Genomic DNA, 64,895 nt, shown 5'->3' with positions numbered 1-64,895 from the left:
GGGAAGAGAGATGAGTGCTAGGCCCTCCTCTTTTCTATTTCCTCATTCAATCTTTGTCAGGAAGAACATCCAAGATGGGCTGTCTTGTGTTCAGGCTTGCCCACAGTAGAGGTGGGGAATTACAGAGGGAGAAAATGTCCCAGAAACCAGGGAACTGTGTTCCTGAATTGGACAGGTCAGTCAATCAATCCTTTCTGCCCTCCTCTCCCAGTCCCCAGACCTATTTCCTCTTCTGTAAACTGGAGGGGAGTGGACTGAGGTGATAGAAGGGTCTCTTCTAACCCTAAAATCCTACAACTTTTTTTTGGTGACTTCCCCTTCAAAGCATGCAATTAATTAATTCTATCTTTCCTCCCTTGCTCTAACCCCAATAGTAAAGGAAGTAGAGGAAATGGCACTGGGGGTTAATTATGGTTTGGCAGGACCATGGGTAATGAGTTTCAGTTTGCCTTTGTGTTTTGTGATGATACTTGTTTCTATTTGGGTTAAGCTCCCATTTGTATTGGAGATGGGGGAGGGAAGGGAACAAGCATTTATATAGTGTTCACTACCTGCCAGCCTGTGTTAGATGATTTATAAATATTAATGCATCTGATCTTCATAAAAACCCTGAAAGGTAGAGATTCTTATTTTCCTCATTTTTACAATTGAAGAAACTGAGGCAAACAGTGGTTAAGTCATTTGCCCAGGGTCTCACAGCTAATAAGTGTCTGAGGTTGGATTTGAAATCAAGTCTTCCTAATTCCAGACCTAATTCTCTATCCACTGTGCCCTCTAGTTGTCTCAATAGGTTTGCTCACACATATACATTTTTGTGCTTCTCTTTACTTCCATGTTTGTACTTCAAATTTTCTATTCAGTTCTAGTCTTTTCATCAGTAATGTTTAGAAATCCTTAATTTTTTTACCAGTTTCCAGTTATCGACTATAAACTCATATCTTGCATTCTCAGATATCATAACTCCAAATTCCTTATTTTCTTATAGGAAAGAGTGGTTGCTGCTAAATATTGTATGAATCTGACTGTGGTTCCTCAGGTCTTGAATTCTTTCTTTCTTTCTGGATGTTTGCAATGCTTTCTCTCCTCCCCACCCTCCTTTGACCTAGAAGATTTGAGTTTTGGGTACAAAGTTCCTGGGAATTTTCTTCCTCCCCCCCACCCCCCAAGAGGTGACTGGTATATCTATAGCTTTCTAGTTTCACTTTGTCCTGTAGTTCTAAGAAATCTGGATAGTTTTATTTTATGATTTATTGAAATATGTTTAGCCTCTCTACCAAGGTTTTCAAATGATCTCTTCTTGATCTGTTTTTTTTCAAGTCAATTGTTTTTGCTGTGAAATATCTAGTTTTCTCAGCTTCTGGATATTGTTTTAACATTTCTTTTTTTTTCTTTTCTTTTTTAGATTTTTTTTCCCCAAGGCAATGAGGTTAAGTGGCTTGCCCACGGCCACATGGCTAGGTAATTATTAAGTGTCTGAGGTTGGATTTGAACCCAGGTACTCCTGACTCCAAGGCCGGTGCTCTATTCATTGCGCCACCTAGCCACCCCTGTTTTAACATTTCTGATTGTCATTCCTACCTGGTTGCTCTTGAAGATTTCATTAATGTCTACATAGATGTATCCTCCTGTACCTCCTCAGAATCACTGGACCGTGGGATCCCCTTTTTTTTCTGAAGGGAGAAGGTGTAGGGTGACCAGTGGAGATCTCCACTTCATGTGGGGCCCAGGGTCTCCCTTGACCATTCAGTTTCTTTTTTATGTGCTGTCTTCTCCCATTAGATTATAATCTCCTTGAGGACAGGGGCAATATTACTGTCTTTGTAACCCCAGGGTTTAGTACAGTACAGGCACATAGTAGGTACTCAATAAATGTTTGTTAGTATTAATTATAATTATAAAATTAAATATTGTTTGAAGGAGACATTAAGAAACTAATTGGTTTATAATTTTAGGAAGGTTTTTTTCTTGAGTAAGACTTTGAACTTCTTAATATAAGGTGTTATCTTGCCAAATTTTTCATCTTTAGCTCTACTTTATTTTGTAATTTCCTCTAGCACTTTCATTTGTTTTAAAAATAGTTGTTAAGTGCTTTTTTTAAAAACTTTTGCCTCATCTCTTCTGGAAATTGCTGTTTAATTTGTGCCTAATATGTGTTTTTCCTTGAATCTTTACCTATGGATATTTTGGAATCCTTCTCTTCTAGTTTTGTTTCCTTTTGCTCTTTTATTAAAAAAGTAACACCACAACAAAATGCCACAACATGAGATTCTTTTTTTTGTTTGCTCATTTACCCCTCCTGCTTGGGCTGTTTTGTTAGATCTGGGCTCTGTGCAGTCTGGGAAAGGATATGAGGTAAATATTTTGTCCTTTGGGGCCCTCCTATTGATTTATTGGTGGTAATGAGTGTAGTCTTCCCAATTTCTTCTCTGCCCCCCTCTTACTCTCCCTCTGTCCCTCTGTCTCTGCTTGTCTATTTGTCTCTGTCTGTCTCTGCCTCTGCCTCTGATATGTCTCTGTCTCCCTTCCTGTCTCCCTCCTCCCTCCCTCTTCTCTGTCTCTGTCTCTCTCTTTTTTTTAGTTTTTGCAAGGCAATGGGGTTAAGTGGTTTGCCCAAGGCCACACAGCTAGGTAATTAAGTGTCTGAGGCTGGATTTGAACTCAGGTACTCCTGACTCCAGGGCCGGTGCTCTATCCCCTGTGCCACCTAGCCGCCCCTGCCTCTGTCTCTTCCTTTTTTTTTTTTTTGAGTATTTTTAAAAATATTTATTTATTCTCATTTTGTACAAATAATGTTTTTTATACATTAATAAAATATTCTTGTTTAAGAGTAAACATAATACCCCTCCCCCCCAAAATATAGACTCCCTTGAGTGATAAAGTAAAGGGGAGAGAAAAAAATTTAAATTAAAATTAAAAAATAATAATAGTAGTAATTGTAGGTATGGCCAGGTGGCGCAGTGGATGGAGCACCAGCCCTGGAGCCAGGAGCACCCGAGCCCATATCCGGCCCCGTATACCCAACAATCGCCCTGCTGTGTGACCTGCAAGCTACCCCAACCCCACTGCCCTGCAAAAACTAAAAAAAGAAAATAAAAAGACCCAAAATAAAATAAAATAGTAATAATAGTAGGGGCGGCCAGGTGGTGGCCAGAGCACTGGCCCTTGAGCCAGGAGCACCCGGGTCCAAATCCAGCCTCACACACCCAATGCTCACCCTGCTATGCGGCCCCAGGCAGGCCACCCAACCTCATTTACCCTGCATCCCCCCAAAAATAATAATAATAAAAAATATGCTTCAGTCTGTGTTCCAGCACCACCAACTCTGTCGCGGGTGGATCACATTCTTTATGGTAAGTCCATCACAAAAAAGTTACTTCCATATTTTTCCACCATTGCCGTTGCTGATCACAACTCCCTCCTTTCATATTTCTCCACTGCCATGTACTATATTTTCTCTCTCCTTTTACTCTGACTCTGCTTTAGGGTAACTGAGTGGTGCAACAGCCAGATCCCTGGTCTTGGAACCAAGAGGCCCTGAGCCCCCATACCACCCTTTAGGCCCAGCACCCACCCAGCCCTATGATCCCGGACAGGCCATCCAATCCCAGCCCCTTGCAAAAAGTAAAAAAGAAAATGTGTTATATCTGACCACTTTTCCCCCATGGTCCATCCTCTCCTCCATCATTCACATCCCCACCCCTTCCCCCTGCTCCCCCCTTTCCTTCTTACTCCAGATGTCTATACCCCATTGAGTATATATACTGTTTCTTCTCTTAGCCACCTCTGATGAGAGCGAAGATTCCCTCATTCCCCCTTGCCTTTCCCCCTTCCATATCATTGCAATAGCTCATTGTAATAAAGAAAAATTTTATTATATGAAATATCTTGGCCTATTCCCCCTCTCCTTTTTCTTTCTCCCATTATATTTCCCTTTTTCTATTGACTCCATTTTTACACCATATTTTATCTTCAAATTCAGCTTTTTCCTGTGCTTCATCTATAAAAGCTCCTTCTACCTGCTCTATTAAATGAGAAGGTTCATATGAGTATTATCAGTGTCATTTTTCTATGCAGGAATACATGCAGTTCATCATCATTAAGTCCCTCACATTTTCCCCTTCTCTTCCAATCTCTATCTTCACCTGAGTCCTGTATTTGAAGATCAAACCTTCTGTTCAGCTCTGGCCATTCCAACAGGAACATTTGAAATTCCCCTGGTTCACTGAAAGTCCATCTTTTTCCCTAGGAGAGGACATTCAGTTTTTCTGGGTAGTTGACTCTCGATTGCATTCTAAGCAGGTTTTACCTTCCGGAATATTATATTCCAAGCCCTACAAGCTTTTAATGTAGTTGCTGCTAAGTCCTGTGAGATCCTGATTGCAGCTCCATGGTATTTGAATTGTGTCCTTCTGGCTGCTTGTAATGTTTTCTCTTTGACTTGGGAGTTCTGGAACTTGACTATAATATTCCTGGGGGTTGTTTTTTTTTTTTTTTGAATCTCTTTCTCAGGGAGATTGGTGGATTCTCTCCATTTCTATTTTGCCCTCTGCTTCTAGGATATCAGGGCAATTTTCCTGTAGTAATTCCTTGAAAATGATGTCAAGGCACTTTTCCTGATCATGACTTTCAGGTATTCCAATAATTTTTAAATTATCTTTCCATATCAGTTGTTTTTACAATGAGATGTTTCACATTTTCTTCTAATCTTTTATTCTTTTGGTTTTGAAGTATTTAGTCCTGATTTCTCATAAATTCAGCAATCTCCCTGAGTTCTATTCTTTGTCTGAAGGATTTGTTTTCCTCAGAGAGCTTTGTTATCTCTTTTTCCATCTATCCAATTCTGCTTTTTAAAGCATTCTTCTCCTCAATAACTTTTTGAACTGTTTTATCCATTTGACCTAAGCTGGTTTTTAGCATGCTATTTTCTTCAGCATTTTTTTTGGATTTCCTTGACTAAGCTGCTGACTTCATTTTCATGTTTTTCCTGCATCTCTCTCATTTCTTTTCCCAGTTTTTCTTCTGTTTCCCTCATTTTATTTTCACTCTTTTTTGAGCTCTGTCATCCAATTTCTGTTTTTCTTGGAGTCTTTAGATGCAGGAGCTTGTGCTTCCTCATCTTCAGATTGAGTGTTTTGATCTTTCTTGGCCCCACAGGCAAAGTATTTCTCAATGGTGTTCCTCTTTTTTCTCTGTTTACTCATTTTCCCTGAGCCTGGTTTTGGGGTGCTTCCTGAGCTTTTGGGACACTCCCATAAGGATTTCAGTGTGTGAGGCTCTGTCCTCCCTCTTGGTCTGTGAATGACCATAAGCGTCCCGCTCTGTCATGGGGCTGAGGTGGGGGGGGGGGGCTCCTGCTGTTCTATGGGGAGCCTAGACTGCTATCAGGATCTGAATGTGGCCAGAACCCCAGTGTCCTGTTCCAGGGGCAGAGGACAGAGTTCGGCAGTCTCTCTCTTCACCCCCCTCCCTGGGCTCAATGCCCTGGAGGCTCCGGCTCACCGGCTCTGCCTGCTTCTGTTTCCTGGATCTGGACTGCCTTGACCATGCTGCTTGCTGTGTGCCCTGAAGGCTGGGCTTCACGTGCTCCCTCTGGCAGAGGTCCCCCACTGTTCCTCCAAGTTGTGCCCGGTGCTCCCCCTGGGGTGTAGGTCAGGAAACTACCCTTGCTGCTGTGAGCCATGGCTCCCAACATCCTGGGGCTGCCTTCGGGAGGCTGAAGTTCTTTTGCTCTGGCAGGCCACCCCTCTGGTGGGCTGCCCCTCCAACCCCGGGGAGCAGAGACTTTCTGCTCTTTTCCAGGTTACCTTGAGTAGGAGAACTGCCTCACTGGGTCCCTTTGTGGGTTCTGTCTCTTGAAAATTTAGTTAGAGTCCTTAGTTTATAAGTTGTATGCGAGGCCTCTGTCTCTTTCAATACAGTTTCAGATCCCCAGCATTCCCCTAAAACTGCTTTCTCCACAATACCAAGTCCAGTGGCCTATTCTCAATCCTCCTTCTCCTTGGCCTTTTCTCCTTGGTCACTCTCTTCTCCTGGACATTCTCTTCTCTCTAGGTCTTCAGAACAACCCTCAGTCCTAGTTTTCCTCCCCTCTCTCTCTGTTCATTCCTCAGATTTTTTTTTTTGCTGGATCTTCATCCTGGTGACACTCTCTAACCAAGAATATTTCTCTCTTCTCTCTTCTTTCTTTACTACTTCACCTGATAAACTCATTAGCTTCTACTGATTGGCATCTCATCTGAAAAATTATAAAATTTGCTTATTCTATTACTAATCTCTCTGTTAAGACTCCAATCCCATCCCCAATTGATGATGGATGGTGATTGTTGTCCTTTTTAATAGAAGACAACATCAAGTGAATGACATGACATTCAAATTATGTTGATTAAAGTGAAGAGCATATTGTGCAAACACAGCTTTCTTCCTGCTTGTTTAGGAAACAGGACTTCTGATGTTGGCCAGGATACAGTGGGAGATCATGACAGTTGGGTAAAGCTAACCTGTCTCATGATGGTCTAATCATCAATTTGGTAATATTTGGCAACAAGCTTTCAACAGGAAGGTAAAGCTAACCTGTCAATGGTCTATACTACTCTGCTTTGCAAACATACTCCCCTGGAACCCAAAGACTTGGTTCCCCAGAAGCTGCCCAGAGGGTCATGGGAATAATTATGCTAGTTGGCATAAGATGATGATAGCTGATCCTCCTCAAATCTCCAACTTTCATTCTTGTTAAATGAAAATATTCTTGGCAAAGGCTTTCATTCTGGTCGGTCTTGTGCTGGTCCAAGAATTTCACCTCTAATTGCACAATATGAATACCCTAGGTCATCCCTCTTAATCATGACTGGGGTTCCAAAACACCAACAACTGAGAACTAGGGTCCTATTCCATTATTCATAACTGAGGAGTCCAGGAGACTTGGGCCTGCTTTGAACACTTTAATTTTTTTTAATAGTAAATGTATCTGGAAGGCAGCACGTATGTTTGTTTGTTTTTACAAGGCAATGGGGTTAAGTGACTTGCCCAAGGCCACACAGCTAGGTAATTATTAATTGTCTGAGACAAATTTGAATTCAGCTCCTCCTGACTCCAGGGCTGGTGCTCTTTCCACTGCATCACCTAGAGGCAGCAGGTATGGAAACTACCCCGACCCAGGGAGGTAATGAAGACTCTTTCAAGGTCTTGTCATTGGAACTGAAGCAGGGAAACTCTGGCACAGAGAAATAGTGTCCTTTTGTACTAAAAGCAAATTTTGTAAATTTTTTTCTATACTATATAAATATTATCCATTCTTATTGGCTCTTGTAAACCCATTTTCCATGACATTCCAGGCTTGCTCTCACCCTGGGTGTGTCATGTGCATCTGTGTAGTTCTAATAAACACTAGTCAGTAGGGAATACTACCTCAAGTCAGATAGTAGCCGCTCCTTAAGGACTACTCCTGAGGCACGAGACGACCTGAAGTCAATGGTTAAACCATTCCTCAAGCATTGCTCTTGCTCTTCCTTCCACAGAAATATATTTAAGCAAGGCTCTCTGCCCCAGCTCGGCCTGTTTCAGTGGAGCTGGAGGATGCTTATTTCTTTTCCCTCCTTTTTCTCAGCTGGATCTATGTGACCCTAGCTCCATGGAGTTGGACTCATGTAGTCCCCACTCCGTGTGACTGGAGCCAGGTTCATCTAAGTCCAGTCATCATCTTACAGTGGCTTCCTTTCCCTTTCCTTTTTTCCCTTTCTTAACTGTCTTTGCTTTTCTTCCCCAGCTGTCTCTTCTTTCTTGTCCTGCCCTCATGATGTTTTAAGTCCAAGAAGAGATGTCACCAGGATCTATTGTATAAGGATAATGGTCTTTGAGGAGCAATTGAGCAACCATCATAATCAGATCACCAAGGAGATTAATAATCCCCCCCCCCATTTTTGATAAATGCTCCCTTCTCTCTCAGTTTGGAGTGGTCATCTTGGACAGAGGGCCTACCTATTGGTTTATCATAAATCTTAGAGAATGAAACCTCATGTCTAACCTATATTTCTGTCATTTTAATTTAATCTTATATTTTTAAAGTTTACAAAGGTCAGCTGGGCAAAGAATTGGAAATTGAGGGGAAACCCATCAATTGGGAAATGGCTGAACAAGTTATTATATATGAATGTTATGAGTACTATTGTTCTATAAGAAACCATGAATGGTCAGAGTTTGGAGAAGCTTGGAATGAATTATAGGAACTGATGCTGAGCTAAGGGAGCAGCACCAAGAGAACATTGTTCACATTAACAATATTGTGAGCTGCCTATCTTTGAGATCCAGAACTAGCAACAGTTAGTCAACAGGCATTTATCAAGCATCTATAGTGCTCTGGAAACACAAAGGAAAACAAAAAAAAAAAATCATCCCTGCCCTCAAAGAAGTTGCAGTCTTATGAGGGGAGACAACCAGCAAACAAATACAGAGGTACCTCTGTAGAGGTCCTAGAGCTAGGACAACCCTAGGAGACCTGCTATGAACCATGCTATCCACATCCAGAGAAAGAAAATGAAAACAAAACCAAACCAAAAAACCCATCAGAATCTGAATGAACACTACATTCACTTATAAAAATTTTTCTTTTGTTTATCTTGTCTAATCTGATATTCTTTAAGATGGAATTAATATTTCTTGATCTATATATTTCTGATCATAAATTAGTCTCTTACCCTTTAACTAATAGGTATAAGATGTTGGTCTGCTGTATAAGGCCTGTCTCCTACAATGTTGACTTCACCTGTGTCAGTACTATCTGGTCATCTCAATGTTAGCACCAATAAATTCCTTACCTGAACAACAAAACTCAAGGTAAGTGATATTTTGGATGAGGAGAGAAAACCCTATTGTTATTTGTAAACATTTACTCTTCAGTATAAGTGAAATTCTTGTCAATAGGAATTTTAAGCAAATTTAAGATTTGAGATAATCTATAAAATCATGTCATCTATGTGAGATCTCATTGGTCGGCCACCAAAAGTTTTATAATTCTTTGTTCATTTTGTATAAAATGCCCCCATAATTTTTTATCAATATTGGCATTTGCAAGGATGCCATCCACCCAATGGATTTTGCTAAGATCTTAGAGAATTAAACTTCATTTATAAAGTAACTTTGTTATTTCATTTTTTTAGTTTTTTATTTGCAAGGCAATGGGGTTAAGTGATTTGCCCAAGGCCACACAGCTAGGTCATTATTATTGTCTGAGGCTGGATCTGAACTCAGGTCCTCCTGACTCCAGAGCCAGTGCTTTATCCACTGCACCACCTAGCTGCTCTATTCACTGCACCACCTAGCTGCCCCTGTTATTTCATTTTTAGCCTAAGGAAATTATAATTAACAATCTCATGGTTTTCTTTCTCTCCCCTTAATTTTAATTCCTCATATAGAAAAGGACTAATCATTAAACATATTAAAAATATGTATGTACAATATTCACCAGACTGTTCAATGCTGAGGGGAGAGAGGTGGGAAAGGAGGGTGGAAAGGAAATTATGCAATTTTAAAATATGCATATGCATGTGGATGAATGTTGAAAAAAGTTTCATAACATATAATTGAAAAATAAAATATCAATTAAAAAAGTCGTCTGCAGTCATTCTGATCACCTTCCCTTTTTCTTATCTTGGCTAATCTAATAGGTGTGAGATGATACCTCATTGTTGTTTTAATGTGCATTTCTCTAATCAATAGTGATTTGGAGTATTTTTTCATTTGTAGCTTTAATTTCTTCATTTGATGTATACCATGGAAACAATGTAAAGACTGGCAAATTGACTTCTGGTGGGGGGAGTAAGATTGGGGGAAAATTGTAAAACTCAAAATCTTTAAAAAAAATTTCTTCATTTGAAAACTGTCTGTTCATATCCTTTTACCATTTATCTATTGGAGAATGACTTGTGACCTTATAAATTTGATGTGATTCTCTGTATATTTTAGAAATGAGACCTTTATCAGAACTCCTAGTTGTAAAGATTGTTTCCCAGTTTTCTGATTTTCTTCTATGCTTAGCAGCATTGATTTTATTAGTGCAAAACTTTTCTAATTTCATTCTGATCTATACTGGACTCACCTGGCTCTGGAAGAGAAAGTGAGTCTGGTGTCTCTGCATAATAATTCCTCATTTAAATCCAATTCAGTTTCACATCCTGGTCTTGGAGAGTGAAACACAAACAACCCATTATGCCAGGAATTCTTCTTAAGACAGGTAAAGTGAAGTGAAATTTTATTTTATTTTTATGTAATTGATTGCTTTTTTATCCTTGTCTATTTAGTTTTGAGGGTCTGAATTACAAAACAACCTCATTTCTTCTTATTATTAGCCCAGTAAAATAGGAAAGTTCTCAGGAACTTTCACAAATTATTTCTAAATACATTTTTTCTTATGGAAAAAATTTGTTCCCAACTTTTAAGTTTCATCACTTGTCAAGAGTTCCAGAAAGAATTAAGAGAGAATCTCGAGGTACCTCTGTATTTGTTTGCTGGTTGTCTCCCCTCATAAGACTGTAACTTCTTTGAGGGCAGGGATGATTTTTTTTTTTGTTTTCCTTTGTGTTTCCAGAGCACTATAGATGCTTGATAAATGCCTGTTGACTAACTGCTTGCTAGTTCTGGATCTCAAAGACAGCTCAGCCTGGGAAGCTTCAAACCCTCAATGCTTCCCAAAAGTTCCCATCTGGGGCAAAGTCTGATCCTGGCACTCCTGATCTGAACTCCATCAGTTTGGTTCTGAGTAACAGTCCTGGCCCTTGTCTGGGGTTGTAAGCAATCATCCTCATCTCTCAGACCCCGGCAAGCTCTAATGGTTCCAAGCAAAAGAAATGCAGGTTCCTTTTTGGTCTGGGGTTCCTACCCTGTAGAAACAAGATTTGGCTGGAGGCTGCATCCGAGACCCTGCCACACCTAGGGGCTGGTGCTTCTTCATTTATGACTCACTTGAAACAGCTCAGGGCCCCTGATTGCTCCGTCTCCTCAGCTTCCTGCCTGCCTCTGGGATCCAAAACTGGGAGGGGGGGGGGGGATAAAGGGGCCAGTTGGCCCCAATGCAGAATGGAGACTTCCTCATGTTCTTGGGAATCGTTTTCATGGGCAGTGGCATGCCTCCTCCTGCCCCACTACTTATAGATCTCCCCTTGTGTCCCCACTCTGACCTGAGCTGGAAAGAATGACTCACTGGTATTTCTTGGATTTCCTAATCAGGATTTGGTCTCGTGTGTTTTCTGGATGTTTGTACAGTTCCATTCCAAAATCTGGATTCTTCTTCTTAATGCTACTCTTGGGGTTCTGCCATCTTCGAGACTTCTCTGTGGCCATTTGGTCATTATAATGGCATAGTAGTGTGTGTCTTTTTTCCAACTCTCTTATCTTTTTTCCCCCTGTCTTTCTTTTTGCCTTTCTTTCTCACTTCCTCCCTTTCTTCTCTACTCTTTCTTTCTTTTCACCCTCTCTTCTTTTCTCTCCCCCTTCCAATAGCTGTTCCTGTCTCTTTGCCCTCTCTTCTTTTGTCTATGTCATTCTTTTCTGTCTCTCCTCTCCCTCTGTCTTCTTGTCTTTCTCTTTTATTCTTCTTGTTCTTGTTCTTTCTCCTTCTCTCCCCTTGTGTCTCTCTCCATTCCTCTCTCCCTACTTTCTCTTTCCTCTCTGTGCTTCTGTCACTCTCCTGTCTCTCTCTCTATGTCTCTCCCTCCCTCTCTTTCACTTTTCTGTGTCCCTCTATACCTCTGTCTCTCCATCTGCCTCTGTTTCTCTATCTCAGTCTTACTCCTCTATATCACACCCCCCCCCTCTCTCTCTCTTTGATTGTCTGTGTATATGTGTCTATCTGGCTCAGTTTCTGCCTCTCTTATTTCCATCACTTTGTTTCTCCATTTCTCACTTTTGTTTCTGCTTCTTTGCAAATGCTACTCTTCTTGGTTCAATATCTATGGGACTCTTCTGGGCCTTCATGGGGTGTATATGTAAGTAGAAATGGAATATCTATGTCCAAGGGAATGAATAATCCTCTTACAGAGTGACGTGGCCAGTTTACTCCAAGCTCACTTCCCTTCCATGGTCCCTCCTTCACCTTCTATGGCCACTCCTCCATGTGGCCAGGATTCTAGGAGTAAGACCAAGCTGCAAGGTTCCTTGAAGTCACTTGCTTGGTTTTGTTAGTTTGGAGCTTCATTAAGTTTGTAATTCTGCTTCTGCTGAGCATCCCCCCTTGATGAGCACCCCCTCCATGATCTCTCAGCTCTTGAAGACTTGGGCCAGAGATTAAATCTGCTTGGACTCACAAGCTTAAAAAAAAAAGCAAATTTTTTTTAAATGTTCTATTTCGGGGCGGCTAGGTGGTGCAGTGGATAGAGCACCAGCCTTGGAGTCAGGAGTACCTGGGTTCAAATCCAACCTCAGACACTTAATAATTACCTAGCTGTGTGGCCTTGGGCAAGCCACTTAACCCCATTGCCTTGAGAAACTAAACAAAAGAAAAAAGGAAAAAAAGAAGTATTCTGTTTCTGACTCCCTGGAGGTAGTCTCTGACTCCTCTCTTCCTTCTCAGAGAGCAGCCCTGTGTCCTGGGACTCTGGGCAGAGACAAAGGGCACAGGCCCACTCATAATTCTCTCAAACCTGAGCTACAAGATGATGCAAAAGCCAAGGAGACAGCAGTGGTGGCTATAGGTGAGGAGAAGCTTCGGCCCATGCTCAAGACTGCCCTTCCACCCTTTGACTGGAGTCATCTCAAAAAAGAGCCCCAGAGAGATGGCAGTCCTGTCTCAATCCTGTCAACTGACAGAGAACAGTCCCAGATTATCTGACCCTGTTACACCTCTGGTGGCACCCCAAAAGAGCCAACAGAGAACATTCTCAGGCTAGTTCACTGAGTTACACTTCTGGTTACATCCCATGACCACGTTATACCTCTACTGGGCACCCCAAAGCAGCCTCTCCAAATGCCTGGGCTCTTGGATCAGGCCCTCCTTCTAACCCAATCCCTACCCAGATATTCTACCTGTCCATTTATATCCTGTCTCCCCATTATACTGAAAACTCCTTGAGTTAGAGCCTTGGCTTTGTCTTTGTCCCCTTCAATATTTCACAAAGTTCCTGATTTGGTGTAAGCTTTTGATCTGGCTGATTGACTGCTTGAAAATAGACTGAAGGTCAAGCTGGGGAATTTCTGTTTGATTTTCTGGACAAAGAATCCTTGGGGCCTTGCTTGTTTGGCCCATGTATTGGGCCCTGAGGGGCTGATTCCATGGTGGAGTGAAAACTGGAGGACCCTACAATAAAGGCCAATCTTTGGAGAATCTTCTCAAAACTGGCATCTTCCTACTGAACTGCTTGTCCACTGACAGTGGGATAGTCAGGTCTCCCCAAACAAGTGTCCAGTTAAGTTCCATAGAAAGAAGGTGGGGAGCTCTTCATTGATTATACAAGTAGTTTAATACTCAAAGTGGGATACTCACATTGGGTCATTCTAGGGCTGTGGCTGGACAACATACTGAAACTCCTGCCAAGGCCCCCTAAAATTCCCATGGTTACTATAGAAAGCAGACAAAGGGAGAAGTTATAGATTATGTTAGTACAAATTGACTGATATCTGGGGATTTATGCTGCTCATTACTGGGCTCAGGTTCCAGGCACCTGGGTGCCATATCAGTTCTATCTTTTTTTTTTAATTTTAATTTATTTTTTTATTCTTATTTTGTACAAATTTTTTTTACATTAATAAAATATACTTGTTTACAAGTAAACAAAATACCCCTCCCCCCATGAATATAGATAGACTTGCTTGGGCGAAAAAGTAAAGGAGAGAGAAAAAAATTAAAATTAAAAAAAATAGTAATAATTGTAGGTATGGCCAGGTGGTGCAATGGACGAAGCACCAGCCCTGGAGCCACAAGCACCCAAGTCCATATCCAGCCTCCTAAACCCAATAATCACCCAGCCATGTGACATGCAAGCCACCTGATCCCCACTGCCCTGCAAAAACCAAAAAGAAGAAGAAAAAAAAAGACCCAAAATAAAATAAAATAGTAATAATAGTAGGGGTGGCTGGGTGGCAGACAGAGCATTGGCCCTTGAGCCAGGAGCACCTGGGTCCGAATCTGTCCTCAGACACCCAATGATCACCCTGCTATGTGGCCCCAGGCAGGCCACCCAGCCCCACTTGCCCTGCACCCTCCCCCAAATAATAATAATAACAAAAAATGTGCTTCAGTCTTTGTTCCAACACCATCAACTTTGTTGTGGGTGGATCACATTCTTTATGATAAGTCCATCACAAAAGTTACTTCCATATTTTTCCAACGTTGCCATTGCTGATCGCAACTCCCTCCTTTATTATTTCTCCACTACTATTTACTATATTTTCTCTTTCCTTTCACTCTGACTCTGCTGTAGGGTCGCTGAGTGGCGCAGCAGACAGATCCCTGGTCCTGGGGCCAAGAAGCCCCGAGCCCCCATACCACCCCTTAGGCCCAGAATCCACCTGGCCCTATGGTTCTGTGCAGGCCATCCAATCCCAGCCCCTTGCAAGAAGTAAAAAAGAAAATGTGTTATATCTGACCACTGTCCCCCCATGGTCCATCCTCTCCTCCTTTATTCACATCCCCACCCCTTCCCCCTGCTCCCCCCTCCTTCTTACTCCAGATGCCTATACCCCATTGAGTATATTTGCTGTTTCCTCTCCTAGCCATCTCTGATGAGAGCAAAGGTTCCCTCGTTCCCCCTTGCCTCCCCCCTTCCATATCATTGCAATAGCTCATTGTAATAAAAAAAATCTTATTATGTGAAATATCTTGGACAATTGCCCCTCTCCTTTTTCTTTCTCCCATTCCATTTCCCTTTTTTTCTATTGACTCCATTTTTACATCATATTTTATCTTCGAATTCAGCTTTCTCCTGTGCTTCAACTATAAAAGCTCCCTCTACCTGCTCTATTAACTGAGATGGTTCATATGAATATTATCAGTATCATTTTTCTATACATGCAGTTCATCCTCATTAAGTCCCTCATATTTCCCCCCTCTCCTCCAATCTCCATGCTTCACCTGAGTCCTGTATCTGAAGATCAAACCTTCTGTTCAGCTCTGGCCATTCCAAAAGGAACCTTTGAAATTCCCCTGGTTCATTGAAAGTCCTTTTTCCCTGGAAGAGGACATTCAGCCTTGCTGGGTAGTTCATTCTTGGCTGCATTCTAAGCTCTTTTGCCTTCCGGTATATTGTATTCCAAGCCCTATGAGCTTCCAGTGTAGTTGCTGCTAAGTCCTGTGTGATCCTGACTGTAGCTCCACGATATTTGAACTGTGTCCTTCTGGCTGCTTGTAATATTTTCTCTTTGACTTGGGAGTTCTGGAACTTGGCTATAATATTCCTGGGGGTTGGTTTTTTGGGATCTCTTTCTCTGGGGGATCGGTAGATTCTCTCCATTTCTATTTTGCCCTCTGCTTCTAGAATATCAGGGCAATTTTCCTGTAGTAATTCTTTGAAAATGATGCCAAGGCTCTTTTCTTGATCATGACTTTCAGGTATTCCAATAATTTTCAAATTATCTTTCCTAAGTCTGTTTTCCATATCAGTTGTTTTTTCAATGAGATATTTCACATTTTCTTCTAATTTTTCATTTTTTGGTTTTGAAATATTGATTCCTGATTTCTGGTAAATTCATCAATCTCCCTGAATTCTATTCTTTGTCTGAAGGATTTGTTCTCCTCAGAGAGTTTTCTTATTTCTTTTTCCATCTGCCAATTTTGCTTTTTAAAGCATTCTTCTCCTCAATAACTTTTTGAACTATTCTATCCATTTGACCTAAGCTGTTTTTTAGCATGCTATTTTCTTCAGCATTTTTTTGGATTTCCTTGACTAAGTTGTTGACTTCATTTTCATGTTTTTCCTGCATCTCTCTCCTTTCTTTTCCCAGTTTTTCTTCCAACTCCCTCATTTGATTTTCAAAGTCTTTTTTGAGCTCTATCATAGCCTGAGCCCAATTTCTGTTTTTCTTGGAGTCTTTAGATGCAGGAGCTTGTGCTTCCTCATCTTCAGACTGAGTATTTTGATCCTTCTTGGGCTCATTTGCAAAATATCTCTCAATGGTCTTCCTCTTGTTTCTTTGCTTGTTCATTTTCCCAGCCTAAGCCTGTTTTTTGGGGTGCTTCCTGAGCTTTTGGGACACTCCCACAAGGGTCTCACTTTGTGAGGTTCTGTCCTCCCTCCTGCTCTGTGAAAGACCATAAGCGCCCCCCTCTGCCACGCCCGAGGTGGGGGGGCCCTGTTGTTCTATGGGGAGGCCTAGATTGGGATCAGGATCTGAATGTAGTCAGAGCCCCAGAGTCCTATTCCAGGGGCAGAGGACAGAGCTTGGCAGTCTCTCTCTCTTCACTCCCTTCCCTCAGGTCAATGGGCTCATGCCCTGGGGGCTCCTGCTTACCAGCTCTGCCTGCTTCTGTTTCCTGGTCTAGGCTGCTGAAAGACCAAGCTGCTTGCTGTGTGCTCTGGGGGCTGGGCTCCATGTGCTCCCTCTGGCAGAGGTCCCCCGCTCTTCCCCCACTTTGTGCCCGGTGCTCCCCGGGGTGCAGCTCAGGAGACTCCCCCACTGCTGTGAGCCACGGCTCCCAGCGCCCTGGGGCTGCCTCCTGGAGGCTGAAGTTCTTTGGCTCTGGCGGGCCACCCCTCTTCCGGCTGCCCCTCCGACCCTGGGGAGCAGGGCCTTTCTGCTTTTTTCCAGGTTACCTTGAGTAAGAGAACTGCCTCACTGGGTCCCTTTGTGGGTTCTGTCTCTCGAAAGTTTAGTTAGAGTCCTTAGTTTATGAGTTTTTATCAGAGAGCTCCTAAGACTCGATCCCTTCATGTTGCCATCTTGGCTCTGCCCCCCCCCCCCCATTCTATCTTCAGTGGAGGCCTGGACACCAAAGGCTATGAACTGTGCATGCCCTGGTTGGACTCTGGTCAGTATGCTTTCTTTAGGCTTATATTAATCTAAATTAAAATTATTCATAACTTCTAGTAATAGGGACTTATATAATAATATGATGATGATGATGATGATGATGGTTTTCACTTTAGAAACTTCTGCTAGGAAATCCATGACTTTTACTGTTTAAAGGGGTTCACATTTTGGCTTTTAATGGGAATGTATAAATGCCTGAGATTAGGACTGGTGCTTCCAAGGCAACTTGAAATTCAAGAAATCTAGGAATTTTTTAGGGGTGAATTAAATAAATGTTTGACCACAAATAGGAGGCTAATTTTAAAGTTTTGGCCCTTGGCAGAAAAAAGGTTTTTCTCCCCTGACTTAAAGGGTCCACATTATGGCTCTCATCAATAGAGACTCTATGAGAATATGAGCTGCTGCTATTGACCTATGTTTTCTCCCATTCTCCACCTAGAAAACTGATCTGTAGATATTTCCTGAATATTTGTTTGTATTTAGGTTTTCTTTTGCAAGGTAAATGGGGTTAAGTGGCTTGCCCAAGGCTACACAGCCAGGTAATTATCAAGTGTCTGAGACCAGATTTGAACCCAGGTACTCCTGACTCCAGGGCTACACCACCTAGCCACCTGTATTTAGTTTTAAAAAAGATTATTTTTACTTTTGTCACTTTAATGATTGCTTTAGTTTTATCAGTTCTGTAGCACCCTTTCTAGTCCACTCACACAAATTATGTTTTGGGATGGGAGACTACATTTTCCTTCATGGTTTTAGGGGTAACCCTAAGGGTCTGTGACTTCTGATACTGTCACAGCATTAGACATCTGTCTTATTCCCCTCTCCCTCATATCAATTTACCAGTTGACATCAATTAGGTTTTAGAAAAACAACTTTTCTAAGGCAGCATAGCAAGGGAAGAAGTTACTAAAACAGTTCCCAAACTGGGGGTACAGTTTTCCCTTGTACTTGAAAAATCTCAGGAGAAATTGTTCTCAAACTTAATCTGAGTGATCAAGTTTACTTTGGGGCACGAGTGCTGATGATGAATGAATTGTTCCCTTGGTTAACTTGGCTGGCTCTCCTCAGGGCAAGACATCCTCACTGAACATCTTTTCCCTTGTTGTCGTTCATTTGTCATTGGAAAGCTCTGTACCCCAAGAACAAGATGCCATGGCTACCACCGTTCTGGTGGGCCCCTCAGTCACCAGTGTTCTAATTGTCCATGTGATCTCTGATGGACTCACTGGTCACCTGGGCACTCCCATCTCAGGATACTCATTCACCTGAGGGCAGGAAAAGATAACCTTGGTTAGGAGAAAAGCAGCCAGTCCCCTTCCCTCAGGCAGAGCTCAGGTCAGGCCTCTTCCTAGAAAAACCATCAGGGAGGAAGAGAGGATCAGTTGTCTGCTTCTCTTTTCCTGGGGCACACTCAATCCTGGCTAGGCCTCTCCTGAGTCATTTCCTCTGGCTTGGAAACCTATGAGAAGGCTTCTCAATATCCCATTGTACTATGTATCATCCTGGCTGGAACCCAACTTCTCCAAGTTTGCCCTTCAGTTGAAATAAGACAGGGAACGTCTGCATATGCTCCAAGGACAGGCTCTTCACCGTCCAGTTTCCTGTAACAGTTCCCTTTCTCCAGTCCCATAATATGTATCGGTGGCCTTCATCTGCTATAGAAGATCTTAAGCAAGAGACTGATATCCTTGGATCTGTGCTTCAGGAAAACTCCCTTTGGTAACCTAGTGAAAGGTGGACTGGAGAGGGAGAGATCTGAGGTCCAGGGAGCAGTTATTGCGAAACTCAGTAGGCAGGGGAATGGGGGAAAGTAATTAATGAGAGCTGAGCCACAGTGGACCTAGAGGAGAGATGGGGTAGGGGAAGAAGTTGGTAAAATTTGGCAAAGATTGGATATGGGGGGTTGTCAGGGAGAGTAGCAGCTGTTGGGATATGATCAAGGAGATTCCTCTTGAAGTGATGAGTAGCCAGTTAGATGGGGTGTAGGGTGTGTTCAAAGAAGACTAGTGTCTTGGTGTGAGGGCTACTGAGCCCTCTTCAGGGTTGCTTTCCACCTTTGATGTCCTCTTGAGACACCTAACTCACCCGTGGCTCCAAGAAGTTGTAGCATGGCCACACCCCAGTAAACCATTTCAGCAGGTGAACTAAACCAGGTTGAGGGTAATGTTTTTGTCCTTCATTTTTTGAAGAAGACAATGCCATCAGGGAGGTGATACCATAACAAGCACATGAATTAGATTTGAGTGAGGGGGATGCTGTGCTAAGTCACCAGCCTCACTTTCTCCTCCAGAGTCATCTGGGTCCAGTGGTCAGATATGAATCAAGATGACTGGAGATGGCCCTGGATGCGAGGCAATCAGGGTTCAGTTACCTGTCCAGGGTCACACAGCTTGTTAGTGGCAAGTATCTGAGGCTGGATTCAAATTCCCATTCTCCTGAATCCAAGACCACTACTCTATCCATAGTACCACCTAGCTTCCCTTAAGTTAAGGTTGAGGGTAACTGAGGGTGTTTCAAGCTTATTGGTGAGTAAGGTCATCCACTGCATCTAGAGCCATCACTGGCCTTGTTGGAAGAGAGTGAGGCAGATGACCTTTGTGTAGCTCTACCTTACTTAAATCCAATCTATCCATGCAACAAAAGACATCACTCATAATGATTCCTCAAAGTCCTGTGGTGACAAGCAAGTGACAAAACGGCAGGTGTGGAAACAATGGGAGTTGAAATCACAACCCTGCACACAGGTGGCCCAGGTCAATGAAAGCAGCTGTGAGATTCTACAGTCCCCTCTCCTCCCCTGGGTGACTGAGCAGCCCTGTTAAGGATAGCACTGCTTTCCTCTTGAGGTGAAGAAGGGGCTAGAAAAGTGACCTACAAAGTGTCTGCTTACCCAACCAACACCTGATTACCATGGCAGGTGGGGATTCCCACAATGTAGTCAAGACACAAAAACATCTACAACTTCTTTGAAGAAGATTCCACTCTCCATCAGAGCATGTAATGTGCACACACTCATAGACAACATAAGATCCAATAAACTTGAAAGATAAATAGCTCTTGGTTGCAAGAGAACTCAGCAGGTATCATATCAAAATTGCAGCCCTGAATGAAACAAAGGGGAACACCATGAAGCTAGGGTAAGTTTTGCAATTAAAACTAATCTAGTCAACATTCTTGAATGATTACCAAAAGGAATGAATAACAGGCTCATAACAATGAGATTGCCACTTCCAGGAAAATGCCATGCCACCATGTGCCTATACTCCCTCCATCATGAACACTGATGCAGTAAAAGAAAAATTTTATGAAGTATATAATTCTGGAAGACTAATGCTAGAATAGGCTCAGATTGCCAGACATGGCAGAGAGTCCTTGGGAGGAATAGAGTTGGAATGGTCACCCACTACTGAAGACTTGTGTATCTCATGACCTGTTCATCACAAACACTGTCTTCTCTTTACATAAATGCAATAAAACTTCCTGGATGTACCCTTGTTAGCAACATTGGCATCTATTAAACTATGATTGTAAGGAGAAGAGACAGACAGGATATGAGAGTGACAAAGACAATGTGTGGTGCAGAAATCTGGACTGATCACAGACTCAACCTCTCTAAGGTGGGTATTCACATTCTACCAAAGCAGTGGTCCTAAGGCAAAATGAATACTAGAATATTAATGTCAAGAGATTAAAGTATTTCTCTGAGCATGAACAGTTTGTTGCTAACATGGAGAGAAAACTGAGCCAACACACAGTTGGCAATAGTGGAGCAGAAAAAGAGAGGGCAGCTTTCAGAGATCTAGTGAACAGCACTGCATTTGTTCATCTGGGCTGGAACACTGGAAAACATCATACTGGTCTGATGAAAATGATGGGGAAATACAGAAACTACTAAATGAAAAAACCTCCTCAGGGTTTACCAGCAGGATAGTTCATCCATTTCTAAGAAGGCAATTTTTAATTCTATCTAAAGTGTAAACAAAACTGAGAGAGATGCAGGACTCTTGGCTCAGTAAGAAGGCAGATGAAAGTCAATTTTATGCAGACAGTAGCAAACCAGAATGCTTTTATGATGCCCTGAAGGCTATTTATGGTCAAAGATATATGGTGCATCTCAACCACTTAGTGCTGATGGATCTACACTGATTAATGATAAGGACATGATCCTAGAGAGATGGGCTGCATACTCTCATAACAGACCCTCATCAATCAATGCAGAAGCCATTGATCGCTTTCCTCAAGTTGAAGTCAATTGGTCCCTAGCTGAATTTCCAATGGAGGATGAGGTTTTGAATGCCATTAGGCTCCTTTAAGTGGCAAAATACCTGGTCCTGATTCTATTCCAATTGAGATCTACAAGGTAGGGGGTTTCATTACTCATCCAAAAACTGATTGAAATTTTCCAGGTTATATGGCATGAAGAGGTTATCCCCCAAGAATTCAAGGATGCCTCCATGGCCAATCTCTATAAAAGTAAAGGGTATAGATTGTCCTATACAATTCTCTTTGGTCATTGCTGTTAAGATTCTTGCTAGTGTCCTTCACAATCAGCTGATCCTTCACCTGGAAGTTGGTTATCTCCCTGAGAGTCAGTGTTGCTTCAGAAAGGGTCAAGGAATAGTCAATAAGGTATTTGCTTCCTGACAACTCCAGGAAAAAATGCCAGGAATAGAACAGAAGTCTTTACACAGAATTTATAGATCTAACCAAAGTCTTTGATATCATCAGTCATGAGGACTTACAGAAAATTATGTCAAAATTTGGTTGCTTGGAGCAGTAGGTCAATTTCACGATGGCATGCATGCCCAAGTTCTGGATAGTGGATGATGCTCTAGAGATTTCCCAGTCACCAATGGAGTAAAACAAGGATGGATCCTTGCTCCCATACTTTTTAGCATGATGTTTTCAACCATGTTATCAAACACCTTCACTGAGGGTGAACATGGCCCCAAGGTCAGATACTGCACTGATGACAAATTCTTGAAAAGGCTACAAGCCAAGACCAAAGTGGAGGGAGTGTTGGTGCATGATCTTCTGTTTGCAGATGATTGTGCACTCAGTGCAGCCACTGAAGCTGAGATGCAACAAAGTATGGATCAATTCTTTACTGTTTGTACTTATTTGGGTCTAAAAATGAACACCAAGAAAACCCAAGTGCTCCATCAACCAGCACCACACCATCCACAGGTTACAGCAAATGGAGAAGTTTTGAAGACTGTGGACAAGTTCACTTACCTTGGCAGTGTCCTTTCCAAGGAGGTACACATTGATGATTAAGTTGACACATGCATTGCCAGAACTAACTCAGTATTTGGGAGGTTCCTAAAGAAAGTGTGGGAGAGAAGAGTTATTAGACTGACTACTAAACAGAAGGTCTACAGAGCCATTTTGCTGATCTCATTGCTAGTCTAACAGCATCAAGTCAGGAAACTGAATCACTTCTATTTAAAATGTATTAGGAAGATTCTGAAGATCACCTGGTAGGAGAAAATTCCAGACACTGAGGTCCTTTCTCAAGCTGCCTAGAATTCCAACATTACTATAGAGAGTGCAACTATGATGGGCTGGACACATTGTTAAAATGCCAGATGGATGCTTGCTTAAAAAAAAAAAACCAAACTACTTTATGGAAAATTCACCCAGGGCAAGCTCTCACAAGGGGGTCAGAAGAAGCAATATTGAGACACCCTGAAAGTGTCATTGAAGAACTTTAGAGTTGATTCTACAGCATGAGAGACCCTGGCACAGGGCCACCCAGCATGACATGCCCTCATCAGTGAGGGGGCTGCACTCTATGAGGAAGGCAGAATTGAAGTAACTCAAAGGAAACATGACATACATAAGTTTAGAGTACCCACCCAAGGTGTTTATAGGAACTATTTGTGCCCAACCTCCAAGCTCTTATTTGTCTGATCAGTCACAGACCCATTTTCATTTCTTTCAAACAGAGTGATGTCATGTTCTTCTTCGAAACATTCAACCAACCAACCAGTTAGTCAGATAGCCCAAGATGATGGGTAGCTCTTGCCCCAATAGAAAAGACCTAATCCAATGACCTCAAAAAAGGATGACACATGCTTGGCACATAATAAATGGTTTTTTACTAACCATTTGACCTTGAACCCTGGGAAAAGGAGATGTAAAAGTCTATGTTGTTCATGCAGGCTGAGAAGAACCAACATATCCATTAAGTCCCAAGCATCTGCTTCTCTAGTCAGGCTTCCAATCTCTCTCAGTTGGAAGTGCAGGGGTTCAGAAGCCTTGTCCCATATAGCTCCTAGGACCACTTCCTAGGGAAAAGGATGTCTGCTCACTAAATTCTGACTTCCCAGTGAAGGGGAGGAGTCAAGGAGAAAGGTTAGCTATTTATCTTTTCCTCCAAATGTTTTGCTTCTGATGTCTCACGTGCCCTTGTTTGTTATTGGGAGCCCACATCAAATAAATGCATCTTCCTATCTCTCTCTGGAGTAAGGTGACTGTTCCTCAGAGTTTTTGAGCTGAGCCTGAGGACTTGGGGTGATTCTTTTAATGGGAACAGCTCAAGCTTCTTCAATATCAGTCACTTGTCTTCTATGCCACCGAGGGATATAGTGATGCTCACTCCAAAATAATTGTAACTAATTCATCTCTATTAACTTTTTACCTGATAAGATATAGCAGGAAGTTGTGTGTGGGGGGGGGGGGGCTAAAATTTCAGTTGGATACTACAAAGGTCATTGACAAATTCCAAAGAATAACTGGGAAGGAAACAGCATCTGACTTGCTGGGTCTGATTCTTGTTGGACTGAATCCTTCAGGTCTCCCTTCATAGAAGTTCAGTCGCTTCCCATACTACCAAGGAATGTGAAATGCTCATAACCTCTTACATTGATATAACACCTACTATACCCCAATCACTGTGGAGTTCTTTGCAAATATTTCTTCAGATTAGAATGAAATGACTAAATAGCAGAAAAACTCAGCTGACCTTCACAATCACCCTGAAAGGTAACAGAAATAGAAGTGAAGGGACTTTCCCAGGTCACTTATGTGAAGTGGGACTCTGTTCTGTAGTTACCCCTAGCAATCAGATTGTGATGCTAGATTAAGGAGAGATCAAGGTCACAGCACAGTTCTCTACTTAAGACAAAGAAGTTGTCATGGAACACCCCCCCACACACACACAAACTCCAAAGAAGAGAGCAGGATCCTCCCTTCAGCCCTGCCTCTTTCAGTTCATCCTCCCAGCCAGTCCCTCTTCTGGTCTTAAGCTGTGGTAGCTCTTCCCTCAAAGAGAAGCATACCCTTCATCCTAGGTGCCCTTCATCCTAAGCCCATGGGGAGGGTTCTGACATCAGGGACTGTCTTTGCCTTTCTTGTGTCCCCGGGGCATGGCTCACTGTCTGCTATCCAATAGGGGCTTGAGTAATGCTTATCGATGGACTGACCCTTGTGCTTCTCCTGCTTTCCCACTTACCAAAACCTGACTTTTCTCAGATGATGGCTCCCTGCCTTCCTTTTCCCTTCTTTCATGCTCTAGACACCCAAGTCAGGAATCTGTGGCAGTGACCTTTTCCCAACAGCCAGACTCTCGATGATATTTGATTCTAAAGTCCTCTCCTCCTTGTCTAACATCAAAGGGCTGCCGCTGCGTCAAGGGACTGGGGCATGGAGCTGGGGCACCTGTACCACTTTTTACTCAGGAGCACTTTGCTCTATATTGAGATCAATTTAGTTCTGCTCATTAAACCCTAGAGCTATGGTTCACTTCTAATGTTTTCCCCCAAAAAAGGGGAAGTAGGAAAGTTCACAATAGAATAAAATCTGAAGAGAGCATGGGATAGATAGATATTTATTTCTTCTTATACACAAAAGACTCTCCTCAAAAGAAAAGACATAGACAATAAAGGGCAGCAATCTCCTGGCCCAGAAGATAGTACTTAAAACTATTGGAACCTGAAGGAGTGGGGAATTGCTAACATCTCACCTTGGCACTGTACAATCCAATCAATTCCTGACCCATAGCTTCTGGTAAAACAAGTCAAAGTTTTGGGAAATTCTCATTATGTGCCAGACCCTGATCTAAAGCCTGAGGAGATAAAGGCAAAGAAAGAACCTGATATCTTCTAATGGAGAACACAGAAATCAACAAGTGGCCACAAGACAGTTTTACTGGCAGAAAGGGGCTGTCTGGAAAGAAAGCTTCTGGTAGGAAACTAATGGCAGAGCTGAAGAACTTTACCAAGCTCCATAGTTAAGAGAGGGACTGCACTGTCAGCCCCTGTGGGGGGTGTGTGTGGAGGAAATACAAGGTAGAAGGATTAGACTGGTAGGAGGTGGTCAGGTTGGAGGTTTTATGCCATGCAGAATATTCTACATTTGATCCATCTTTGGGGCTATGGGGAGCCACTGGTACCACTGAACATCAGGAAGTGAGGCTCAGACCTGACCTTTAAGAAAATCACTTTGGACACTGAATGGAGGGACGAGTGGAGGAAGGCAGATCACCCTTCTCCCCCAAACTCTAGGTGATGAGAGTCTGCACCAGGAGAGTGGTCCATGGGACTGGCAGGAAAGGGATTTAGAGAGAGGGTGCTCGGGAGGCAGAAAAGACAAGGCTGGGCAACAGAATGGATATGTGTAGAAATGGTAGAGTTTGAAGATGGTCCAAAGGTTGTGAACTTGGGGGACTGGAACAGCATTATAATGGGAGAAGGGAGAACTTGGAGGAAAGCTTGGTGAGCTTTGTTTTGGATATGTTGAACTTGAAATGTCTACAAGACATCCAGTTCCACATGTTCAAAAGAGAGTTGGTGAGGGCGGCTAGGTGGCACAGTGGATAGAGCACCAGCCCTGGAGTCAGGAGGACCTGAGTTCAAATCCAGCCTCAGACACTTAATAATTATCTAGCTGTGTGGCCTTGGGCAAGTCACTTAACCCCATTGCCTTGCAAAAACCTAACCAAAAAAAAAAAGAGAGAGTTGGTGGCATAGGAGTGGACTTAAGGGGAGAGGTTTTCATTCTGGATAGTTAGATGTGGAACTCATCTGCATAGAGATGGGATCTGAATCCAAGTGAGTATAGAGGCAAAGGAAAAGAGGGATCAGTAAGAGCTTTGGGGGATACCCACAGTTGGTGGGGCTGAAGTGATCTGGGACAGGATAAGGGCACAGAGGGGGGAGAGTGTAGCCATGATGGGGAGGGACTAGAAGTCACAGAGAAAACAGGGAGGTAAATGGAATGATAAAGGAAGACTAGATTAAGGAGCTTTGTATTTGGGGAAAGGGAAGTGAAAGCCCTGGGTGACAGCAAGTTGCAGGGCATTGACCTGTGTGTTACTGGGGAAATGCTGCTTGTAGCTGAATGGACAGAAGAAGCTCAGCCTAGGAGAGCAACAGATGGGAGGTGGAAAAACCAGCTTTGGGCTAGTGGCCTCTTGGCCAAGCTCCCTCGCCAGCCTGGGCTTAGGGTGGGGGGAAATCACTTCCTGACCCCTTCTCCCCGTCCCCAGTCAGGGATGAAGCAGACTCCAGTGGAGACCCCAGCAGACAGCTCCAGCATCTCGGTTCGCGCTTCCCAAGTTTCTGTTTTGCTTTCTTGGGAAAAAGGAACTCGGCCCAGAGTCATCAGGAGTAAGGGGAGGAGATGTGGCCCAGCCCCTCCGGGGCTCCTCCTTGTCACTTCCCGACTGCTTCCATAGCTCCTGCGCCTTCGGACTCAGTATAGACGGCGCTCCAGACTCCCCGCGTGCCAACCTCCCGGCGCCATGAGCACCCACCAGATAGCCCCCCTGGGGCAGATCAAATCCGCTTTTCCTCCGCCCAACTACGAGCGACTCTCCGAGGAGCCAGAGCTGCGGCCCCCCGGCCAGGGTCGGGCCTCCACCATCATCAGCGTCCCCTCCTACGAGGACCCCCCCCAGGATTTCTTTACCTGGTCGGTGTTCAACACGCTGTACATGAACTTTTGCTGCCTGGGTTTTATGGCGCTGGTCTTTTCGGTCAAGGTGGGTATGGGCGTTGGGGGTGGGGGGGTGTGAGTGTGTGCGGGTCGTGAATCCCCCTCCCCTCTCACCCCGGCTCTCTTCTCTGTCTCCTTCGCAGGCCAGGGACCGGAAAGTGGTGGGGGATCTGCACGCGGCCCGGAGCTACGGGTCCACGGCCAAGTGTCTCAACATCTGCGCCCTGACCTTTTCTCTTCTCCTGGTCCTCGTGCTCATCATCCTCACGGCCACGGGCATCATCTTAGGCAGAAGATAATGAGCCGGCACAGGACCTCGGACTTGCCCCACATAGTTTCAGGCAATTGAAGTCCAGCAGTTCTGCTCCACTTCTAACTCCAGTCCTTAGGAGCTGGGTGTCTTCCTCCCCTCCCCTCCCCTCCCCTCCCCTCCCCTCCCCTCCCCTCCCCCCAACTTGTGGCTTCTCTTCATGCTGGGAGTGGCCTCCGCCGTCCCACACTGCTCTGTATTCAATAAACGACTTGATTTCTCAGTGCCTCTCCCTTTTCTGTCCCCTTCCCATCGGCTTCTCTGCACCTAGAACCAGAAGAATCCAAAGAGAGGCGGGGCTAGTAGCGTCGGAGGCGGAGGAGGGGGAGTCCCAGCGTTGGGACTGGAGGGCCAGGAATCTCCCCTCTCCTGCCAGGCTCAGTAGCAGACAACATCCCTTTTCTGGTTCCCTCTGCCCCATTCTAGAACTGGGACTGCAGAAACCATATGCGTCAAGCCCTGGGGGGAACAAGCCTTCGCTTTCAGGGTTGCCCTCAGGAAGGAGCAACGCTGAGTGTGGAGCCAGAGTTCTGCCCTTGGGGACCCTGGCGCTGATCCCCAATTGCTCAGAGGCATATAGTCCATAGGACTGACCTGGGGAGGGCCAAGTTAGGTAGTCCCGGATGGGAATGGGGAATTCTGGCCCCAGGCCTCCCACCTCTGCCCCCTGGACTCTCACAGGGGAGGTCAGGCACAGCCACCCATTGGCACTGAGCCAGGCCCCTGGTCAGATACCTTGTCCTGATAGGGTTCATCAGGTCAATGGCATGGGGGTGGGGGGGTGGGAGGAGAGTACGGAGGGAAAACGATCTTTGTGGATGGACCTGTTAAAGTATAGTGTCATTAATTCTATAATTCTAATCAAAAATTCTTTTGTCGGCCTCTAATTGAGGCTTGTAAGACTGAATGTTAACCTCTGCCCCCTTCAATCTCCATGTCTCTATCCATAAATAGCTGAAGGCCGATTCTTACATGCAACCTGTTTTCCCTTTGCATATGCAAGTTTAGTTTTCACTGCCTATAGACAATGAGATGTAAAGACCATGCTAAGGAAGCTTCTTTTTTGTTTCCTTTTTTTTCAGGTTTTTTTTTTTGCAAGGCAAATGGGGTTAAGTGGTTTGCTCAAGGTCACACAGCTAGGTAATTATTAAGTATCTGAGACCCGATTTGAACCTAGGTACTCCTGACTCCAGGGCTGGTGCTTTACCACTGCACCACCTAACCGCCCCCTAAGGAAGCTTCTTAGCCCAGAATAGGAGACAATAGTCTTCTTTCTAACCAAACTCTTAACACTTTTTTTTTACAATTGAAAAGACTTTGTAATAGGTTGAAAGGAGTCATAAGTCAGTTTAGTGACACCTTTATTTAATGGTGTGTACCTTGATTGGTTAGTCACCAAAATTCCTTTATTTCATTGTCTCCTTGGCATAAATGTCCCCAAAACTCTGTAAGAAGGTTGATATTATATATAAATCTCATTTATAAAACAAATTTATTATTATCATTATTAGTATTATTATTCCATTTTAAGCCTAAGAAAATTATGGGTAACAGACCAGAACATAGCAAGGAGGATGAGGTAATCCTTGATCCTGATTGTGGTCTTTCACTGGCCTACACTACAGCATGGGAAAGGAGATAGAGTGAATGGTTAACTATCCACTGACACTCACTGAAGTGTCACTTTCCCTTATTGAACTTCAGTTTACACATCTGGAGAGTAAGGGTCATAAAAACACCTATCTCTGAGGATTGCTATGATCATAATCCTTTGCTAAACCCTAGAGAAGAAGCAGCTGGGCCACCATCCCTGCAGGAACTCCCTGTTCCAGGGAACCTGGGAGAGGGAGTAGCAACAGGAGGACAATTTCATAGCAATCAATCCACCTTTGTGAAATGCCTTCTATGGGATAGGCATTGTGCTAAGCCCTGGGGGATACAAAAAGAGGCAAAAGACAGTTTCTGCCCCCAAAGAGCTCACCACTGAATGGGAGAGACAACATGGAGACCAAGTCAGCTCTTCCCAGGATCACTAGGAGATCCTGAATAGAGGGAAGGCACTGGAATGAAGAGGTGTTGGAAAGAGAACTTCCTTTAGAAGTTGGAATATTAGTGGAGCTTGAAGTCAGAGAGGTCAGTAGTCAGAGAAAAGGAGAGAGAGCTTTGCAGCATGGTGGGGCAGCCAGAGAGAATGTTCAGAGTGGAGAGATAGAAGTTCCTGTTCCTGCAACAGCCAGGGGGCCAGGCTCACTGAATCAAAAGAGTAGGGTCGGAGAAGCCTGGAAAGGTAGGAGAAGCCAGGGTAGGAGGCTTTATGCCCTACAGAATATTTTACATCTGATCCGTCCTGGGGGCTATGGGGAGCCACTGGAGCCACTGAACAACAGGAGTGATGAGGTCAGACCTGACCATTAGGAAATCACTTTGGAGGTTGAATGGAGGGTCAAGTGGAGACAGGCAGACACCCTACCTCTCCCAGGTTCCAGGTGATAAGGGTCTGCACCAGAAGAGTGGCCAATGGGTAGGAAGAGGATTTAGAGAGGGTGTAGTGAAGGCAGAAATGACAAGGCTGGGCAACAGAAAGGATATGTCTACGTAGTAGTGGGAGAGTTGGAGGATGGTCTATAGAGTTTGAACTTGAGGGACTGGGACATCATCATAATGAGAGAGAAGAGAACTCAAGGGGAAGCCAGATGAAGTCTGTAGTGTAGGCCAGTGAAAGACCACAATCAGGATCAGCAGGTTGTTCAGTTCCTTATGTCCAAGAGAAAGCTGATAGGGTGGGACTAGAAGTCAAAAGAGAGTTTATTTCCACAGTGAATAGAGTACAGGCCCCGGAATCAGGAGGATCTGAGTTTGAATGTGACCTCAGATACTTAATAATCACCTAGCTGTATGACCTTGGGCAAGTCACTTAACCCCCATTGCTTAATAAAAAAAAAAAAAACCAAAAATAACAAACGAGAGTTTTTCATTCTGGATAGTTAGATATGCCTAGAAATGGAAACTGAATCCAAGTGAGAATATAAAGGCAAAGGAGAAGAGAACCCAGGTAGGAAGCTTAGGGGACACCCACAGTTAATGGGGGTCATCAAGGTGTGATCTTGGACAGCACAAGGGTACAAGTGGAGGGGCGTCTAGCCAGGATTGAGAGGGACCAGAAGCCACGCAGGAGACAGGGCCCCAAGGCAGATGGAATGATAAAGGAAGATAAGATTAAGAAACTGTGGTTAGGGCAAAAGGAAATGAAACCCTTTTGGGTGGTAATGATGTTGTTTCGAAGATATCTAAGTCAGGGAGGTGATGTCATGCAATGCACATGAAGGGAATTTGAGTGCTGTAAAGCCTCACTTTCTTCCCTAGGGTCATCTGTGTGCAGAGCTAGATATAAAGCAGGATGACTGGAAATTGTCTGGGATACAAGGCAATCAGGATAAAGTCACAATGCTAGTAAGTGTCTGAGATCACATTTGAACTCAGACCCTCCTGACTTCAGGGTCTGTCAGCCTTCTACACCCTGTGCCATCTAGCTATGCATCTTTTTGTGTCACTGAGGAAGTGGTGCTGATATTTGAATGGACAGAAGCAGCTCAAACTAGAGACCTATCTGATGGGAGGTGGAGAAGCTCCCTTTGGGCTAGTGGATGCTTTGCCAAGCTCCTTGGGGACTCACTCTATGCCTCCTTCCCCAGGTCCCCAGAGAGGAATGGAGATCTAGCCAAGCCTGCAGCTTAGACCAAAGCAGAGAGCTTCAGCTTCAGCCTCAGTTTTACAAGATTACTATTTTTCTACAATCTCTTTGAGTAAATGAAAGTTGGTACAGAATCACTATGAGTGAGGGGAGGACATGTGACCCAGTCATTTTGGGGCTCCTCCCACCCGATTGTCTCTTTCTGACAGACTTTAATAGCTCCTATAGCTTCCAGTTCAATATTGGATGGTGACTGATTCTGTAACCCTGAGTTCCAGGCCCCCCTTGTTCCAGGTTCCTCAGGCTCCCAGTGTTCTAGGCTCCCACCGCTTCGGGGAATCCCGCGTTCTAGCCTTCTGGAACCATGAATAGCCACCAGAAAGTCTCCATGGAGCAAATCAACTCCACTTTTCCGCCCCACAATAATGAGGGACTCTCCGAGGAGCAAAAGCTGCAGACCCCCGGCCAGGGTCCGGCCTCCACCATCATCAGCGTCCCCTCCTACGAGGACCCCCCCAAGGATTTCTTTGCCTGGTCCGTGTTCAACACGCTGTACATGAACTTTTGCTGCCTGGGTTTTATGGCGCTGGTCTTTTCGGTCAAGGTGGGTATGGGCGTTGGGGGGGGGGGGGTGTGAGTGTGTGCGGGTCGTGAATCCCCCTCCCCTCTCACCCCGGCTCTCTTCTCTGTCTCCTTCGCAGGCCAGGGACCGGAAAGTGGTGGGGGATCTGCACGCGGCCCGGAGCTACGGGTCCACGGCCAAGTGTCTCAACATCTGCGCCCTGACCTTGACTCTCCTGCTGCTCGTCCCTCTCCTCATCGTCCAGTTCATAGGCTTACGCAGGCCCTAAGGAACCGGCTCAGGAACTCGGTCTTTCCCAAAGCATTTTCAGGCAATTCACATCCAACAGTTCTGCTTCTCGGCTGACCCCACTTATCTCCGTGTCGTCCCCCCCCCCCATCCTGTGGCTTCTCTTCCTGCTGGGAGGGGCCTCCGCCCTCCCACACTGCTCGGTATTCAATAAACGACTTGATTTTTCGATGCCTCTCCTTTTTTCTGTTCCCCCTCCCATCGGGTTCCCTACACCTAGAACCAGAAGAATCCGAGGAGGGGCCCGTCTAGCAGGGGCTGGAGCTGGAGGAGAGGGCGTCCCAGCTTGGGACTTGGGGTGGGGAATCTCCCCTCTCCTGCCAGGCTCAGCGCAGACCTAATTCCTCTCTGGTTCCCTCTACCCCATCCTAGAATCGGGACTGCAGAAACCATATGCCCTGGTGGGGGGGGCTGGAAGCCCTTTCTCCAAAGCCTCAGTTTAGGAGCGGCCCCTCTGGAAAGTGCAACACTGAGTGTGGAGCCAGACTGCTGCCCATCGGGACCCTGGGGCCGGTCCTCAGGAGCTCAGAGGCATGTCCTATCTCCATAGGCCTGAACTGAGAAAGGACCAACTGGTTAGTCCCTGATGGGGATGGGGAATTCTGGCACCTGAGCTCTCATCCCTGCTCCCTGGACTCCCACAGGTGAGGTCAAGCAAGAAGCCATCTGGCACTGTGACCTGGGTCCCTGGCCAACTCCCTTGAGGGGCAATCTGGTCTGATAAGATTTATCAGGTCAATGGGATGTGTGTGAGAGTGGGGGGTGTGAGGAGGGTATGGACTGAAAAGATCCTTGTAGATGGAGCAGAGCAGAGAGGATGAAGTAGTCCTTGACTGTGATTGTGGTCCTTCTACATGGGAAAGGAGATAGGGTGAAGGGGAAGTCATGGATTCTCATTCATTGGGGAATCACTTGCCCTTATTGAGCTTCAGTTTACCCATTTGGAGAATCAGGGTAATAAAAGCACTACCTTTCAGGATTGCTATGAGGCTCACATGATCACATGGCAAACTCTAGTGGAGAAGTAACTGGGCCAACATCGCTGCAGGAACTCCCTGTTCCAGGGAACCTGGGAGAGGGAGCAACAAAGGGAGAGCCATTTCAAAACAGTCGTTCACCTGTGTGAAATGCCTTCTATGGGATAGGCATTGTGCTAAGCCCTGGGGGTTACAAAAAGAGGCAAAAGACAGTTTCTGCCCCCCAAAGAGCTCACCACTGAATGGGGGGAGACTACATGGAGACCAAGGCATCTCTTCCCAGGATCACTAGGAGATCCTGAATAGAGGGAAGGCACTGGAATGAAGAGGGGTTGGCAAAAGAGAACTTGCTGTAGAAGTTGGAATATTAGTGGAGTTTGAAGTCAGAGAGGTCAGTAGTCAGAGAAAAGGAGAGAGAGCATTGATTGTAGCATGAAGGATACCTAGAGGGAATGTCCAGAGTGGAGAGATGGAGGTTCTTGTTCCTAGAACAGTCAGGGGGCCAGGCTCACTGACTCAAAAGAGTAAGGTGTAAGAAGGTTGGAAAGCTAGGAGGAGCCAGGGTAGGAGGTTTTATGCCATACAGAGCATTCGACATTTGATCCATCCTGAGGGCTATTGGGGAAGCATTGGTGCCATTGAACAGCAAGGTGCCAGGGTCAGACTTGACCTTTAAGAAATAACTTTTGAGGCAGCAGGCAGACCCTCCAACTCTCCCAGGTTTCAGGTGATGAGGGTCTGCACCAGAAGAGTGGCCAATGGGTAGGAAAGGGATTTAGAGAGGGTGCTATGAAGGTAGAAATGACAGAATGGATATGGGTAGTAGTAGTATTAGAGTTGGAGAATGGACTATAGATTGTGGTGTTGGGGGACTGGGACATCATCACAATGGGAGAGGGGAGAACTTGAGGGGAAGCCAGATGAGTTCTGTTTGGAGCTTCAAATGTCAGCAGGCTATCCAGTTCCACATGTCCAAGAGGGAGCTGGTGGAGTGGGACTGGAGGTCAACAGAGAGGTTTTCATTCAGGATAGTTAGATGTGCAGAGATGGGACTTGAATCCAAGTGAGAATGTAGAAGAGTAAAGAAGAGGGTCCAGGTGAGAGGCTTGGGGGGCACCCACAGTTGGTGGGGATCATCAAGATGTGATCTCAGACAGGACAAGGAGAGGAAAGTATTGCCAGGGTTGGGAGGGACCAGAGGAGACAGGGCCTCAAGGCTGATGGAATGAGAAAAGGAGACTAGATTAAGGAACTTTGTAGAAGTAAAGTTGTGATAGTGATGTTGTTTCGAAGAAGATATCTAAGTCAGGGAGGTGATGTCATGCAATGCACATGACGCAGATTTGAGTGCTGTAAAAGCCTCACTTTCTTCCCTAGGGTCATCTGTATGCAGATATGAAGCAGGATGACTGGAAATAGTCTGGGATACAAGGCAATCAGGATAAAGTCACAATGCTAGTAAGTGTCTGAGATCACATTTGAACTCAGACCCTCCTGACTTCAGGGTCTGTCAGCCTTCTACACCCTGTGCCATCTAGCTATGCATCTTTTTGTGTCACTGAGGAAGTGGTGCTGATATTTGAATGGACAGAAGCAGCTCAAACTAGAGACCTATCTGATGGGAGGTGGAGAAGCTTCCTTTGGGCTAGTGGATGCTTTGCCAAGCTCCTTGGGGACTCATTCTGTGACCCCTGCCCCAGGTCCTCGGGGTCTAGCCAAGCCTGCAGCTTAGACCAAAGCAGAGAGCTTCAGCTCCCGCCTCAGTTTCACAAAGTTTCTGTTCTCTACAGTCTTTGTAGTCTTGAAGAATCGAAAGTTGGTACAGAATCATTGAGGGGAGGAGATAAAACCCAGTAAACCTGGGCCTCCTCCTACCCAATTGTCTCTTTGCGACAGCCTTTAATAGCCTCTGTAGCTTCTGGTTCAGTGTTGGTCGGTGCCCCGAGCTCCAGGCTCCTCTCGTTCCAGGCTCCTTCCGGGGCAGGTTTCTTGCGGGTCAACCTTCGGGAACCATGAACACCAACCAGAGAGTCCCCCTGGGACTAAACAATCCCGTTTTTCCTCCCCACAACTATGAGGGACTCTCCGAGGAACAAAACATGCGGACCCCCGGCCAGGGTCCGGCCTCCACCATCATCAGCGTCCCCTCCTACGAGGACCCCCCCAAGGATTTCTTTGCCTGGTCCGTGTTCAACACGCTGTACATGAACTTTTGCTGCCTGGGTTTTATGGCGCTGGTCTTTTCGGTCAAGGTGGGTATGGGCGTTGGGGGGGGGGGTGTGAGTGTGTGCGGGTCGTGAATCCCCCTCCCCTCTCACCCCGGCTCTCTTCTCTGTCTCCTCCGCAGGCCAGGGACCGGAAAGTGGTGGGGGATCTGCACGCGGCCCGGAGCTACGGGTCCACGGCCAAGTGTCTCAACATCTGCGCCCTGACCTTTTCTCTTCTCCTGGTCCTCGTGCTCATCATCCTCACGGCCACAGGCATCATCTTAGGCAGAAGATAATGAGCCGGCACAGGACCTCGGACTTGCCCGGTATATTTTCAGGGAATTGATTCACCACAGCCCTGGTCTTCCCACCACAACCCCCCCTCCCCATTCCCCCCCCCCCCAATCCTGTGGCTCCTCTTGCTTCTGGGAGGGGCCTCCGCCTTCCCACACTGCTCTGTATTCAATAAACGACTTGATTTTTCGATGCCTCTCCTTTTTCTGCTCCCCCCCCCCCACTGGGTTCTCTGCATCTAGAACCAGAAGGATCCGAGGACGGGCCGAGCCAGTAGCCCTGGAGGCAGAGGAGAGGGAGTCCCAGCGCGGACCTCGGGGTCGGGAACCTCCCTTCTCCTGCCAGTCGCCAACCGAATCCCTCTCTGGTTCCTTCCGCTACCAATCCTAGAATCCGAAATGTAGACCCATCTGCGCCAAGCCCTGGGGGAACAGGAAGCCTCTTCTCTAAAGTCTCAGCTTAAAGGGTGCCCCTCCAGAAAGAGCAACAGTGCGTATGGAACCAGAGTTCTGCCCTTGGGCACCCTGGGGCTGCTCCCCAGCTCAGCGGTATGCAGTGCAAACTCTATGGGACGGACCTGAGGAAAGACCAACTAGTTAGTCTCTGAAGGGGAAGGGAAATTCTGGCCCCTGGGTCGTCCCCCCCCCCCCCACACTCCCACAGGGGAGGTCAGGCAGAGCCACCCATCAGCACTGACTCAAGTCCCTGTCTGTTCTTATAGGAATGTGTGTAGGAAAGGGGGGGTGGTGTGTGTGATAGGAGTGTATGGAGGGAAAAAGATCTTGTGGAGGGACCAGAGCATAGCAATGTGGGTGAACCGTCCTGGTCCTTCTGCGTGGAAAAGGAAATGGAGTGAAAGCAGAAGTCACTGATTCACAGTGGGCAAGTCACTTTCCCTTTTTGAGCTTCAGTTTGGTTCTTGGTTATGGAGGGAGATCAAAAGGAAGTCACTTTGTTAGAGACAAGTTACAGTGTGTCTCACTACGGCTGATCTGATCGATACAAGTTGGGAAGGCTTCATCGCAGGTCGGGCACAAGGAGCCTATGTGAACACATGGGGTGCTTCCTCTAAGTTTACAGGTGTCCTTTGAGTTGCTTCAATTCCATCTTCCTCCTTGAGCTTCAGTTTATCCATTTGGAGAATAAGGATCATAAAAAGCGCCTACCTCTCAGGAGTGCTGTGAGGTTCATATGATCCTGTGCTAAGCCCTAGTGGAGAAGTAATTGGACCACCATCCCTACAGGAACCCCTACCTCCAGGAAACCTGGGAGAGGGAGCAGCAACAGGAGAGCCATTTCAAAACAACCACCCTATTTTGTTTGATATTCCTTAATCTGGAATTACTGTTTCTGATCTAGCCTCTAATTCACTCAGCCTCTGAAGTTTGTAAATTTCTTATGTTGGCCTCTGACCTCCACAAGTTCTCTCTCTCTGGTGTTCTAAATCTGAAGACAAGTTCTGGCTGTGTAAAATAGCTGAGTCCCCCTAATTTAACTTCTCTGCCACTGTGTAAAAAAGCAATTAAAGAGACCAGCCTTTGAAGGCTCTGCTTATCTAGTTAGGAGACTGAATAAATTCTTATGATGTCTTAGAAAGGGAGGAACTCCAATGTTTTATATGTCTATATCATATCTAATACAACATAAAATATCAAGTCAGAAGAGGCAGTAGTCTTGTGGCTTAATTGGGTCTTTGACAGTTCTGACCTTATGGAACAGACCTTATGGATGGGCTAGAGAATCATAAAGTAATCAATGACACCTTTATGCACAAATGTGTAACCTGATTGGTTGGCCGCCAGCAATTTTACGATTCTTTGTTTAATTTTTATAAATATTGGTTATTCATTTAATTCTATTGGCATTTGTAAGGATGCCATCCACTCATGAGTTATTGGTAAGATCTGAGAGAACAATACTTCATTTTATAAAATTAAATTGTTATTTCATTTTTAGTCTAAGAAAGTTATGATTAATAGTGTGAAATGCCTTCTATGGGCCAGACACTATGCTAAGCCCTGGGGGATACAAAAAAGAGGCAAGAGACAGTTTCTGCCCCCAAAGAGCTCACCATTAAATGGGGGAGACAACATGGAGACCAAGTCAGCTATCCCCACTATAACTAGGAGATCCTGAACAGGGAAAGGTACTGGAAGGGAAAGGGTTTGGGAAAAGGGAACTTTCTTTAGAAGTTGGAATGCTTGTGGAGCTTGAAGTCAGGTCAGTAGTCAGAGAAAAGGAGAAGGAGCATTGACTGTAGCATGAAGGATACCCAGAGAGAATGTCCAGAGTGGAGAGATGGAGGCTCTTGTTCCTAGAACAGCCACGTGGCCAGGGTCACTGACTCAAATGAGTAAGGTGGAAGAAGGTTGGAAAGGTAGGAGGAGCCAGGATAGGTTTTATGCCATACAGATCATTTTACATTTGATCCATCCTGGGAGCTATGGAGAGCCACTGGTGCCACTGAACAGCAGGGTGACAGGGTCAGAGCTGACCATTAGGAAATCACTTTGGAGGCTGAATGGAGGATCAAGTGGAGATAGACCTCCCAGGTGATGAGAGTCTGCACCCAAAGAGTCGTCAATTGGTTGGAAAGGGACAGAGAAAGTGTACAGGAGGCAGAAATGACAAGCCTGGGTAACAGAATTAGAAACTTGGGGGATTGGGACATCATCATAATGGGAGAGGGGAGAACTTGGGGGGAAACTCAGTGAGTTCTGACTTGGATATGTTCAGCCTGAAATGTCTGCAGGACATCCAGTTCCACGCATCCAAGAGGGAGTGGGTGGGGTGGGACTGGAGGTCAACAGAGAGGTTTTCCTTCTGCACAGTTAGATGTGCATAGAGATGGGAATTGAATCCAAATGAGAGAATATAAAGGCAAAGGAGAAGAGGACCCAGGTTAGAGGCTTGGGGGATCCCTTGAGTTGGTGGGGGTCATCAAGTTGTGATCTTGGACAGGTCAAGGGCCCAAGGGTACAAGGGAAGGAGAGTGTTGCCAGGGTTGGGAGGGACCAGAAGTCACTGAGGAGACAGGACCCCAAGGCAGATGAAATAATAAAAGAAGACTAGATTAAGGAACTTTGCCTTAGGGAAACAAGAAAGTGAAAACCCTGTAGAAGACAGCAAGTTGAAGGGTATTGAATATCTGTGGGGTCTGAAGGAACAGAAGCTCAGTCTAGCAGAGCCACCCATGGGAGGTGGAGAATAGAGTCTTGGTCAAGCTCCCTTGCCAGCCTGGGCTTAGGATGGGGGGAAATGACTCCATGTCCTATTCTCCCAGGTCCCCACACAGTGATGGAGATCGAGCAGAGTCCAGTTTAGATCCCTGGACAGCTTTAGCTGCCAAGTTCATGCTTCTCAAATCTTTGCAGTCCCAGGAAAATGAAACTTGGCACAGATTATTAGCTGTGGCCCAGCCCCTCTGGGGCTCCTCCTACCCAATTCTCTTTTTTCAGGCTGTTTCCACAACTCCTGCAGCTTCGAGCTCAGTATATTCAGCTCCCTACCCGACAGGCTCCCTGAACGCCAGGCTTCCCGGGGGCCAACCTCCCAGCGCCATGAGCACCCATCAGGTAGTTCCCATGGGGCAGATCAACCCCGCTTTTCCTCCGCACAACTATGAAGGACTCTCCGAAGAGCAAAAGCTGCAGACCCCCGGCCAGGGTCCGGCCTCCACCATCATCAGCGTCCCCTCCTACGAGGACCCCCCCAAGGATTTCTTTACCTGGTCCGTGTTCAACACGCTGTACATGAACTTTTGCTGCCTGGGTTTTATGGCGCTGGTCTTTTCGGTCAAGGTGGGTATGGGCGTTGGGGGGGGGGGGGGGTGTGAGTGTGTGCGGGTCGTGAATCCCCCTCCCCTCTCACCCCGGCTCTCTTCTCTGTCTCCTTCGCAGGCCAGGGACCGGAAAGTGGTGGGGGATCTGCACGCGGCCCGGAGCTACGGGTCCACGGCCAAGTGTCTCAACATCTGCGCCCTGACCTTTTCTCTTCTCCTGGTCCTCGTGCTCATCATCCTCATGGCCACGGGCATCATCTTAGTTGGGAAAGTGGCAACGAGCCACCACGAGGACTACAACTTCCCCGGGATATTTTCAGGCGATTGACTTACCACGCTCTACTCTTCTCCCCATTCCCCCACCCCCGCCACTCCACCTGCTCCACTCCCCCCTTCCCCCTCCCCATGTCCTGTGGCTCCTCTTCCTGCTGGGAGGGGCCTCCGCCCTCCCACACTGCTCTGCATTCAATAAACAACTTGATTTTTCAATACCTCGCCTTTTCCTGCCCCCCTCCCATGGGGCCGCTGCATCTAGAACCAGAAGAGTCTGAGAAGGAGCCGGTCCAGTTCTGGCAGAAGTGGAAAAAAGGGAGTCCCACTTTGGGACTCCGGCGTCAGAAATGTCCCCACTCCTGCCAGACTCAGCCACAGGCTGTTCCCCAGGAGCTCAGAGGCATGCGGTCCTATCTCTAAGACTGACCTGAGGAGGGCCCAACTAGTTAGTCCCTGAGGGGGATGGGGACTTCTGGCACTTGGGCTCCCACCCCTGCCCCCTGGCTGCCCACAGGGGAGGTCAGGCCCAGCCACCCATCAGCACTGACCCAAGTCCCTGGCCAGTTACCCTTCTGATAGGATTCCTCAATTCAATGGGATGTGTGTAGGGTGGGGGGAGGGGTGATAGGAGGGTATGGAAGCAAAAGATCTTGTGGAGGGACCACAGCACAGCAGAGAGCATGAGGAGGTCCTTGATTCTGATTATGGTCCTTCACTGGCCAACATCACTGCATGGGAAAGGAGATACCAGTGGAGGGAAAGTCACCCATTCACTCTGTGTGAACTGTGAAAGTCATTTCTCCTTTTTGAGTTTCAGTTTACAAATCTGGAGAATAAGGGTAATAAAAATACCCACCTCTAAGGATTGCTGTGAGGCTCACATGATCATATGCTTAACCCTAGTGGAAGAGGAGCTGGGCTACCATCCCTGTAGGAACTCCCAGCTCCAGGGAACCTGGAAGCAGCGAAGGAGAACCATTTCAAAATAATCAATCCACTTGTGTCAAATATCTATTATGGGACAGGCACTGTGCTAAGCCTCTGGGGGATACAAAAAGAGGCAAAGACAGTTTCTGCCTCCAAAGAACTCATCACCGAATGGGGGAGACAAGATGGAGGAAAAGCCAGCTATCCTCAGGATAATGAGATGAATCTGAACAGCAGGAAGGCATTGGAATGAAAAGGGGTTGGGAAGAGAGAATTTCCTTTAGAAGTTGGAATATTAGTGGATCTTGAAGACAGAGAGGTCAGTAGTCAGAGAAAAGGAGAGAGAGAGAGAGAGAGAGAGAGAGAGAGAGAGAGAGAGAGAGAGAGAGAGAGAGAGAATTGCAGCATGAGGGACAACCAGAGAGAATGTCCAGAGTGGAGTGCTAGAGGTTCTTGTTTGTTCCTGGAACAGCCTGTGGACCAGGTCACTGAATCAAAAGAGAAGGCTGCAAAGGTAAAAGGCAGCCAAATGATGAAGCATTTTGCTTTTGTTCTTCAAGCCAGTAGGAGCCAGGAGAATTTGTTGAGCAGGCAATGACAAAGGTGAAGTTTTATTTTAGGAAAATCATCAGTGTCTGAGTAGAGGATTGAGTGGAGTTGGGAGAGACTTGAGGTAGACAGACCCACTAGCAGCTATTGCCATAGTCCAGGAATGAGGTGACTACTATTGTTGGGAGCCAGGGTCTCTAAGCTGTTTGACACAGTCGAGGCAAGAAGACTCAGAGCAGTCACACTGCCTGATGGAACAACATTTCCTTTTTCAGTATATATAGGGATTCCATGCATACCCATATTTATAGGTCTATTATTGATTGCAATACTTACTCATCCTAATAGTGGAATGACTATAAAAGAAGGATTTCAGAGAAATTCCTTGAATAAAACAGATTGTGAACTCTGTCCAAATTTAACAGGACTGCCTCTCCCTGAGACATACAAAAGGCTTCAGCATTATGAAATCTTTGGAAGACACAGCACTGGGAGTTCCAGGGAGATGTCAGAATATATACAGGGAAACCAGATACAAGATGGGTCAGATAGAATTCCAGGGAAATTAACAGTTTTGCCCCCCTTATCATACACAGGAATATATGATAAAGATGGTGAGAGAATAGTTAGTATAGGTAACCGATATGTGAACTCTAACAGCCTTAGTTTATTGGGACAGAATAAAAAGTCATAGAAACCATAGCATCTACCAACAAGGGCTGAAAGGAAAATTAATTATTGAAGGAGTCAACGGACAGGTGGACGAACATAACTACTGTCACTATAGGTTGTCAAGGGAGCATATCGAAAACATTACATGTGCGGTACAAAAACATAGAAGCATTCCATTAAACAAATTATATCAAAGATTATTCTAAGGAAAGTTCTGTTTAATTAATAGCTTTACTATGCAGCAACAAACTAGGCAACAGGCAGGTTGGGGTCATCACGGTCTGAGCAGGGACAAGAAAATTAACTACATGATTCATAATCACACTTGTAACCACTACATGATCAAACTTGTAACCATATGAACTATGTGATTAATGATGAAAATTGTACACTTTTGTAACCAAGGAAATGATTTTAGTTTGCTTGTTTCATATGATTCTAAGACTCTAAAAATAAATCTAAGCAGCTGACAGTCAGTCAACCTGCTCCTGCCTTTACCCACTTTTTGACTCAACTCATTTCGCCGACTCTATCCCTCCTGTCAGGTTCCAAGGACCCCTCGGAGGCTGGACCCCTACATACTATGGTCTGCTTATTTGGTGGTGGGATAGAGAGGGGGAAGGGACTAGGAGTGGAGAGGTTGTCAGAGAAGGGAGGGGGCTTTGGAGACATGAGAGATGCTGAAAAGGTGAAATTGTCAAGATATGGCATTTTCTAGTTATTTAGCCACAAAGGGAAGAAGAGATATTCAAAGATAGTGGGGATGGAAGAGCAAAATTTGTTGGGGGGAGCTTTTCAAGATAGGCCAGCCAAAGAGCATGTTTGTACATGTTAGGTGATGAACTAGCAGAGACGGAAGGGAGAGATTGAAAAGAGATTGAAAGAATGAGGGTAACAAAGGGATCAATCAGCAGAAAAAGATGGGATGAACTGGAATCACTTGAGCAGGTGAAACCACTAGCCTTGCTAAGTAAGGAGTGAACCCACTGCAATGAGAGACAGAAGTGGAGGAGGAAAAGGGGGAAGAAGAAAATTGAGTGATTGGTGATGACAAAGAGGGGAGGAATGCTCACAGGGAATGGCTTCTTATTTTTCTGTAAAATAGGAAGCAAGATTTCAGCTGAGGTAATGAGGAAAGGGGAACCCTAGGAGATTTGAGGAGGGATGAAAAACTTTGTAAGAAGGAGCAGCTAAGTGGCAAAGTGGCCCTGGAGTCAGGAGGACCTGAGTTCAAATCCAACCTCAGACATTCAATAATCACCTAGTTGTGTGACCTTAGGTAAGTCACTTAATCCCATTGTCTTGTTATAAAAAAACTTTGTAAGGGCCAATGTGGAAGGTAGGTAAGTGAATTGATCAGGAAGGCACAGGATTGTCTGGCAACAATGAGGGCCTGGCTGAGTCTATATAACATACCTTTTGTAGGGAACCCAGCCAGTATGGTTGCATGATTTTCTCCATCTTTGTTTAGCATGTGTAGGAGAGAAGGTGATGAAGGGTGAGAGTGATCCAAGGCTGAAACTTGGCTGTTTTTTTTTTTTTTCAAGGCCTAGGGTTTCAAGAGAGGAGGTCAGTGTAGAGTTGAATTGATTTACTGAGGCATTAAGATGAGAACAGGAAAAAAGTGACTAGTGCAGAGAAGATAGCCTGGAAGAGAATTGAGAGATCAAGGGAGAGGGAGAAAACCAGGAAATATCAGAATTTTTGAGCATAGAAGTAGTGAATTTGTGGGTGTTGGCAAGAGTGAAGTGTGACCATTTTTGCATGTGACTGAGGTAAGGTAGAGGAGTAGCTTATGGGAAGTGAGGGATGGAGAGGTAGTGGTTAGGGTATTTGAGAGAGAATCAGTAAGTATGTAAAGGGGCTGACAGGAGCAAAGGACATGAGCCCAGTGTAGAACTCAATAAGAAAGAAGTTTGTAGATAACAGCTACTAGGAGAATTTTAATTTGTTGTTAGATGTAAACAGTTTGAACCTCAAAACAGAATTGGGAAGAAGTTGGAAGTGACAATGGGAAACAAGGTGAATTCTACCTCTCCTGCCTCAACTAGTGAGTTAAAGAGGGTGAGTGACAACTTTTCTATATATGACTAGCAAGATATAGCAGGAAGAGCTAGAAAGAGAAATCCCATTGCAAGTAATCTCAGACAATATAAAATACCTGGGAGTCTATTTGCCAAGGCAGACTCAGAAACTTTTTGAAAACAATTATAAAACACTTCTCACATAAATTAAATCAGATTTAAATAACTGGGGAAACATCAACTGCTCATGGATAGGTCCAGCTAACATAATAAAAATAACAATTCTACTCAAACTAACTACCTGTTTAGTGCCCTAAAAGTAAATTAATATGGAGAAATAAAAAGTCAAGAATTTCCAGGGATTCAATGGAAAAAGGTACAAAAGAAGGTGGCTTAGCCTTATCCAATCTAAAATCATATTATAAAGCATCAGTCATCAAAACTGACTGGTATTGGCTAAGAAATAGAGTGGTTGACCACTGGAATAGACTAGGTGCAATAGCAGAAAATGATTATAGCAATCTGCTGTTTGATAAACCCAGAGTTCAGCTACTGGGATAAAAACTCTCTCTTTGATAAAAACTGCTGGGAAAATTGAAACTTAGTATGGAAGAAACTTAGATTAGACCAAAACCCTCAAGGTACCAAGATAAGATCCAAATGGATACAGGATTTAGACATAAAAACAGTATTATAAGGAAACTAGAAGATCAAGGAGTAGTTTACCTGTCAGATCTATGGAAAGGGAAGCAGTTTGTGACTAAAGAAGAGATGGGGAACATCACTAAAAACAAGCTAGATGATTTTGATTACATTAAATTAAAAAACTTTTGCACAGACAAAACCACTGTAACGAAGATCAAAAGAAATGTAGTAAATTGGGAAATAATTTTTGCAACTAGTATTTCTGACAAGAGACTCATTTCTAAACTATACAGAGAACTGAGTCAATTTTTTGTTTTTAGGTTTTTGCCAGGCAAATGGGGTTAAGTGGCTTGCCCAAGGCCACACAGCTAGGTAATTGTTAAGTGTCTGAGACCGGATTTGGACCCAGGTACTCCTGACTCCAAGGCCGGTGCTTTATCCACTGCGCCACCTAGCCGCCCCCAGGTGGCTAACCCTAACCCTAACCCCCGAGTCAAATTAAAAAAAAAAAGCCATTGTCCAATTGACAAATGGTCAAAAGATATGTAAAGGCAATTTACAGATGAGAAGATCAAAGCAATCCATAGTTATATGAAAAATTGCTCTAAATCATTTCTTATTAGAGAAATGCAAATTAAAGTTTCTCTGAGGTACCACCTCACACCTCTCAGACTGGCCAAAATGACCAGAAAGGACAATGATCATTTTTGGAAGGGTTGTGGGAACTCTGGGACACGAATACATTGTTGGTGGAGCTGTGAACTCATCCAACCTTTCTGGAGAGTAATTTGGAACTATGCCCAAAGTGCAACAAAAATGTGCATACCCTTTGATCCAGCAATACCACTACTGGGTCTATGCCCTGAAGAGATAATGAAAAGGTGTAAAAACATCACTTGTATAAAAATATTCCTAGCAGCCCTGTTTGTGGTGGTAAAGAATTGGAAATCAAGCAAATGTCCTTCAATTGGGGAATGGCTTAGCAAACTGTGGCAGATGTATGTCATAGAACACATTGTTCTATTAGAAACCAGGAGGGACAAGAATTCAGGGAAGCCTGGAGGGATTTGCATGAACTGATGCTGAGTGAGATGAGCAGAACCAGAAAAATGCTGTACATCCTAACAGCAACATGGGGGTGATGATCAACCTTGATGGACGTGTTCATTCCATCAGTGCAACAATCAGGGACAATTTGGGACTGTCTGCAATGGAGAATCCCATCTGTATCCAGAGAAAGAACTGTGGAGTTTGAACAAAGACTAAAAAGTATTCCCTTTAATTTAGAAAAAACCCCGATATCTTATTGTCTGATCTTGCTATCTCTTATACTTTATGTTTCTTCCTTAAGGATATGATTTCTCTCTCATCACATTCAATTTGGATCCATGTATACCACGGAAACAATGTAAAGACTGGCAAATTTCCTTCTGTGGGGGTGGGGGAGGGAAGTAAGATTAGGGGGAAAATTGTAAAACTCAAAATAAATTAAATCTTTAAGTAAAAAAAAGATAAAAAGGGTGAGTGAAGGGGCAGCTAGGACTGGAAAGGGTAGTCAGAGAGGCTGTGTCATTGGGTGGAGGTGAACCAAGTATCAGTGAGAGTTAGTGGATGGAAGGAATAGGAGAGGAAAAGATTTAAGATGGAGAGAAATTTGTTGTTAATGGAACAGGCATTCCAGAGGGTACTGTAGAAAGATTGGGTGGAGTTAGGGTGGAACTTTGGTCTGGGGAAGTTAAGGGGCATGGGAATGAGAAATCGGATGGTAGGGGATGTACAATGGGGTTTCAGTAATGATCCACAGGAGTTGAGAGTCACTGGAATGTGAAGGATGTGATCAGGTGCGAGAATGGTCATCCTTTAGTGGAGAACTTCACTCTATGCTCAAAGGAGGGGTGGGGTTGCTTTTCTTTGCATTGCAGATTCTCCACATCCCAACTGGGAGATGAAACAAGCAGGAGGTGGAAGACACTTGATCTGGCCTGTAGCAACCCTTCCTCAGGGCATACTTCTTGCAGTGGGAGATGGAAGACGGGATACAATCATATCCTTGGATAAAGTAATTTATTAAATGCAAGTGTGTGTGTGTGTGTGTGTGTGTGTGTGTGTGTGTGTGTGTGTGTGTGTGTGTAGTGGAAGAAGGAGAGCAGAGAATCTGCTATTAGAGAAAAGACTGGGAGAGAAAAGCCATCTACCTTGTTAGAGTTTCACCCAAAGGACCAGGAGACCTTATCATCAGCTGACTCCATCACTCCCTGTTTTTTCCCCATTAGAATGACAGCTCCTGGGGAGCAGAGACTTCTTGACTTCTCTCTTTTTTTAAAACAGAAAAGTGCTCTGGAAAATCCTCCATTCTGACGGCATGCAGTCAGACTCAGTTGGCTTCATTAGCATTCCTGCTCCCTGCTCCTGGGGTATCTTCTCCCATGGGAAGATGGGTCCTCCTGAACCCACTGAGCCTTTAATAGACCTTTCCATGACTTAGATTCAGTGGGTCCTCGAGTCCTCTGGGGAAGGTTTTGGAACTCATCCACAGCCTTCTTCACTTTCTGTGCCCAGAAATAAGCCCCATACGGCAGGTGGGGCTTGAGCAGGCAGAAGGCAAAGGAATGGTGGCCTCCTTATTCCTAGGCTAGGCAACCCATGATAAAACCTGGTAGTTTTCTGGGTAGTCCTATCCCACAGCTGACATCTTCCCTGGCTCATTTTGTGTACATCTCACCATCTGCTATTTGTAGAAGTTATTTCTGAGCCCAAGTGAATTTCCTTTGGAATTTTATCTTATTTGAATTAGGTCAATGCTCTGACCTAAGATCTTTGTGGATTCTGAAATGGGCAACCCCTGTGCTGGTCATTCCTTCCAGCTCAGTGTCATCTATTTTGATGATAAACATATTCTATGCCTTTATCTAAATAATTGATAAGTATGTTCAACAGCTTTAGATTGAGCCTACATTGATAGATGGAGGATTCTACCAAAGACCATGTGGACATTGCATCACATGCAAACTATTGAATCCCTCCATGCAATAAACATCTTAATCTAATTCTAATCTAGATGACTCTCTCTCTCTCTCTCTCTCTCTGCTTTACAATCCCAAACTTTGTTTTTCCTGCACCAGAGAGCTCTGATCTCTATATCTTCTCAATATTTTATTTCTTAGTTTTCTTTTTCAAGCAACAGTTCTTTTTGAAAGCCTACTTATCCCTCCCACTAACTGTCCTCCACCCTCCCCAACCCCCTCCCCGAACAAATCAGGAAAAAGAAAACCCATTAAAAAATTCCTCCATACACAGACACTCATCCAACAAAACCAGCTCCCACATTAGCTATGTCTGAAAATAAGTTCCCTCTCTCTGGTAGGAGGTGAATGATATGTTTTATTTTCATCCTTTAGAATTCATGACTTATCATTACAGTGATTCCAACTCTCATGCCTTTCAAAGTTGTGTTTCTCTATAATGTTGCTAATGTTGTACAAATTATTCTCCAGTTTTGTTGACTTCCCTCTGCATGTTCATAAAGCTCTTTTCAGATTCCTCTGAAACTGTTCATTTCATCATTTCTTATGGCCTGAAAATATTCTGTCAAATTCACGTACCACTCTTTGTATAGAAATTCCCAAAAAGGTTTAAGAGCCCCTTCAGTTTTAAATTTTTGTCTATTGTCAAAAGAGATGCTATAAATATTTTTTTGACTTATAGGTTCTCTTCCTCAGTCTTTAACTTCTTTGGGAGTAGCGAGATTGTTTGGACAAGGGGTGTAGCTCCAAATTGTTTTCCAGAATGCCTGAATTCATTTCCATTTCTACCAGCCAGGCAGTACACCTATGCTCTTTCAACCTCTCTAACATATGTCTTTTTCTCCAATCCGATAGATATGTACTGTATTAATTTGCATTTGTCTAACTTTTAGAGATTTGATACATTTTTCTATATGATAATTGACAGCTTGAATGTCATCCTTTGAGTATTTATTTATTGATTGATTGAGATACGGCTCTTATTTTCAAAATTTTGAGTCATTTACCTATCTTGTAAATTGCAAAGATTTTTCCATCCCAATTTTAACTACATTAGATTTATTGGGAGGGGGAAAGTTTTTTTAATTTTATGTGATCAAAAGCATCCATTTTACTTTGTTTGATTCTTTCTATCTTGTCATAGAAATAGGTCCAGTGTCATCAAGGGCAATAGAGACAGGCAACCAATGTGGACCAGCATTAGTGCCTCTTGTTGGTAGTCACTAAGATGATCACTCAGGTTATCAATAGTGCCAACAATCTGCTCTCCACAGATTTTACAGGTAAGTCCTTCCTTATCCCTGTAATTTATTTAGGATGCACTTTTCACTTTGGATCAAGCAAGTCTTTGGAGGTGATCTTGGTGACTGATCTCTCTGGTTTTCCCAGCAGGTTTGGTTGGATAAGGAGTCTTTCTATAAAAGGCTCCTGTATTTATTTGTTTGCTTCTCTATTTTGTGCACCTCATTTGTTACACTGAACATCTCAATTTGTTCACCAGGACCAAGTATAGCTATATCTGATACTCACATTTCTCTTCTTTCCCTCTTTTATCATTATTATCCTAGAGATTCTGTCTTTAAATGAACTTTATTATTGTTTTTCCAGATCCATAAAATTTTATTAGGGTGATTTGGTATAGCACTGAATAAGGAAATTAATTTAGATTATATTTGATTTCTATTATATTGACTTAACTTGCTCATGAACATTGAATTTAATTTTTTAGGTCTGTAATTTTTTGTAATGAAAGTTTTATAGTTCATCGTAATAGTTAATATTAATAATAATTTATAATAGCTAAGCTTATAATAAATGTAATACAAATTACAAATATAGTGACATAGTATATATTTTATAAGTCTTATCAATTAATAATTATAGCTGAGGGACTTCCGGTGCCAAGATGTCAGAGTGAGGAAAGAACCCTCTGAAGACCTTCCAAATTCCCCTCCAAACAACTAGAAAAACCACCTCAGAATAGATCTAGGAACAGGGAGAAAGTTCAACAGTAGGAAAGGTCACCAAGATCACCTCCAAAGGCTTGCTTGATCCAGAATGAAAAGTGCATCCTATACAAATTACAGGGACAAGGAAGGACTTACCTTTAAAATCTGTGGAGAGCAGATTGTTGGTACTAACCCTGTTTGCCTTGGAAAAAACCTAAAAAAACAAATAAAAAAAAAGAAATTATCAAAGAAAGCTGCTCTAATGTATTAGAACCAGAAGGTAAAACAGAAAACTGAAAGAATTTCTCAATCACCAGTCAGATAGTTAAACTCCAGTTAAACTCCAGACCTCACAGATCAAGAAGAAAATATTGCAAGAAGCCAAAAACTATAGTCAGAATTAAGCAGTATTTAGCAGCTTCCACATTAAAGAACTGCAGAACTTGGAATATGATAAACCAGAAGGCAAAAGCAAGAATCACTTACTTAGCAAAATTGAAACTAATCTTTCTTTTTTTTGGGGGGGGGGGTTGGACATTCAATGAAATAGAGGACTTTTTAAAGTATTTCTAATTGAAAGACTAGAATTGAATAAAAAATTTTACCTCCAAATATAAGACCCAAAGGAAACATAAAAAGGTAAAAAAGAAACAAGAAAGAGAAAATGTAAGAAATTCAATAAGGTTAAACTGTTTATATTTCTATATGGCAAGATAATATTTGTAACTCTTAACTTTATTAGAGCAATTAGAAAGAGTAGATGTAGACAGAGCAAATTATAAGGTGATTGATGGAATGATATCCCCAATAACAAAATAAAGGGGTGAGAAAAAATTACACTGGAAGGAAGGGGGAAATTGAGTGGGAGGTAAATTATCCCACAATAATGAGGCAAGAAAAAGCTATTATAATGGGGGGGGGGGGCTGTACATGGGGAAGGGGAGAGGGCAAAACTTAAACTTTGCTTTCATTAAAATTTGGCTCAAAGAGGGAAATAATATACACACTTAGATATAGAAATCTATCTTATACTACAAGGAAATAAAAAGAGACTGGGATTAATAGAAGGGGAGGGGGACTAATAAAAGGGAGGCTATACTGGAGAAAGTGGTGGTCAGAAGTAAAATACTGAGGAGGAAAGGGTGGATTGGATAAGAGAGAGAGAAAAGTGGGGATAAACAAGTGAAAAAATAGTATGGAGGGAAAAGTATAGTTAGTTATACCTATGAATGTAAAAGGATATGGGGCAGGTAGGTGGTGCAGTGGTTAGAGCACTGGCCCTGGTGTCAGGAGTACCTGAGTTCAAATCCAGCCTCAGACACTTAATAATTACCTAGTTGCATGGCCTTGGGCAGGCCACTTAACCCCATCGCCTTGCAAAAACTGAAACAAAACAAACAAAAAAGAACATGGATAGGTTGAACTCATTCATAAAACAGAATTAGCTTCAGCCTTCCCTAGCCCAAGTTCCTGGTCATCTGGGGCATAAACATTTTTTCTTTTTTTTCCCTCTTTTCTTTTCTTTTTTTCCCCCTTTTCCCTTCCCTTTCCTTTCCTTTCTTTCTTATCAGCCACAGCTAGACACACTGTAATTTCTCTCAAGCATAGTGATATCATTTTGGTCTTTTTCAATAATAAAGGACAAGGACCAGTCAACCAACCAACTAACCAGCCTCTCATATAAGGTTATATTTAATGGAAGGACTTATTAGGTTTTATTAGTTAAATACTGGAATGCTGATGATTCCTGTGTATCTTTTATCTTTTTTTTTTGCTGATGCTTTTCAATTAAATCAATTGACTTTTAGTTGACTCTTTTTAAGTATGTCATCTAAAACAAATGATTTTGGTTTCTCTTTGTGCTTTCCCCTTAATTTCTTTTTTCTTTTTTTATTGCTACCTTGGAGGCTTGATGAGGATTGGAGAATTTTGTGGTGTCATCTCTAAAGGTTTACATGACAGACTGTCTCCAAGACAAGCAAGGGGCTTTCATTTTGGGATTCGTTCTCCCTAGAGCACTCTGTTGACCTGGTCCAAGGCAAGATCATGGAGGCAGAATCTGTAAAACCCATCAAGGGGGAGGAAAACCACAAAGTAAATTATATTATAATGAACTCAGGGTCATTTTAATGTAAGCTAACATGGATAGTGAGCAGACTTTGCTCTAGAGAAAGTCCCTTCTGTGATTTTGTAGTCAAGCATCCTATGGAAAATGCCTTCATGGGTTCAAATATATTTATACAGAACAAGCATAAATGTTGCTAAACACAATTGCTGCTAATAACATTCCTATCTCATGAGTTTGGTAAGCAGTCATGATGGCATGCATCACTCTTTACTGGGAAGGCCTCTAAGTTTCCTTTAATACATATTATCTTTGGATTAAAACGAATCTGTGAAATGTGGATAATAATAGCAACTACCTCTCATAGTTGTTGTGAGAATAAAACGAGGAAACAATTGCAAAGCCTTGGATAACCCTCAAATCACTACAGAGATGATAGTCATTGGTGTTGAAATTGAATCTAATACTTTGCCTTATTTCCTCTTCAGTTGATAGAAGTGCTTTGTAAATTATTAATAGGAACAATGTGGTTTTCCTCTTTCTCTTTAAAAAATCATCTTAGTTAACTCTTCAGCTTACAGTACTTTTAGGGAATTAACTCCTAGTTTTACTTATTTATTAATTCAATGGACTCTTTGATTCAGCTTTGTTAATTTTTAATTGAATTTTATAATTTCTATTTTATTATTTATTCTGGAGATTTCTTATTTGTCCCCAATTGTTTTCCAGGTCAACCCACCTTACAGTGGCACCATTCAATTTGGCAAGCCACCTCCACTCATCACTATCTTTATTTTAGAATACTTTCCCCCTTTGCTTTGTCACTGATCACACTTTGCCAAACTCTAACCTTGGACTACTTTCACTGTCTGCCTTTTTTCCCCCTAATTGCCTGTACTGCTGAATAGAGTCAGAGGGAGATAGGAACCCATATTTATTGGGCCTACAGATTATGGCCATATATAATATTCCTGGGAGTTTTCATCTTGGGTTTCTTTTCGGGGGGGGGGGTGATTGATTAGTGAATTCTTTCAGCTTCTACTCTGCCCTCTGGTCCTAAGATATCTGGAAGGTTTTCTTTTTTAATTTTCTAAAATAGGATATCCAAATTTGCTTTTGGTTCGTGGCTTTCAGATAGTCCAATGATTCTGAAACTATCTTTCCATCATCTTTTTTTTCTGGGTCAGTTGTTCTTCATATGAAATGTTTCATTTTCTCTTCGTTTTTCCCCAGTTTTTTGGCTTTTATTATTTTCCAATGTTTCAAGAAGTCAGTACATTTCTAATCAGTCAATCCTAATTTTCTTTTATTTCGTTCTCTTTTTTGGTTTTTACAAAGCAATGTGGTTAAGTGGCTTGCCCAAGGTCACACAGCTAGATATGTATTAAGTATCTGGTGTCAAATTTGAACAAAGGTCCTCCTGATTACTGAACCACTTAGCTGCCTGATCAATCCTAATTTTCGAGGAGTTATTTTCTTCAGCGGTTTTGCACCTCTTTTACCCAAGCTACTAATTACTTTATATCAACTTTCTTACATAACTCTCGCTTCTGTCCATCACTCTTACTTAGTTTTCATCTCTTTATTTGCTCTTCTAGGATTTCTTTTTAGGTTTCAGTCACATTTTTCCTTTGACGCTTCACTTGACAATGTTTTCAAGAGACATCCTTTTTTGAGTCTTCAGCTTCCCTATTATGGCAGTAGCTTTTTCTTGTCAGATTCTTTCTTTTTTTGCTTATTCTTCCAGTCTCCTTCCTGACATTTGATTTAATGTTATTGCTAGGTTCTGCTCACCTCTGACAGGATGCTGAGCCCAAGTTTCTGTTCTTTATGTCTTTCTGCTACATTCACAACTCTAACATGAGTCTGCATGTTTTTGTTTTTGTTTTTAGGATTTTGCGAGGCAAACAGTGGTTAAGTGGCTTGCCCAAGGCCACACAGCTAGGTAATTATTAAGTATCTGAGACCGGATTTGAACCCAGGTCCTCCTGACTCTAGGGCCAGTGCTTTATCCACTGCACCACCTAGCTGCCCTGAGTCTGCATGTTTTTGATGTTCCCCAAGTGGTGTGATGCTCTGGGTGTTCACTGCCCTCCCAGTCTGGGCTCTGCAAGTTCCTACTCCAGGTCTGGTCTGCTGGCTAGTGCAGGGTTGAGTTTTCAGAGACTCAAGAGACAGTGAGCCTCCTGGCAGACTTGGCAGGTGCAGAAGGACTAAACAGCTTGACTCCTCTTTGGTCTGGGACTCCTAGACCTGAGCCCCCACTATGCACATAGGATTAATGCCACACACTGAGTATTTGGAACCTATTCTGGCTCAGTTCACAACTCCGGCTTCTCTCCCTCCTGACCCAGACTGTTCCTCTCTACCCTAGCCCAAAGTAATGGGTGTAAGATTGCAACGGCCCTGCTCCTAGAAGTAGGTCAGGGGTCTTTTTCTGCCTCAGTGTTCAGGCTTAATCCCCTTAGGGATAGAATGTTCCCAATGTAGCCTCTGGCCTCATGACCAGAACCTGCCCCAGCATCCACAGATCTCTTCTCCTATCCCCCTAAACTGCTCTTGAATGGAAAAAGCACACACCTTTTGTTGTTGTTTCCGCAATTAGGATTAGTTTGGTGCATTTTCTTTTTTTTTTTTTTTAGGTTTTTGCAAGGCAAATGGAGTTAAGTGGCTTGCCCAAGGCCACACAGCTAGGTAATTAAGTGTCTGAGGTCATAATCATTGCTTTATTAAACCATTTACTCATTACTACTCACTAGGAGTAGTAGGGGAAGGGAAGGGAGTATGATCCCAAGGCTTTCTATTCCTTTGCCCTTGCAGAAAGAAATTATTGGTGAATTGAGACACAGGGATGTTGCCTTAAGACACCTCAATTGATTCAGTGGGGTTAACGATATTTACTGGAGAAAGGAAGTGCAAAGAGAGTTTCAGAAAGTTTGTCTATAAAATATGGGTGTTCAGAGGAAACCAATTAGCCAGAACCTGAGGAATTCCAAGGGTTGATCTCTGGAGAGAGAGAGAGAGAGAGAGAGAGAGAGAGAGAGAGAGAGAGAGAGAGAGAGAGACAGAGAGAGAGAGACAGAGAGAGAGAGAGAGAGAGAGAGAGAGACAGAGAGAGACAGAGAGAGACAGAGAGAGACAGAGAGACAGAGAGACAGAGAGACAGAGAGACAGAGAGACAGAGAGAGAAGAAAGATTTCTATTCAGGAAGTGAAGATTATTTGAGCTATATTTGGTAACGGCAAACAGTGCAGAACATGAAAGGAACAACACATGTGTGGGTTTAGAAGGGGCTTTACAGAACTCCAATGGAGGGATGTGTATCTAGAGAGTTTAAGCAACAGGAATGAGAGGATAGTGGGCAAAAAGCAGTCAGAGTCTGTATGTGCTGAAAGTGTGAATAGAGGATTTTAGAGTAAAGGAGACTTTAAAAAGAAAAAGTTAAACTTTAAGCTTTTAAGCTGGCCAGGATTAGGAAATTTTAGCAGTAAATAGCTATAGTGATTACCAAAAGTCAGGTTCTTGGAGGAATTGGTGAAGTTTTAAAATGAAGCAAAAAGGGGGGCGGGGGGAGATGGAGGGGGAAGGGAGGCTTACACTTTGAAATAAACCTGGGACTTAGAAACTGGGCAACTAGTTAGAGTGGATAAAATCAGAATCAGGAAGATCAGAGTTCAAATTTGACCTCAGACACACTAGCTGGTTGACCTGAGCAAATCACTTTACCCTTTTTGTCTCAGTTCCTCATTTGTGAAATGAGCTGGAGAAGGAAATATTTGCCAAGAAAACCACAAAACAATCAGTTGTGACTGAAAAACAACAGAACAAAATGTTGGAACTTTCCTCCCCACCTGCTATTAATCATTTCCTGGTTCATGCAAAAGAAAAAAAAAGGTTTATGTGAATTAGGAAACAACCAAATAGTAAGTGAGTTTGATTGGAATATTTAGTTAATTACTTATGGAGTCTTACAAAGTTAAGAACTGATCAGTTTAAAAATGATTTTGTAAATTGATGTGTTTCTTGGAATCGAAAACTTTACTGTAAATTATATATTTCCACCCAGTTTTTGGTAATAGATTATACTCAATTTGATTTTTAAGAACTGTTTTATTTCTTCCCTAAAAAAAAGAAAAGATAAAATTTTCTTAAGGAAGCAGGAAGAGTAAGCTGCACACCCTTCTAAGAACTTCCAAATAGATGAACTGTAATAGCTTGAAAAAGATTCCACTAGTTGGGTTCATTATTGAGTGATGAGATTTGGTAAGGGCTGTGGATAAAAAAAGAAGAAATGGTCATGATTGTATGGAAAAGACCTTGTAGAATCCCCTTTCATCTATAAACTGAAACTATATATTTAGGCAAGGTCATTAACCCTGGGAAAAGAGCTGGCTCTGGTTTATAGAATTACTAAACAATGAAATTGGGTTATTGAGAATACACGAGGTTTTTTTTTATAATATAGAAGTGATTTCCAATGATTGATCTTTATACTAGGATGAGTTTAAACTCAAAAAGAAGGAAAGCAAGTGAAGGAAGTTAAGTGAAATTTCTTATGTGAATGTGAGTCTTGGGAAAATTTTTTGTTTATTAATATACCACAAGAGTGAAAATCACAGTTCTTAAAGTTCAAACTAAGCATAATCTATTACAAAAATAGATAGGAGTCTCATATAATTTATGAAACACACCAATTTACAAAGTCATTTTTAAAGTGAGCAGTACTTTAGTTTGTAATAACTATCAGGCTGTGATAAGTGAAAGCTGTCATTTGAGATAAAAGCTCTTGGGACTGTGAATGACATAGTTTTGAGGTTTGAATTCAGATTGAGAGGTATGATGGATCATTAAATCAGTAATATACCATTTCAGAGAAATGCTACAAGCTTTTCAACAGGAATTTGATCCTGAACTGTTACAGAGAGAGATCTATATCTGGAAAAAGTCAAGAGCATGACCTTGGCATAACCAAAATTAGTATCCTTTTGACTCAATTTCCCCCAGGAACAATTCCCACTTGGCTATTCTTTTTTAAAAATTTATTTTAGGCATTGGGATTAAGTGATTTGCCCAAGGTCACACAGCTAGATAATTGTTAAATGTCTGAGGACAAATTTGAACTCATGTCCTCCTGACTCCAGGGCCGGTACTCTATCCACTGTGTCACCTAGCTGTGCCCCACCTCCCCCCAACATGGCTATTCTTGAGTCTGATTTTGAGGTGAAATAATTACTGTATGATTGGTTATCAACCTAACCTTAAGTCCTACCTGATGTCAAACAGAGTTAAATTCGGAGTTTTATCCTGCTAATTACATCTTTGGTCAACAAGATTTGATGCTGTTATAATCATTTCCCTGTTTTTTCCTGTTTTGGAAAATTTCTATAAACAGAGCAAGTCGTCGGTAGAAGATATGAGCACAATGCTAGGATGTGAAATATTACTATTTCAATCTGAATACATAGGGGCGGCTAGGTGGTGCAGTGACTAGAGCACCGGCCCTGGAGTCAGGAGTTCAAATCCAGCCTCAGACACTTAATAATTACATAGTGGCCTTGGGCAAGCCACTTAACCCCATTTGCCTTGCAAAAATTAAAAAAAATCTGAATATGTAGTCATTCCATATCTTAAACAACCAGGTAAACTAGTGCTTGGGCTTGTTGTCTGCTGCTGATACTTCCATAGTCATATATAAGATCAAATCCCTAAAATAGAACATTCTTTCAGAAGGTTAACTGGGCAAAGATGTGAATCTATTGATTTGTGAGGTTAAAGTCAGAAACTTCTTCTATTTTATCCTAAAGAATAGAATTAAAATATCCTCAGTACCTTTAATAGAGAGTAAAGTTTGGGAAATCTTTTCCATTTGAATATGTTCTGCTATAGGGGACCTATTTGATATATAAGATTCTCTGTATACCATTGGGAATGAATTACTTAAACGTATCTAGATATTCCATTCCAGGTCTTTTGTTTCAATTGGAGTAAAGTCAGCCTCTTGTAACTCATTTGTGTAACCATTGAAAACCACTGGGGCAGAAAGCCTTTACCCATGGAGAGTAGTACCAATGTTTTCATGTATAGGATTAGACCCTCAAAAGCATCCTATACTTTTAAAGGAATTGGATTTAATTGGAGTGGAAAATTTTGAAAAAAAAATCAGATAATCCTTTATATCAGATGTAAATTTTTTTTTTTTTTTTTTTAGGGTTTTGCAAGGCAAAAGTGTCTGAGGTCAGATTTGAACTCTAGGGCCGGTGCTTTATCCACTGCGCCACCTAGCTGCCCCCAGATGTAAAATATTCTAATGGGACATGTAAAGACTTTAATACTCTGATGTTTTAAGTGAACTATGGGTTCCTAATTTGATATTCCTCTTATAGCTCTATTGTTAATGAGATCAGAGTATTAGATAGATTCCAGCTGATTTTCACCACAAAAATTAGTTACTGAAGAAGTAATATTTTAGTGACAATGCTAACTTGTATGGAAATCAGTTGTTGTAAAAAGATTTTAGCAGGAACATCTAAGGAATCTCTATAAGTAACGTTGGATCCAGAAAAGTAAATCTACTAGAGAAGACCTAACCCAGACTGTCCAAGAGAAGATATCTCCAGAAACTATACAACTACATGAAAATGTGAGATCCAAAATGAAAGTTGCTGATTGAATGGACATTGGGAATGGGTTGATGGTCATTACTGAATTCCTTTAACTTTTTTTTATCCATATGTGGATACTTGGACTTTTTGATTCACTGTGCCTATGCCTATATGCTGAGTTCTTTGTTAATCTTGCTGTCAGGTAAACTTGTCCCTCCTAAATTTTTAGACATGGTTTTAGACACATTTACTATGGCTTATTAGGAAAATTGTGACAGAGGGAAACTGAGAAAATCAAAATATTCTGATCTTGTTTTATAATTGATTCTATTGTGTCACCCCAAATATGTTGTGTTTCTTTGTTTCCAATCTTTGTTCAAAAATTCAGCTGGCCTATATTTGATGCAGAGAACCATGGGCATGGGAAATATTGGAATCAGTTGGAAACAAATTTTGTAAATATTTTGTTTGTACTGTAAAAGTCTTCATTCTTCCTTAATTGCTGTTAAAATATTCCATCTTGACCTTCAAGTCTAACCTTGGCCATGTTCTCTTTTGGTAAGGGGCAGCTAGGTTGTGGAGGTGCTGATTCAAGTCTCTGAGACCACCTGTTTTGGAATCCAAGACTCTTAGACCTCTTGCCAAAAGACAAACTCTCCAATGTAGGATTTGGGCAACTCCCAAGTCACTACCTCTTACTTTGGACCCTGAGGGGGAATTTAAAGAAATTTTCGGGAAAGGCTTAGGCTCTCTTCCAAAATCCTGCTGAACCTGGCAGCTGGTCTACCAAGATTAATTAGCAATCCATGTGGCTTTTCTTTAATCTCTTCTTAACTTTTCTATTACTTTCCTTTGTGTTGTAACTTCTTTTAATAAATCTCGATTTTCTTTTTTTACACCTGCATTCCCAGTTCAAATTAGTGATTCTTCACAAGCAGAATACTGAATACATGGCAACATACTGAGTTAAACTTAGAAATCCAGTTTTACTAATCACCACATACCAACGATTTTTCCATCACCTCCCTGGGAATGGGAAGGAAGAAAATGGAACGACAGTGATAATTTTCTCTTTACTTGTGCCATTTCCTTCCTTCCTTGGGCTTGCATTGCTGTTTCGGATTGTCCCTCTAAGGTCACTCACTGGTAGACTCTTCTATTCCCTCCATGTTAACGAAATCCCTCATATGCCACTAAGGGAACATTGTCCAAGATATTATCAGAAAGGTTGTGAGCAGGTCTTGACGTGTGGAATGTGACTTTCAGTTTCACAGTTGGTGTAAAACATTTGGAATAAATGTAAAAAGTAAAAGAAGCTCCAACTGTCTCTGGCGGGGGGGGGGGGGCACATGCATATGACCCTGGGCCATCCCTGGCACCATGCCTTCTTTGTTCTTTTTCTATAAGATACCTGGCCTAGTCTGGAGTTGGTGTGGTCATCCATGACTTTATTCTGTCCTCTAGCTGCCAGAGGCTGGGTCTCATGAATAAACTCCCCCAAACAACCCAAGTAACCCAATTAACTCTAATAAACCTACACTTCTATACCCAGCTGGCATGTATCACTGTTTCTTTGGTATCTCAGTATTGTCTTAAAGGAACTGTGCCTCTATAACTGGCATATCAGGCCAGAGAATATCGACATAAATGGCAGGATAGTCTACCCTGCCCCAACAGATCTTGTGTCCTTTCAATAAATGCATGCATTATGTAGATATACATACACATTTTCCCATCCATACTTATTCCCACACATGAATAACTTTTCTTCTTCTACCAATTTTCTTCATTTTTGTTTATTGTTGTTCAATTGTTTTTAACCATGTCAAACTTTGCATGACTCCATTTGGATTTTCTGGGCAGAGATAATGGAACTGTTTGCCATTTCCTTCTCCAGTTTAATTGCCAGATGAGGAACAGGCAAACAGTAAGTGTCTGAGGTCAAATTTGAAAAAGCTTGGAGTTCTTTGCACTATGGTGCCACTTAGCAACCCTAACCTGTCAATTTCCCTCTGAGGGCAGGATATCTCTCTTATGTAAGTCATCTCATTGCTAAACATTCTGCTGCTTGCAGCTGATGTTCATAGGGGATGATCTCCATGGCCTCTCACCCTCTAGGTGCTTTCCTTCTTAGACTCTTGTCCTCAATTCTTCTTTGGCTCCCACTATTGTTTTCCTTCAACTTTTTCAGGCAGGATTTTTGTGAACTTGAAGTTCCTATATTGATCTTTGGTAGTTTCTGCCTCTGTAAAAGACTGAGGTCCTCAGAAGAGTCCTGCCTGTTTCCTTGTGAAGTAGAGGAAACATGCTGATTTCCATCCCATTTGTTATCCAGCAACTTTCCTGAAATGTATTTGTTTTAGTTTTTAGCTTTTTTCCCCAAACTCATCTCAGGGTTAATCTTAGAATGGAAGGGTACTGAGATGATGGGGAACAACTCTACCACTTCTGACATGTAAATCCACCAAGATGGTGGGAATTGCCGCAACTCCTTTTCCCAGAATATAGAACATGCATCACTCCCCTATATAACCCCTACCTTTACTGATGGATGCTGATGTTATCAGCCCAGTTGCAAACATAGCCTTGCAATGATCCCAAATTTCTTTACGCTACTCTTACACCTTGGTGGCTGATGGCTACTGTTATCAGCCTAGTTGCATTTGCAATTGTTCCTAATTCTTTTTTTCTTATATAGTTCTCTTTCTTGGCAGTTGCAGGGCTGCTGTTAATACTGCTGCCAATCCCCTCGGGGATCACTTACTCCCAAATACCTTTAATTCTTTTGTCTCTTCTCTCCCTTGGCTTCTGCTCATCCTAATAATACATAAATAAATTTTTTTGTCCCTAAATACTTTTGGATCATTAGAACCCCAAACTAACCACTCTAAAACATTTTTATACTTTGTAAATCAGGAAGATTTCTCCCGAATGCAGGTTCCTGGATCCAGACAGACCCAAGAAATACTGACATACTGGGGAGGGGGGGAGATGCAGACTCTTTTACTGTGCAGCTTTGGCATAGAGAATTACAAGAGGCACAGGGACCATGAGTTTGCCCACAGATCGGTCCACACCTCAATCAACAATCAAGAAATCAATCAGCTAATCTGCAAGGGTAGGGCATTTAGAGGGCATAGAACAAATCTGGCACAATTTGTCTGAGATCAATTAACAAGTAATTATAACAGTGACTATGGGAAATTCACAGTCTGTATTGTGAGGCATATGGGTGTGTTTGGGTTCTACAAGAATGTGAAAGGAGAATTGTTAACAATTGCCAAGACTAGTCTGCTTCTTTGTTGCCTTTGAGCGGGCACTGAGTTAAAGACAAAAGATTTAGCCTCAGTCTGAGCAAAAGCTGAGATTAGGCCAGGTCTGCCCCACCTAGTTCTAAATTAAACTAGGTTCTGCATCCTCCTTTGCCCATGCTCAAGGAGGCAGTTGTTCTTGCTCATTAGTATAACGAGCAGGGGTGGGAGAAATATATTGGGACCAATATATCAATTAGATTGTGACCCCAGTCAATGATTGGCATGAAGGGGCAGGAACAAAGCCTTTCAAACTGCATAAACGAACTAACATTTCTGGGATTCCTTGCCCCCCCCCACCTTGAGAGAGGTGTGCCATTTTATTAAGATGTCTTAATAAAAAAAACATTTTAATCACTCTGGATTAAGTATTCACCAGCCATTTATAACAGTAGCCATATGACTTACTTCGACATTAAACATTTTAAAACTTTCTCACTTGTAGTTTTCCTCAAGAGTTCCTGGTTCTTCTCTCTGGGGCCAGTGGAACAGTCAGATCCCTCCTCCTGCCCTGAGTCTTCTCTTCTAAGTTATATTCCGGCGATATTTATCAAATAGTTGACACCCCACTTTGAGTATCCAAAGAGGAGAAATAGCTTCTGTGCCGATTTCTGGCCAAGTCCAGGACCACGAGTTCATGGACCTTTCTTAGACTTCTCTGATTTGTGATCCACTCCTTCCTAATATTCATGGGCTCAGGATGAAATAAGAACTAGCTTCTCTTTCACAGGACACAAAATACAGAAAAATAAACAGACAAGGGTAGACTGTCAGTTTGCTAGGCAGTAGTGAGGCAGAGGAAGAGAGCAAAGAGGAGGAGGGCAAATTGTACAGGTCCCAGTCATCAGGGAAATATATTCATTTTGATAAAACTTTGAGTCCCAGATTTTTCTGCCTCACTCCTTTACCTCCCCTCTCCCCAAGACAGCAAGCAATCTGATATGTGTTTTATACATGGAATCTTGTTATAATCTTGTGATTATATTTGGTGCAGGGTAGCAACATTCTTTGCTTACAACTAACTGAGCCACGTGTTCCAGCTCACTCCAAAGTGCCCCCTCCCATTCTTGAGTAATTTCTATCTTTAGTAAACTGTGATTCTCCCCTTGTGTAACTATTATGGAAGAGATGCAGACAGGAAAAAACGAATGTCTACCAGGGGCAAGACAATATCCAGCTTTGAGTGGTTGGGGAGCTAGGGAAGACTGTCTGCTAGAGATTATACCTGAAAGAAGAGAAGAATTTTAAGAGAAAATGAGTAGGAATTTCCAAGTAGACTGGCATCACCAGTCTAGTTGGGTGCCTTAGAGGAGTGACTGGAAAGAGAGATGGGATCAAATTTTAGAAAACCTTCCCTGCCAGGCTGAGGCTTTGTATTTTAAGCACTTAAGGGGATTCTACATCCAGGTTCTCCATCCATCTAGAAGAGTCACTATTCTGATTCAATTCAGTTCAAGTCTATTCTACCTGCCAGGCACTGACAATACTGCCTTTGACCCCCTCTACACCAGTCTAGTAGTCTCATAGTAGTGTAAGGTGATTGCAAAGAGAAAACTAGAAATCCCTTACCAATTGTCCTAAGAATTAAGGAGCGGGGTGGCTAGGAGGCACAGTGGATAGAGCACTGGAGTCAGGAGTACCTGAGTTCAAATCCAGCCTCAGACACTTAACAATTACCTAGCTGTGTGGCCTTGGGCCAGCCACTTAACCCCATTTGCCTTGCAAAAAAACCTAAATAAAAAAAGAATGAAGGAGCACAGAAGCCACTGGAAACTGCCTCTTATATTAACTAGAACCTTAAGAGAAGCCAGTCCAGCCCTAAGGTAACAGGATCCCTGGATCCTGCTGATAGCACTTGATCTCTGTTGTTATTGTCGAACCATGTGAGACTCTTCATGGCTTCATGTGAAGTTTTCTTGGCAGAGATACTAGAGCAGTCTGCCATTTCCTTCTCTAGCCCATTTTACAGATGAAGAAACTGAAGCAAATAGCGTGAAATGACTTACCCAGTGTAATAAATAATTAAGATTTCATTTCTACATGGGAGTTTGAGAAATAGATTGAGAAAGATGGAGATTAGGAAGCCAGTATATCTATAGTAGACTGGAAAGGAAGTTGGTATTACAGAAAGGGAAGTTAACAATTTGTATTTGGTTGGGAGGAATCTGGACTGATAGGATGAGAGATACACTGATTCACAATGACATGTGAACAATAGGAAACCCATCCTCATAGATAAGATGCTATGTAATCCAATAAATTAAAGGGGATCCAAATTGTTTAATAAAGCTACTAAATAGAAATTATTTTACAATAACCCTTAAAGATATGAAATTTCTTTTCTATGAACAAAATTTGAAAATTCCAGGGAGGGGGCAGCTAGGTGACGAAGTAGTTAGAGTACCGGCCCTGGAATCAGGAGTACCTGAGTTCAAATCCGGCCTCGGACACTTACTAATTACCTAGCTGTGGCCTTGGGAAAGCCACTTAACCCCATTGTCTTGCAAAAAAGAAAAAAAGAAAAAAGAAAATTCCAGGGAAATGAAATTAATTTGTTAAATAATAAGATTTGTGTTTGACTAAAGAGGGAAAATATACTAGGTGGACTGGATAGAGTGGTAACCTCTGGACTACCCAGCCAATGGGGAAACAGGGGAGGGACTTGTGTCAGGATAGAATAAAAGAAATGAGCCTGAGGGCTTCAAATTGTATTTGTCTATGGATAGATACCCCCTCTTGCAAGACTGCATCAATGAAACCTTCTTCCTGATTTCACCAGTGAGCACGTGGCCATTTTGTTTAGAAATATCTTGTCTTGATTTTTCTGACACCCAGAGTCCCACAGTTTCTGAGCCCGAATTTGAAGTTAGGAAGCTGAGTGACCCTGTCTCTAGGCCCAGGATTCTGTTGAAAATTATGTTAAATCAGTATCTTGTTTTGCCCTGTTTATCAATCAGTGTTGGAGGAGGATCAATCTGTCACTTTTTGCATTACCTGCTCTTTGACGGGCATTCCTAACTGTAAACTGTCTGACTGCACTGGGGGGACCTGAGAGCAAGGGTTCAACCTCTTCTGCTGAGGTGGCTTTTCTGAATTGGCCTCAAGTTCCTCAGAAAAACTGGTCCCTCTTTGAAGTGTCTGAAGATCTTTAGGGAGTAGCCAGTCAATATATTGCTCCTTTGACATACTTAAACTCCTATTCATTTTCTTCTGAGTTTTGCCTTGTTAAGGTAGGATGAAAGGCCAGAAAAAGAATTTTCCTTTCAACACTCCATCCCCTGCACCACCTAGCTGCTGGAGATGAGTTGGAAGACCAAAGAAATCTTTTTAAATCTTGTTTATACTAATGAACGAAAACCTCTGGTGGTTTACTCCCCCCATCTCACACTCTGCCCCCCCAACTGCTCTGGACCCTGCTGCCCCGCTCCTCTGGGCCCTCCCCCTTCCAATCCTGATCTCCCTCCAGCAGACCATCCCTTGTCCCCACATTGTTTGCCTCTGACCCCCTTTGTGGTCTTTGCCTTCTGCACTTTCTGTGCCTTATTACAATATTGCTCCCCCTTTGCTGCCACCATGGTCTTTCCCAGAGATCCAAAAGGCCACCCCCCCCCCAGTGGTCCCTTCCTTTAGTCAGCAACTGGGGGCACCAGAACTAGATCAAAGGATTTAGATGAGTTTTAAACTTGTATAAATACATACATACATCCATCTCCTAAGCCTCCTAGGGAACATATTAAGTCAACAGAGGGATGAGTGAAGTCCAATCAAGACACTAGCTAATTAGCATTTGAAAAGGTTACTTTGAGACAGCTCCCTTGGAAGTAAAATAAACGGA

At 43.2% G+C, this 64,895-nt stretch overlaps 4 protein-coding genes and 1 long non-coding RNA gene across 5 annotated transcripts; 4 read left to right on the top strand and 1 right to left on the bottom strand.

The window, feature by feature from the left end:
- Positions 1 to 14,654: 14,654 nt before the first annotated feature.
- On the bottom strand, positions 14,655 to 27,313 carry LOC141518554 (uncharacterized). The gene is made up of 3 exons (XR_012477225.1): positions 26,863 to 27,313; positions 22,186 to 22,272; positions 14,655 to 22,024 (listed from the first exon to the last, which is right to left on the bottom strand). It is a non-coding gene; the product is annotated as an uncharacterized LOC141518554 (long non-coding RNA).
- Positions 26,317 to 27,910, top strand: LOC141518553 (dispanin subfamily A member 2b-like). Its single transcript, XM_074230682.1, has 2 exons — positions 26,317 to 26,935; positions 27,033 to 27,910. The coding sequence occupies exons 1-2, from the start codon at positions 26,696 to 26,698 to the stop codon at positions 27,186 to 27,188; spliced, it is 396 nt and encodes a 131-aa protein (XP_074086783.1). The 5' UTR covers positions 26,317 to 26,695; the 3' UTR covers positions 27,189 to 27,910.
- Positions 27,911 to 31,072: 3,162 nt separating this feature from the next.
- Positions 31,073 to 34,718, top strand: LOC141518550 (interferon-induced transmembrane protein 1-like). Its single transcript, XM_074230670.1, has 3 exons — positions 31,073 to 31,494; positions 31,592 to 32,405; positions 34,635 to 34,718. Exons 1-2 carry the CDS (start codon positions 31,255 to 31,257, stop codon positions 31,739 to 31,741), a joined length of 390 nt encoding a protein of 129 aa, XP_074086771.1. The 5' UTR covers positions 31,073 to 31,254; the 3' UTR covers positions 31,742 to 32,405; positions 34,635 to 34,718.
- LOC141518549 (dispanin subfamily A member 2b-like) lies at positions 32,450 to 35,436 on the top strand. The gene is made up of 3 exons (XM_074230669.1): positions 32,450 to 34,196; positions 34,707 to 34,990; positions 35,086 to 35,436. The coding sequence occupies exons 2-3, from the start codon at positions 34,751 to 34,753 to the stop codon at positions 35,239 to 35,241; spliced, it is 396 nt and encodes a 131-aa protein (XP_074086770.1). The 5' UTR covers positions 32,450 to 34,196; positions 34,707 to 34,750; the 3' UTR covers positions 35,242 to 35,436.
- Positions 35,437 to 38,328: 2,892 nt separating this feature from the next.
- LOC141518548 (uncharacterized) lies at positions 38,329 to 41,938 on the top strand. The gene is made up of 2 exons (XM_074230668.1): positions 38,329 to 39,039; positions 39,139 to 41,938. Exons 1-2 carry the CDS (start codon positions 38,488 to 38,490, stop codon positions 39,346 to 39,348), a joined length of 762 nt encoding a protein of 253 aa, XP_074086769.1. The 5' UTR covers positions 38,329 to 38,487; the 3' UTR covers positions 39,349 to 41,938.
- Positions 41,939 to 64,895: the final 22,957 nt, after the last annotated feature.

Source organism: Macrotis lagotis, chromosome 3 (genome assembly GCF_037893015.1).
Source record: "Macrotis lagotis isolate mMagLag1 chromosome 3, bilby.v1.9.chrom.fasta, whole genome shotgun sequence".
NCBI lineage: Eukaryota > Metazoa > Chordata > Mammalia > Peramelemorphia > Peramelidae > Macrotis > Macrotis lagotis.
The sequence above is the reverse complement of the archived record's forward strand: the minus strand, read 5'-3'. Positions and strand labels throughout refer to the sequence as shown.

Excerpts from the sequence above, each read along its gene's own strand:
- LOC141518553 (XM_074230682.1), top strand. The coding sequence starts at position 26,696 with ATGAGCACCCACCAGATAGCCCCCCTGGGGCAGATCAAATCCGCTTTT. Across the intron at positions 26,936-27,032 it reads CGCTGGTCTTTTCGGTCAAG|GCCAGGGACCGGAAAGTGGT; the intron begins GTGGGTATGGGC and ends TCTCCTTCGCAG.
- LOC141518550 (XM_074230670.1), top strand. The coding sequence starts at position 31,255 with ATGAATAGCCACCAGAAAGTCTCCATGGAGCAAATCAACTCCACTTTT. Across the intron at positions 31,495-31,591 it reads CGCTGGTCTTTTCGGTCAAG|GCCAGGGACCGGAAAGTGGT; the intron begins GTGGGTATGGGC and ends TCTCCTTCGCAG.
- LOC141518549 (XM_074230669.1), top strand. The coding sequence starts at position 34,751 with ATGAACACCAACCAGAGAGTCCCCCTGGGACTAAACAATCCCGTTTTT. Across the intron at positions 34,991-35,085 it reads CGCTGGTCTTTTCGGTCAAG|GCCAGGGACCGGAAAGTGGT; the intron begins GTGGGTATGGGC and ends TCTCCTCCGCAG.
- LOC141518548 (XM_074230668.1), top strand. The coding sequence starts at position 38,488 with ATGGGGGGAAATGACTCCATGTCCTATTCTCCCAGGTCCCCACACAGT. Across the intron at positions 39,040-39,138 it reads CGCTGGTCTTTTCGGTCAAG|GCCAGGGACCGGAAAGTGGT; the intron begins GTGGGTATGGGC and ends TCTCCTTCGCAG.